The sequence below is a fragment of the Sminthopsis crassicaudata genome, chromosome 2 (assembly GCF_048593235.1).
Source record: "Sminthopsis crassicaudata isolate SCR6 chromosome 2, ASM4859323v1, whole genome shotgun sequence".
NCBI lineage: Eukaryota > Metazoa > Chordata > Mammalia > Dasyuromorphia > Dasyuridae > Sminthopsis > Sminthopsis crassicaudata.
Genome location: NC_133618.1, coordinates 320034347 through 320106435, shown reverse-complemented (window position 1 = coordinate 320106435; position 72089 = coordinate 320034347). Strand labels below are relative to the sequence as shown.

At 39.5% G+C, this 72089-nt stretch overlaps 1 protein-coding gene across 1 annotated transcript; it reads left to right on the top strand.

Annotated features, from left to right (window-relative positions):
* Nucleotides 1–25907: 25907 nt before the first annotated feature.
* Nucleotides 25908–54296, top strand: SYNJ2BP (synaptojanin 2 binding protein). The gene is made up of 4 exons (XM_074290164.1): nt 25908–26115; nt 41258–41394; nt 51054–51149; nt 53369–54296. Exons 1-4 carry the CDS (start codon nt 26052–26054, stop codon nt 53507–53509), a joined length of 438 nt encoding a protein of 145 aa, XP_074146265.1. The 5' UTR covers nt 25908–26051; the 3' UTR covers nt 53510–54296.
* Nucleotides 54297–72089: the final 17793 nt, after the last annotated feature.

Below are 72089 nucleotides of genomic sequence, written 5' to 3'. Positions count from 1 at the left end.
CATAATTGTTGCCTGAAATATGTAATTTTGAGAAAACTACTTGCACCAGTATTTGGATCTGAGTTTCTGGTCAATATAACCTAGGTTCTTAGTTAAGGGTAAGCATCTGGGAGAGTTAGTAGCCCATCTTCCCAGCCAGGCAGGACTAGGTTCAAACAATGCAACGGAGTCCTCTCACAATTCCCACAATACATGAAGTTTTCTCACAAGCCAGAAGTTGGATTATACCACAATTTGAATTGAGTCATTTGTGGTTCTCTCAATTCTAACCACCACCTGTGGTGTATTAATCCCTTCAATTTCTTTATCATTTCCCTGTTAGGAGGTGGACAATATTCGAATACTTCTGGAATTGGTTGATCAATAAGAGTTTTTAAGTCTTTCAAAAATTTTTACAATGTTGCTAATTAGAATGTTAATTGTTCTCCTGATTTCACTGCTCACATAACTTTTCATTTGTTCAAGGCAATGTTCAAGTGAACATCAGCCTTTTCTCACCTCTGTTTTGTTTGTATAAGCTTCAACTTTGGTATTTCAACTATGAAAAATGAACCCTCTCCATCACATCTTTTCCTTTCCCTTTTAATAAAAGTCCATGTTTTTCCTTTGTAGAATTACACTCAGTTTTAAGTACATTTAGGTTCCATGTTCTACATTTCTTTATAGAGTCATTGCTAAATTCTTGTATGGTCCTGATTGAAGTTTCTCAGTAATTAAACTTTTTCTGGCAATTTGCCTAATCTTTTTCTTTAATGTGGAAACTCTGGATTTTGGCTATGATAACATAGAAAGTTTTCATTTTGTGGTTTCTTTCAGGAGGTGATCTATCAGTAGATTCAATTTTTACTTTGCCCTCTGATGCTAATACAGTTGGGCAGATTTTTTTCTCCCAAGATTTCTTGAACTATGATATCTAATTTCTCCTCTCTTCCTCCTTGTCTCTTCTCCCCCATCTCTCCCTCTCTCTCTCCTTTTGTTCATTGTCCATTGTTTCTTAAATTATCCATGATCTGCTTTCCAGGTCAGTTTCTTTAGTTATGAGACAACTTAAATTTCCTTTTTTTTTTTTTTTTTTTCAATATTTCAACTTTGTTTTACTATTTCTTGTCACGTTTCAGTTACTACAGATGCACAAAAACATGGAATATCATGTATGAGAGATAGAGAAAAGGCCAGTTTGGGCAGATTACAGAGTGTAGGGGGAATGAGGCTGAAAAGATTACCAGAAGTCAGGTTGTAAAGGGCTTTAACAGCTAAACATAAGGGTTTATATTTTATTCTAGGCAACAAGGAACTACTAGTGTTCATTGAGTTGGAGATATGCTTATATCAGAGTCTTAGATCAGTAGGATGGAGATAAGAGACCTGAGACAGGCAGACCCATTAGGACTATGTAATAGTCTATGGGCCTGAATTAAGGGGTTTTTAGCTCTAGGAATAAAGAAATTAAATGTGAGAGAGATACAAAGGTAGAAACAAGATTTAGTAAATGGTTGGATATGTAAGGTGGGGGAGTGTGGAGGAGTCCAGGATAATTCCAAGGTTACAACTCAGGAGCCTGGAAGAATGATGGTACTTTCAGTAGGAACAGGAAAATTTGGAAATGAGAGTAGGGGTGGGGAGAGAGTATGAATTTGCACAGGTTGAATTTGGAATAAGAGTTGTGATTATTTTGGGGGCTGTTGTAACTGAGAGAAAAGAGGGGGATGAGAGAGGGAGGGAGAGAGGAAGAGAGATAAAGGGGGGGAGAGAGAGAGAGAGAGAGAGAGAGAGAGAGAGAGAGAGAGAGAGAGAGAGAGAGAGAGAGAGAGACAGAGACAGAGACAGAGAGACAGAGAGACAGAGAAAGTATGTTATCACCATTTAAAGAGAAAACTGGGACTGGGAGAGGTTGTTACTTGCCAGGAGTCACTAAGGTTTAAGTAGCAGAGCAGATATCAAAGCCACCACTAGATTAGAAATCGGAAGACTGTTCATTATATTAGGCTTCCTCAGCAATGCCAGTGAGGCAGTGAGTATTCTGTCTGGGTTATTTACCTGGCTTTGTTCACTAACTCTTAAGGATCTTTGATTCCACTCCTCTGGGTAATCCCTCCAGTCATTCTGAGATCAATAGTGGCTCCTTAGCAGATGGTTATATGAGCTGCTTTGGCCAAACAATCAGCTGGTAGTCAATTTTCTAGGGATAAGCTACACTAAATTTATCTAAGCTGGTCCTAAGACAACAGATGCAGGCTGTCACAGACCCATATTTCCAGCTAGCTTTCCAGATGGGTTCTCCTGGTATAGATTTCTAGAATAATAAATCAATCAAGCATTTATTTTTTTTTTTATTTGACACTGAATGCTGTGAAGTTATAATAATCAAACTTGACTCCAAAGAAGAAATATGGGAATGAACTTCCTTCCCCCTCCCCGCCAGCTGTATGTGTTTGTGTGTGTGTGCCCAGGTGAAGATTATGGGTGTGGAACACTACAGATAGTATTGAACTTGTTTGATATGTTGATTAGTTTTCCTGAACTATTTTTTTCGTTTTTCTTTTTCTTTGTTATTAAGGATGATTCTCTGGGAGAGGGAGGCAGGGTATTGAAATATGAAGGTGATGTAAAAATAAAATATCAACAAACATTTAATTGTTTAAACAAACTTTTAAGTTTGATTTAAACAAAATTCAAAAAACAAGCATTAAAGGCCTATTATGTGAATAGCTAACATTTCTTATTAAGCTTTAAGATTTTTAATCCCCATTGGGGCTTGGAGTCAGGAAGACCAGAGTGTAAATATAGTCTCAAACACTGACTAGGTGTGACCCTGAGCAAGTCACTAAATCTTGTTACTTCAAGTTCCTTAGCTGGAAAATGGGGATAAATGATATCATCTACTTTTTTTTTTCTTTCTTTTTTTTTTTAAATTAATTTTATAATTATAACTTTTTTTTTGACAGTACATATGCTTGGGTAATTTTTTACATTATCCTTTGCACTCACTTCTGCTCCCGAATTTTCCCTCCTTCCCTCCACCCCCTCCTCTAGACAGCAGGCAATCCCATACATGTTAAATGTGTTATAGTATATCCTAGGTACAATATATGTGTGTAGAACCGAATTTTTTTTTTTTTTTTTTTTTTTTTTTTTTTTGTTGCACAGGAAGAATTGGATTCAGAAGGTAAAAATAACCTGGGAAGAAAAACAAAAATAGCATCTACTTTCTAGTATGTTTGTGAAGATCAAACTGATGCTGTTCTAGTGGCAGTGCAGAGAGAATCCCTTTTTTGGTTAGGTCCAACATGAAAGAATCCACGAACCTGAAATATTTGTGGCAAAAAAATCAGCTTTGCTAGGAAGGCAGACTTCTGTTGGCAAGGGGTCCTAGCAGAGAAATAAAAGGCTTATCACTGAGATGAGAACGGCTTCACAGCGGGCAAGAGTCCTGGTAGGCAGCTATGCCATCGGGAGAGGTCCCTTGACAAAAGCATAATTCTTACTCCAGACTTCTGCAAAAATATGGAGTTTAGAATTGTCCTTTCTAGATGTCTGAGGCTAAAGTTCCCAGTTGAAAAGAGAGCCAATGCCCCCAGGCCTAGATACTTGGAGTTTCAAGCCACTCAATATCAGACCCAGATCTCCCAATTGAATGAAAATCACTTTGAAGGCTTCCTGAATGGGGATCCGGCTACCCAAAAGATCATTGGAGAGGGGGGTGATTTGCCTTAGAAAAACCCAATCTGGAAAATGTGCCTTCTCTTTGACTCTCTGGAGTCTGGAAGACCCGGAAACAAAGGGGACACAATTTCACAATTTCTTACAGATTAAAGGGGACACAGTTTCATCCCCATCAAAATGATATCTTTGTAAAGCATTTGATACAATATAAATGCTTGTTTCCTCTTACCTTAATCAACATTTTAATCAATATTTATTATTTTCTATATGCTAAGAGCACACTCACTCTTACACTCTCCTCCACAGTCTGACTGACTCACTCTTGATCTTAGTGAAATGCAGGAAGCAGGAGAGCCACAGGAGGATGGTCAAAGATGGAATGTCTCATTTTCAGTCTTCTCAGCCCTCAAATACCTCAGTATGATTACATCATTACAGCACACTGAGTATGTGTGAACTAGAGAGCCCTTACGTCACTATGCTAAACACTAAGTATATGTAGAGAACCCTTACATCACCATGCTAAGCATATGTGAACTAGAGAACCCTTACATCACCATGCTAAGCACTAAGTATATGTGAACTAGAGAGCCCTTACATCACCATGCTAAGCACTAAGTATATGTGAACTAGAGAACCCTTACATCACCATGCTAAGCACTAAGTATATGTGAACTAGAGAGCCCTTACATCACCATGCTAAGCACTAAGTATATGTGAACTAGAGAGCCCTTACATCACCATGCTAAGCACTAAGTATATGTGAACTAGAGAACCCTTACATCACCATGCTAAGCACTAAGTATATGTGAACCAGAGAACCCTTACATCACCATGCTAAGCACTAAGTATATGTGAACCAGAGAACCCTTACATCACCATGCTAAGCACTAAGTATATGTAAACTAGAGAGCCCTTACATCACCATGCTAAGCACTAAGTATATGTGAACTAGAGAACCCTTACATCACCATGCTAAGCACTAAGTATATGTGAACTAGAGAGCCCTTACATCACCATGCTAAGCACTAAGTATATGTGAACTAGAGAACCCTTACATCACCATGCTAAGCACTAAGTATATGTGAACTAGAGAACCCTTACATCACCATGCTAAGCACTAAGTATATGTGAACCAGAGAACCCTTACATCACCATGCTAAGCACTAAGTATATGTGAACCAGAGAACCCTTACATCACCATGCTAAGCACTAAGTATATGTGAACTAGAGAACCCTTACATCACCATGCTAAGCACTAAGTATATGTGAACTAGAGAACCCTTACATCACCATGCTAAGCACTAAGTATATGTGAACCAGAGAACCCTTACATCACCATGCTAAGCACTAAGTATATGTGAACTAGAGAACCCTTACATCGCCATGCTAAGCACTAAGTATATGTGAACTAGAGAGCCCTTACATCACCATGCTAAGCACTAAGCATATGTGAACTAGAGAACCCTTACATCGCCACGCGAAGTATATGTGAACTAGAGAACCCTTACATCGCCATGCTAAGCACTAAGCACATGTGAACTAGAGAACCCTTACATCGCCATGCTAAGCACTAAGTATATGTGAACTAGAGAACCCTTACATCACCACGCTAAGCACTAAGTATATGTGAACTAGAGAGCCCTTACATCACCATGCTAAGCACTAAGTATATGTGAACTAGAGAGCCCTTACATCACCACGCTAAGCACTAAGTATATGTGAACTAGAGAGCCCTTACATCACCATGCTAAGCACTAAGCATATGTGAACTAGAGAACCCTTACATCGCCACGCGAAGTATATGTGAACTAGAGAACCCTTACATCGCCATGCTAAGCACTAAGCACATGTGAACTAGAGAACCCTTACATCGCCATGCTAAGCACTAAGCACATGTGAACTAGAGAACCCTTACATCGCCATGCTAAGCACTAAGTATATGTGAACTAGAGAACCCTTACATCACCATGCTAAGCATATGTGAACTAGAGAACCCTTACATCACCATGCTAAGCACTAAGTATATGTGAACTAGAGAACCCTTACATCGCCATGCTAAGCACTAAGTATATGTGAACTAGAGAACCCTTACATCACCACGCTAAGCACTAAGTATATGTGAACTAGAGAACCCTTACATCACCATGCTAAGCACTAAGTATATGTGAACTAGAGAACCCTTACATCACCATGCTAAGCACTAAGTATATGTGAACTAGAGAACCCTTACATCACCATGCTAAGCACTAAGTATATGTGAACTAGAGAACCCTTACATCACCATGCTAAGCACTAAGTATATGTGAACTAGAGAACCCTTACATCGCCACGCGAAGTATATGTGAACTAGAGAACCCTTACATCACCATGCTAAGCACTAAGTATATGTGAACTAGAGAACCCTTACATCACCATGCTAAGCACTAAGTATATGTGAACTAGAGAACCCTTACATCGCCATGCTAAGCACTAAGCACATGTGAACTAGAGAACCCTTACATCGCCACGCGAAGTATATGTGAACTAGAGAACCCTTACATCACCATGCTAAGCACTAAGTATATGTGAACTAGAGAACTCTTACATCGCCATGCTAAGCACTAAGTATATGTAAACTAGAGAACCCTTACATCACCATGCTAAGCACTAAGTATATGTGAACTAGAGAGCCCTTACATCACCATGCTAAGCACTAAGTATATGTGAACTAGAGAACCCTTACATCACCATGCTAAGCACTAAGTATATGTGAACTAGAGAACCCTTACATCACCATGCTAAGCACTAAGTATATGTGAACCAGAGAACCCTTACATCACCATGCTAAGCACTAAGTATATGTGAACCAGAGAACCCTTACATCACCATGCTAAGCACTAAGTATATGTGAACTAGAGAACCCTTACATCGCCATGCTAAGCACTAAGTATATGTGAACTAGAGAACCCTTACATCACCATGCTAAGCACTAAGTATATGTGAACTAGAGAACCCTTACATCACCATGCTAAGCACTAAGTATATGTGAACTAGAGAACCCTTACATCACCATGCTAAGCACTAAGTATATGTGAACTAGAGAACCCTTACATCACCATGCTAAGCACTAAGTATATGTGAACTAGAGAACCCTTACATCGCCACGCGAAGTATATGTGAACTAGAGAACCCTTACATCACCATGCTAAGCACTAAGTATATGTGAACTAGAGAACCCTTACATCACCATGCTAAGCACTAAGTATATGTGAACTAGAGAACCCTTACATCACCATGCTAAGCACTAAGTATATGTGAACTAGAGAACCCTTACATCGCCATGCTAAGCACTAAGTATATGTGAACTAGAGAACCCTTACATCGCCATGCTAAGCACTAAGTATATGTGAACTAGAGAACCCTTACATCGCCATGCTAAGCACTAAGCATATGTGAACTAGAGAACCCTTACATCACCATGCTAAGCACTAAGTATATGTGAACTAGAGAACCCTTACATCACCATGCTAAGCACTAAGTATATGTGAACTAGAGAACCCTTACATCGCCATGCTAAGCACTAAGTATATGTGAACTAGAGAACCCTTACATCGCCATGCTAAGCACTAAGCATATGTGAACTAGAGAACCCTTACATCGCCATGCTAAGCACTAAGTATATGTGAACTAGAGAACCCTTACATCGCCATGCTAAGCACTAAGTATATGTGAACTAGAGAACCCTTACATCACCATGCTAAGCACTAAGTATATGTGAACCAGAGAACCCTTACATCACCATGCTAAGCACTAAGTATATGTGAACCAGAGAACCCTTACATCACCATGCTAAGCACTAAGTATATGTGAACCAGAGAACCCTTACATCGCCATGCTAAGCACTAAGTATATGTGAACTAGAGAACCCTTACATCGCCATGCTAAGCACTAAGTATATGTGAACTAGAGAACCCTTACATCACCATGCTAAGCACTAAGTATATGTGAACTAGAGAACCCTTACATCACCATGCTAAGCACTAAGTATATGTGAACTAGAGAACCCTTACATCACCATGCTAAGCACTAAGTATATGTGAACTAGAGAACCCTTACATCACCATGCTAAGCACTAAGTATATGTGAACTAGAGAACCCTTACATCGCCACGCGAAGTATATGTGAACTAGAGAACCCTTACATCACCATGCTAAGCACTAAGTATATGTGAACTAGAGAACCCTTACATCGCCACGCGAAGTATATGTGAACTAGAGAACCCTTACATCACCATGCTAAGCACTAAGTATATGTGAACTAGAGAACCCTTACATCGCCACGCGAAGTATATGTGAACTAGAGAACCCTTACATCACCATGCTAAGCACTAAGTATATGTGAACTAGAGAACCCTTTCATCGCCACGCTAAGCACTAAGTATACATGTGAACTAGAGAACCCTTACATCACCATGCTAAGCACTAAGTATATGTGAACTAGAGAACCCTTACATCACCATGCTAAGCACTAAGTATATGTGAACTAGAGAACCCTTACATCACCATGCTAAGCACTAAGTATATGTGAACTAGAGAACCCTTACATCGCCACGCTAAGCACTAAGTATACATGTGAACTAGAGAACCCTTACATCGCCATGCTAAGCACTAAGCACATGTGAACTAGAGAACCCTTACATCACCATGCTAAGCACTAAGTATATGTGAACTAGAGAACCCTTACATCGCCATGCTAAGCACTAAGCATATGTGAACTAGAGAACCCTTACATCACCATGCTAAGCACTAAGTATATGTGAACTAGAGAACCCTTACATCGCCACGCGAAGTATATGTGAACTAGAGAACCCTTACATCACCATGCTAAGCACTAAGTATATGTGAACTAGAGAACCCTTACATCGCCACGCTAAGCACTAAGTATACATGTGAACCAGAGAACCCTTACATCGCCATGCTAAGCACTAAGTATACATGTGAACTAGAGAACCCTTACATCACCATGCTAAGCACTAAGTATATGTGAACTAGAGAACCCTTACATCGCCATGCTAAGCACTAAGCATATGTGAACTAGAGAACCCTTACATCACCATGCTAAGCACTAAGTATATGTGAACTAGAGAACCCTTACATCACCATGCTAAGCACTAAGTATATGTGAACCAGAGAACCCTTACATCGCCATGCTAAGCACTAAGCACATGTGAACTAGAGAACCCTTACATCACCATGCTAAGCACTAAGTATATGTGAACTAGAGAACCCTTACATCACCATGCTAAGCACTAAGTATATGTGAACTAGAGAACCCTTACATCACCATGCTAAGCACTAAGTATATGTGAACTAGAGAACCCTTACATCACCATGCTAAGCACTAAGCATATGTGAACTAGAGAACCCTTACATCACCATGCTAAGCACTAAGTATATGTGAACTAGAGAACCCTTACATCACCATGCTAAGCACTAAGTATATGTGAACCAGAGAACCCTTACATCGCCATGCTAAGCACTAAGTATATGTGAACCAGAGAACCCTTACATCACCATGCTAAGCACTACGTATATGTGAACTAGAGAACCCTTACATCGCCATGCTAAGCACTAAGTATATGTGAACTAGAGAACCCTTACATCACCATGCTAAGCACTAAGCATATGTGAACTAGAGAACCCTTACATCACCATGCTAAGCACTAAGTATATGTGAACTAGAGAACCCTTACATCACCATGCTAAGCACTAAGTATATGTGAACTAGAGAACCCTTACATCGCCATGCTAAGCACTAAGTATATGTGAACCAGAGAACCCTTACATCACCATGCTAAGCACTACGTATATGTGAACTAGAGAACCCTTACATCACCATGCTAAGCACTAAGTATATGTGAACTAGAGAACCCTTACATCACCATGCTAAGCACTAAGTATATGTGAACTAGAGAACCCTTACATCGCCATGCTAAGCACTAAGCACATGTGAACTAGAGAACCCTTACATCACCATGCTAAGCACTAAGTATATGTGAACTAGAGAACCCTTACATCACCATGCTAAGCACTAAGTATATGTGAACTAGAGAACCCTTACATCACCATGCTAAGCACTACGTATATGTGAACTAGAGAACCCTTACATCACCATGCTAAGCACTAAGTATATGTGAACTAGAGAACCCTTACATCACCATGCTAAGCACTAAGTATATGTGAACTAGAGAACCCTTACATCACCATGCTAAGCACTAAGCACATGTGAACTAGAGAACCCTTACATCGCCACGCGAAGTATATGTGAACTAGAGAACCCTTACATCACCATGCTAAGCACTAAGTATATGTGAACCAGAGAACCCTTACATCACCATGCTAAGCACTAAGTATATGTGAACTAGAGAGCCCTTACATCACCATGCTAAGCACTAAGCATATGTGAACTAGAGAACCCTTACATCGCCATGCTAAGCACTAAGTATATGTGAACTAGAGAGCCCTTACATCACCATGCTAAGCACTAAGTATATGTGAACTAGAGAACCCTTACATCACCATGCTAAGCACTAAGTATATGTGAACTAGAGAACCCTTACATCACCATGCTAAGCACTAAGTATATGTGAACTAGAGAACCCTTACATCGCCATGCTAAGCACTAAGTATATGTGAACTAGAGAACCCTTACATCGCCATGCTAAGCACTAAGTATATGTGAACTAGAGAACCCTTACATCACCATGCTAAGCACTAAGCATATGTGAACTAGAGAACCCTTACATCGCCACGCGAAGTATATGTGAACTAGAGAACCCTTACATCACCATGCTAAGCACTAAGTATATGTGAACCAGAGAACCCTTACATCACCATGCTAAGCACTAAGTATATGTGAACTAGAGAGCCCTTACATCACCATGCTAAGCACTAAGCATATGTGAACTAGAGAACCCTTACATCGCCATGCTAAGCACTAAGTATATGTGAACTAGAGAGCCCTTACATCACCATGCTAAGCACTAAGTATATGTGAACTAGAGAACCCTTACATCACCATGCTAAGCACTAAGTATATGTGAACTAGAGAACCCTTACATCACCATGCTAAGCACTAAGTATATGTGAACTAGAGAACCCTTACATCGCCATGCTAAGCACTAAGTATATGTGAACTAGAGAACCCTTACATCGCCATGCTAAGCACTAAGTATATGTGAACTAGAGAACCCTTACATCACCATGCTAAGCACTAAGCATATGTGAACTAGAGAACCCTTACATCACCATGCTAAGCACTAAGTATATGTGAACTAGAGAACCCTTACATCACCATGCTAAGCACTAAGCATATGTGAACTAGAGAACCCTTACATCACCATGCTAAGCACTAAGCATATGTGAACTAGAGAACCCTTACATCGCCATGCTAAGCACTAAGCATATGTGAACTAGAGAACCCTTACATCACCATGCTAAGCACTAAGTATATGTGAACTAGAGAACCCTTACATCACCATGCTAAGCACTAAGTATATGTGAACTAGAGAACCCTTACATCACCACGCTAAGCACTAAGCATATGTGAACTAGAGAACCCTTACATCACCATGCTAAGCACTAAGTATATGTGAACTAGAGAACCCTTACATCGCCATGCTAAGCACTAAGTATATGTGAACTAGAGAACCCTTACATCGCCATGCTAAGCACTAAGTATATGTGAACTAGAGAACCCTTACATCACCATGCTAAGCACTAAGTATATGTGAACTAGAGAACCCTTACATCGCCATGCTAAGCACTAAGCATATGTGAACTAGAGAACCCTTACATCACCATGCTAAGCACTAAGTATATGTGAACTAGAGAACCCTTACATCACCATGCTAAGCACTAAGTATATGTGAACTAGAGAACCCTTACATCGCCATGCTAAGCACTAAGTATACATGTGAACCAGAGAACCCTTACATCACCATGCTAAGCACTAAGTATACATGTGAACTAGAGAACCCTTACATCACCATGCTAAGCACTAAGTATATGTGAACTAGAGAACCCTTACATCGCCATGCTAAGCACTAAGCATATGTGAACTAGAGAACCCTTACATCACCATGCTAAGCACTAAGTATATGTGAACTAGAGAACCCTTACATCACCATGCTAAGCACTAAGTATATGTGAACCAGAGAACCCTTACATCGCCATGCTAAGCACTAAGCACATGTGAACTAGAGAACCCTTACATCACCATGCTAAGCACTAAGTATATGTGAACTAGAGAACCCTTACATCACCATGCTAAGCACTAAGTATATGTGAACTAGAGAACCCTTACATCACCATGCTAAGCACTAAGTATATGTGAACTAGAGAACCCTTACATCACCATGCTAAGCACTAAGCATATGTGAACTAGAGAACCCTTACATCACCATGCTAAGCACTAAGTATATGTGAACCAGAGAACCCTTACATCACCATGCTAAGCACTACGTATATGTGAACTAGAGAACCCTTACATCGCCATGCTAAGCACTAAGTATATGTGAACTAGAGAACCCTTACATCACCATGCTAAGCACTAAGCATATGTGAACTAGAGAACCCTTACATCACCATGCTAAGCACTAAGTATATGTGAACTAGAGAACCCTTACATCACCATGCTAAGCACTAAGTATATGTGAACTAGAGAACCCTTACATCGCCATGCTAAGCACTAAGTATATGTGAACCAGAGAACCCTTACATCACCATGCTAAGCACTACGTATATGTGAACTAGAGAACCCTTACATCACCATGCTAAGCACTAAGTATATGTGAACTAGAGAACCCTTACATCACCATGCTAAGCACTAAGTATATGTGAACTAGAGAACCCTTACATCGCCATGCTAAGCACTAAGCACATGTGAACTAGAGAACCCTTACATCGCCACGCGAAGTATATGTGAACTAGAGAACCCTTACATCGCCATGCTAAGCACTAAGTATATGTGAACTAGAGAACCCTTACATCACCATGCTAAGCACTAAGTATATGTGAACTAGAGAACCCTTACATCACCATGCTAAGCACTAAGTATATGTGAACTAGAGAACCCTTACATCGCCATGCTAAGCACTAAGCACATGTGAACTAGAGAACCCTTACATCACCATGCTAAGCACTAAGTATATGTGAACTAGAGAACCCTTACATCACCATGCTAAGCACTAAGTATATGTGAACTAGAGAACCCTTACATCACCATGCTAAGCACTAAGTATATGTGAACTAGAGAACCCTTACATCGCCACGCGAAGTATATGTGAACTAGAGAACCCTTACATCACCATGCTAAGCACTAAGCATATGTGAACTAGAGAACCCTTACATCGCCATGCTAAGCACTAAGTATATGTGAACTAGAGAGCCCTTACATCACCATGCTAAGCACTAAGTATATGTGAACTAGAGAACCCTTACATCGCCATGCTAAGCACTAAGTATACATGTGAACTAGAGAACCCTTACATCGCCATGCTAAGCACTAAGTATATGTGAACTAGAGAACCCTTACATCACCACGCTAAGCACTAAGTATATGTGAACTAGAGAACCCTTACATCACCACGCTAAGCACTAAGCATATGTGAACTAGAGAGCCCTTACATCACCATGCTAAGCACTAAGCATATGTGAACTAGAGAGCCCTTACATCACCATGCTAAGCACTAAGTATATGTGAACTAGAGAACCCTTACATCACCATGCTAAGCACTAAGTATATGTGAACTAGAGAACCCTTACATCACCATGCTAAGCACTAAGTATATGTGAACCAGAGAACCCTTACATCACCATGCTAAGCACTAAGTATATGTGAACCAGAGAACCCTTACATCACCATGCTAAGCACTAAGTATATGTGAACTAGAGAACCCTTACATCACCATGCTAAGCACTAAGTATATGTGAACTAGAGAACCCTTACATCACCATGCTAAGCACTAAGTATATGTGAACCAGAGAACCCTTACATCACCATGCTAAGCACTAAGTATATGTGAACTAGAGAACCCTTACATCGCCATGCTAAGCACTAAGTATATGTGAACTAGAGAGCCCTTACATCACCATGCTAAGCACTAAGCATATGTGAACTAGAGAACCCTTACATCGCCACGCGAAGTATATGTGAACTAGAGAACCCTTACATCGCCATGCTAAGCACTAAGCACATGTGAACTAGAGAACCCTTACATCGCCATGCTAAGCACTAAGTATATGTGAACTAGAGAACCCTTACATCACCACGCTAAGCACTAAGTATATGTGAACTAGAGAGCCCTTACATCACCATGCTAAGCACTAAGTATATGTGAACTAGAGAGCCCTTACATCACCACGCTAAGCACTAAGTATATGTGAACTAGAGAGCCCTTACATCACCATGCTAAGCACTAAGCATATGTGAACTAGAGAACCCTTACATCGCCACGCGAAGTATATGTGAACTAGAGAACCCTTACATCGCCATGCTAAGCACTAAGCACATGTGAACTAGAGAACCCTTACATCGCCATGCTAAGCACTAAGCACATGTGAACTAGAGAACCCTTACATCGCCATGCTAAGCACTAAGTATATGTGAACTAGAGAACCCTTACATCACCATGCTAAGCATATGTGAACTAGAGAACCCTTACATCACCATGCTAAGCACTAAGTATATGTGAACTAGAGAACCCTTACATCGCCATGCTAAGCACTAAGTATATGTGAACTAGAGAACCCTTACATCACCACGCTAAGCACTAAGTATATGTGAACTAGAGAACCCTTACATCACCATGCTAAGCACTAAGTATATGTGAACTAGAGAACCCTTACATCACCATGCTAAGCACTAAGTATATGTGAACTAGAGAACCCTTACATCACCATGCTAAGCACTAAGCACATGTGAACTAGAGAACCCTTACATCGCCACGCGAAGTATATGTGAACTAGAGAACCCTTACATCACCATGCTAAGCACTAAGTATATGTGAACTAGAGAACCCTTACATCACCATGCTAAGCACTAAGTATATGTGAACTAGAGAACCCTTACATCGCCATGCTAAGCACTAAGCACATGTGAACTAGAGAACCCTTACATCGCCACGCGAAGTATATGTGAACTAGAGAACCCTTACATCACCATGCTAAGCACTAAGTATATGTGAACTAGAGAACTCTTACATCGCCATGCTAAGCACTAAGTATATGTAAACTAGAGAACCCTTACATCACCATGCTAAGCACTAAGTATATGTGAACTAGAGAGCCCTTACATCACCATGCTAAGCACTAAGTATATGTGAACTAGAGAACCCTTACATCACCATGCTAAGCACTAAGTATATGTGAACTAGAGAACCCTTACATCACCATGCTAAGCACTAAGTATATGTGAACCAGAGAACCCTTACATCACCATGCTAAGCACTAAGTATATGTGAACCAGAGAACCCTTACATCACCATGCTAAGCACTAAGTATATGTGAACTAGAGAACCCTTACATCGCCATGCTAAGCACTAAGTATATGTGAACTAGAGAACCCTTACATCACCATGCTAAGCACTAAGTATATGTGAACTAGAGAACCCTTACATCACCATGCTAAGCACTAAGTATATGTGAACTAGAGAACCCTTACATCACCATGCTAAGCACTAAGTATATGTGAACTAGAGAACCCTTACATCACCATGCTAAGCACTAAGTATATGTGAACTAGAGAACCCTTACATCGCCACGCGAAGTATATGTGAACTAGAGAACCCTTACATCACCATGCTAAGCACTAAGTATATGTGAACTAGAGAACCCTTACATCACCATGCTAAGCACTAAGTATATGTGAACTAGAGAACCCTTACATCACCATGCTAAGCACTAAGTATATGTGAACTAGAGAACCCTTACATCGCCATGCTAAGCACTAAGTATATGTGAACTAGAGAACCCTTACATCGCCATGCTAAGCACTAAGTATATGTGAACTAGAGAACCCTTACATCGCCATGCTAAGCACTAAGCATATGTGAACTAGAGAACCCTTACATCACCATGCTAAGCACTAAGTATATGTGAACTAGAGAACCCTTACATCACCATGCTAAGCACTAAGTATATGTGAACTAGAGAACCCTTACATCGCCATGCTAAGCACTAAGTATATGTGAACTAGAGAACCCTTACATCGCCATGCTAAGCACTAAGCATATGTGAACTAGAGAACCCTTACATCGCCATGCTAAGCACTAAGTATATGTGAACTAGAGAACCCTTACATCGCCATGCTAAGCACTAAGTATATGTGAACTAGAGAACCCTTACATCACCATGCTAAGCACTAAGTATATGTGAACCAGAGAACCCTTACATCACCATGCTAAGCACTAAGTATATGTGAACCAGAGAACCCTTACATCACCATGCTAAGCACTAAGTATATGTGAACCAGAGAACCCTTACATCGCCATGCTAAGCACTAAGTATATGTGAACTAGAGAACCCTTACATCGCCATGCTAAGCACTAAGTATATGTGAACTAGAGAACCCTTACATCACCATGCTAAGCACTAAGTATATGTGAACTAGAGAACCCTTACATCACCATGCTAAGCACTAAGTATATGTGAACTAGAGAACCCTTACATCACCATGCTAAGCACTAAGTATATGTGAACTAGAGAACCCTTACATCACCATGCTAAGCACTAAGTATATGTGAACTAGAGAACCCTTACATCACCATGCTAAGCACTAAGCATATGTGAACTAGAGAACCCTTACATCACCATGCTAAGCACTAAGTATATGTGAACTAGAGAACCCTTACATCGCCATGCTAAGCACTAAGTATATGTGAACCAGAGAACCCTTACATCACCATGCTAAGCACTAAGTATATGTGAACCAGAGAACCCTTACATCACCATGCTAAGCACTAAGTATATGTGAACCAGAGAACCCTTACATCGCCATGCTAAGCACTAAGTATATGTGAACTAGAGAACCCTTACATCGCCATGCTAAGCACTAAGTATATGTGAACTAGAGAACCCTTACATCACCATGCTAAGCACTAAGTATATGTGAACTAGAGAACCCTTACATCGCCACGCGAAGTATATGTGAACTAGAGAACCCTTACATCACCATGCTAAGCACTAAGTATATGTGAACTAGAGAACCCTTTCATCGCCACGCTAAGCACTAAGTATACATGTGAACTAGAGAACCCTTACATCACCATGCTAAGCACTAAGTATATGTGAACTAGAGAACCCTTACATCACCATGCTAAGCACTAAGTATATGTGAACTAGAGAACCCTTACATCACCATGCTAAGCACTAAGTATATGTGAACTAGAGAACCCTTACATCGCCACGCTAAGCACTAAGTATACATGTGAACTAGAGAACCCTTACATCGCCATGCTAAGCACTAAGCACATGTGAACTAGAGAACCCTTACATCACCATGCTAAGCACTAAGTATATGTGAACTAGAGAACCCTTACATCGCCATGCTAAGCACTAAGCATATGTGAACTAGAGAACCCTTACATCACCATGCTAAGCACTAAGTATATGTGAACTAGAGAACCCTTACATCGCCACGCGAAGTATATGTGAACTAGAGAACCCTTACATCACCATGCTAAGCACTAAGTATATGTGAACTAGAGAACCCTTACATCGCCACGCTAAGCACTAAGTATACATGTGAACCAGAGAACCCTTACATCGCCATGCTAAGCACTAAGTATACATGTGAACTAGAGAACCCTTACATCACCATGCTAAGCACTAAGTATATGTGAACTAGAGAACCCTTACATCGCCATGCTAAGCACTAAGCATATGTGAACTAGAGAACCCTTACATCACCATGCTAAGCACTAAGTATATGTGAACTAGAGAACCCTTACATCACCATGCTAAGCACTAAGTATATGTGAACCAGAGAACCCTTACATCGCCATGCTAAGCACTAAGCACATGTGAACTAGAGAACCCTTACATCACCATGCTAAGCACTAAGTATATGTGAACTAGAGAACCCTTACATCACCATGCTAAGCACTAAGTATATGTGAACTAGAGAACCCTTACATCACCATGCTAAGCACTAAGTATATGTGAACTAGAGAACCCTTACATCACCATGCTAAGCACTAAGCATATGTGAACTAGAGAACCCTTACATCACCATGCTAAGCACTAAGTATATGTGAACTAGAGAACCCTTACATCACCATGCTAAGCACTAAGTATATGTGAACCAGAGAACCCTTACATCGCCATGCTAAGCACTAAGTATATGTGAACCAGAGAACCCTTACATCACCATGCTAAGCACTACGTATATGTGAACTAGAGAACCCTTACATCGCCATGCTAAGCACTAAGTATATGTGAACTAGAGAACCCTTACATCACCATGCTAAGCACTAAGCATATGTGAACTAGAGAACCCTTACATCACCATGCTAAGCACTAAGTATATGTGAACTAGAGAACCCTTACATCACCATGCTAAGCACTAAGTATATGTGAACTAGAGAACCCTTACATCGCCATGCTAAGCACTAAGTATATGTGAACCAGAGAACCCTTACATCACCATGCTAAGCACTACGTATATGTGAACTAGAGAACCCTTACATCACCATGCTAAGCACTAAGTATATGTGAACTAGAGAACCCTTACATCACCATGCTAAGCACTAAGTATATGTGAACTAGAGAACCCTTACATCGCCATGCTAAGCACTAAGCACATGTGAACTAGAGAACCCTTACATCACCATGCTAAGCACTAAGTATATGTGAACTAGAGAACCCTTACATCACCATGCTAAGCACTAAGTATATGTGAACTAGAGAACCCTTACATCACCATGCTAAGCACTACGTATATGTGAACTAGAGAACCCTTACATCACCATGCTAAGCACTAAGTATATGTGAACTAGAGAACCCTTACATCACCATGCTAAGCACTAAGTATATGTGAACTAGAGAACCCTTACATCACCATGCTAAGCACTAAGCACATGTGAACTAGAGAACCCTTACATCGCCACGCGAAGTATATGTGAACTAGAGAACCCTTACATCACCATGCTAAGCACTAAGTATATGTGAACCAGAGAACCCTTACATCACCATGCTAAGCACTAAGTATATGTGAACTAGAGAGCCCTTACATCACCATGCTAAGCACTAAGCATATGTGAACTAGAGAACCCTTACATCGCCATGCTAAGCACTAAGTATATGTGAACTAGAGAGCCCTTACATCACCATGCTAAGCACTAAGTATATGTGAACTAGAGAACCCTTACATCACCATGCTAAGCACTAAGTATATGTGAACTAGAGAACCCTTACATCACCATGCTAAGCACTAAGTATATGTGAACTAGAGAACCCTTACATCGCCATGCTAAGCACTAAGTATATGTGAACTAGAGAACCCTTACATCGCCATGCTAAGCACTAAGTATATGTGAACTAGAGAACCCTTACATCACCATGCTAAGCACTAAGCATATGTGAACTAGAGAACCCTTACATCGCCACGCGAAGTATATGTGAACTAGAGAACCCTTACATCACCATGCTAAGCACTAAGTATATGTGAACCAGAGAACCCTTACATCACCATGCTAAGCACTAAGTATATGTGAACTAGAGAGCCCTTACATCACCATGCTAAGCACTAAGCATATGTGAACTAGAGAACCCTTACATCGCCATGCTAAGCACTAAGTATATGTGAACTAGAGAGCCCTTACATCACCATGCTAAGCACTAAGTATATGTGAACTAGAGAACCCTTACATCACCATGCTAAGCACTAAGTATATGTGAACTAGAGAACCCTTACATCACCATGCTAAGCACTAAGTATATGTGAACTAGAGAACCCTTACATCGCCATGCTAAGCACTAAGTATATGTGAACTAGAGAACCCTTACATCGCCATGCTAAGCACTAAGTATATGTGAACTAGAGAACCCTTACATCACCATGCTAAGCACTAAGCATATGTGAACTAGAGAACCCTTACATCACCATGCTAAGCACTAAGTATATGTGAACTAGAGAACCCTTACATCACCATGCTAAGCACTAAGCATATGTGAACTAGAGAACCCTTACATCACCATGCTAAGCACTAAGCATATGTGAACTAGAGAACCCTTACATCGCCATGCTAAGCACTAAGCATATGTGAACTAGAGAACCCTTACATCACCATGCTAAGCACTAAGTATATGTGAACTAGAGAACCCTTACATCACCATGCTAAGCACTAAGTATATGTGAACTAGAGAACCCTTACATCACCACGCTAAGCACTAAGCATATGTGAACTAGAGAACCCTTACATCACCATGCTAAGCACTAAGTATATGTGAACTAGAGAACCCTTACATCGCCATGCTAAGCACTAAGTATATGTGAACTAGAGAACCCTTACATCGCCATGCTAAGCACTAAGTATATGTGAACTAGAGAACCCTTACATCACCATGCTAAGCACTAAGTATATGTGAACTAGAGAACCCTTACATCGCCATGCTAAGCACTAAGCATATGTGAACTAGAGAACCCTTACATCACCATGCTAAGCACTAAGTATATGTGAACTAGAGAACCCTTACATCACCATGCTAAGCACTAAGTATATGTGAACTAGAGAACCCTTACATCGCCATGCTAAGCACTAAGTATACATGTGAACCAGAGAACCCTTACATCACCATGCTAAGCACTAAGTATACATGTGAACTAGAGAACCCTTACATCACCATGCTAAGCACTAAGTATATGTGAACTAGAGAACCCTTACATCGCCATGCTAAGCACTAAGCATATGTGAACTAGAGAACCCTTACATCACCATGCTAAGCACTAAGTATATGTGAACTAGAGAACCCTTACATCACCATGCTAAGCACTAAGTATATGTGAACCAGAGAACCCTTACATCGCCATGCTAAGCACTAAGCACATGTGAACTAGAGAACCCTTACATCACCATGCTAAGCACTAAGTATATGTGAACTAGAGAACCCTTACATCACCATGCTAAGCACTAAGTATATGTGAACTAGAGAACCCTTACATCACCATGCTAAGCACTAAGTATATGTGAACTAGAGAACCCTTACATCACCATGCTAAGCACTAAGCATATGTGAACTAGAGAACCCTTACATCACCATGCTAAGCACTAAGTATATGTGAACCAGAGAACCCTTACATCACCATGCTAAGCACTACGTATATGTGAACTAGAGAACCCTTACATCGCCATGCTAAGCACTAAGTATATGTGAACTAGAGAACCCTTACATCACCATGCTAAGCACTAAGCATATGTGAACTAGAGAACCCTTACATCACCATGCTAAGCACTAAGTATATGTGAACTAGAGAACCCTTACATCACCATGCTAAGCACTAAGTATATGTGAACTAGAGAACCCTTACATCGCCATGCTAAGCACTAAGTATATGTGAACCAGAGAACCCTTACATCACCATGCTAAGCACTACGTATATGTGAACTAGAGAACCCTTACATCACCATGCTAAGCACTAAGTATATGTGAACTAGAGAACCCTTACATCACCATGCTAAGCACTAAGTATATGTGAACTAGAGAACCCTTACATCGCCATGCTAAGCACTAAGCACATGTGAACTAGAGAACCCTTACATCGCCACGCGAAGTATATGTGAACTAGAGAACCCTTACATCGCCATGCTAAGCACTAAGTATATGTGAACTAGAGAACCCTTACATCACCATGCTAAGCACTAAGTATATGTGAACTAGAGAACCCTTACATCACCATGCTAAGCACTAAGTATATGTGAACTAGAGAACCCTTACATCGCCATGCTAAGCACTAAGCACATGTGAACTAGAGAACCCTTACATCACCATGCTAAGCACTAAGTATATGTGAACTAGAGAACCCTTACATCACCATGCTAAGCACTAAGTATATGTGAACTAGAGAACCCTTACATCACCATGCTAAGCACTAAGTATATGTGAACTAGAGAACCCTTACATCGCCACGCGAAGTATATGTGAACTAGAGAACCCTTACATCACCATGCTAAGCACTAAGCATATGTGAACTAGAGAACCCTTACATCGCCATGCTAAGCACTAAGTATATGTGAACTAGAGAGCCCTTACATCACCATGCTAAGCACTAAGTATATGTGAACTAGAGAACCCTTACATCGCCATGCTAAGCACTAAGTATACATGTGAACTAGAGAACCCTTACATCGCCATGCTAAGCACTAAGTATATGTGAACTAGAGAACCCTTACATCACCACGCTAAGCACTAAGTATATGTGAACTAGAGAACCCTTACATCACCACGCTAAGCACTAAGCATATGTGAACTAGAGAGCCCTTACATCACCATGCTAAGCACTAAGCATATGTGAACTAGAGAGCCCTTACATCACCATGCTAAGCACTAAGTATATGTGAACTAGAGAACCCTTACATCACCATGCTAAGCACTAAGTATATGTGAACTAGAGAACCCTTACATCACCACGCTAAGCACTAAGTATATGTGAACTAGAGAACCCTTACATCACCATGCTAAGCACTAAGTATATGTGAACTAGAGAACCCTTACATCGCCATGCTAAGCACTAAGCACATGTGAACTAGAGAGCCCTTACATCGCCATGCTAAGCACTAAGCATATGTGAACTAGAGAGCCCTTACATCACCATGCTAAGCACTAAGTATATGTGAACTAGAGAACCCTTACATCACCATGCTAAGCACTAAGCATATGTGAACTAGAGAACCCTTACATCGCCATGCTAAGCACTAAGCATATGTGAACTAGAGAACCCTTACATCACCATGCTAAGCACTAAGTATATGTGAACTAGAGAACCCTTACATCACCATGCTAAGCACTAAGCATATGTGAACTAGAGAACCCTTACATCGCCATGCTAAGCACTAAGCATATGTGAACTAGAGAACCCTTACATCACCATGCTAAGCACTAAGTATATGTGAACTAGAGAACCCTTACATCACCATGCTAAGCACTAAGCATATGTGAACTAGAGAACCCTTACATCGCCATGCTAAGCACTAAGCATATGTGAACTAGAGAACCCTTACATCACCATGCTAAGCACTAAGTATATGTGAACTAGAGAACCCTTACATCGCCATGCTAAGCACTAAGCATATGTGAACTAGAGAACCCTTACATCACCACGCTAAGCATATGTGAACTAGAGAACCCTTACATCACCATGCTAAGCACTAAGTATATGTGAACTAGAGAACCCTTACATCACCATGCTAAGCACTAAGTATATGTGAACCAGAGAACCCTTACATCGCCATGCTAAGCACTAAGTATATGTGAACCAGAGAACCCTTACATCACCATGCTAAGCACTAAGTATATGTGAACTAGAGAACCCTTACATCGCCATGCTAAGCACTAAGCATATGTGAACTAGAGAACCCTTACATCGCCATGCTAAGCACTAAGTATATGTGAACTAGAGAACCCTTACATCGCCATGCTAAGCACTAAGTATATGTGAACTAGAGAACCCTTTCATCGCCACGCTAAGCACTAAGTATATGTGAACTAGAGAACCCTTACATCGCCATGCTAAGCACTAAGTATATGTGAACTAGAGAACCCTTACATCGCCATGCTAAGCACTAAGTATATGTGAACTAGAGAACCCTTTCATCGCCATGCTAAGCACTAAGTATATGTGAACTAGAGAACCCTTTCATCGCCACGCTAAGCACTAAGTATATGTGAACTAGAGAACCCTTACATCGCCATGCTAAGCACTAAGTATATGTGAACTAGAGAACCCTTACATCGCCATGCTAAGCACTAAGTATATGTGAACTAGAGAACCCTTTCATCGCCACGCTAAGCACTAAGTATATGTGAACTAGAGAACCCTTACATCGCCATGCTAAGCACTAAGTATATGTGAACTAGAGAACCCTTACATCACCATGCTAAGCACTAAGTATATGTGAACTAGAGAACCCTTACATCACCATGCTAAGCATATGTGAACTAGAGAACCCTTACATCACCATGCTAAGCACTAAGTATACATGTGAACTAGAGAACCCTTACATCACCATGCTAAGCACTAAGTATATGTGAACTAGAGAACCCTTACATCACCATGCTAAGCACTAAGCATATGTGAACTAGAGAACCCTTACATCACCATGCTAAGCACTAAGTATACATGTGAACTAGAGAACCCTTACATCACCATGCTAAGCACTAAGTATATGTGAACTAGAGAACCCTTACATCACCATGCTAAGCACTAAGTATATGTGAACTAGAGAACCCTTACATCACCATGCTAAGCACTAAGTATATGTGAACTAGAGAACCCTTACATCACCATGCTAAGCACTAAGTATATGTGAACTAGAGAACCCTTACATCACCATGCTAAGCACTAAGTATATGTGAACTAGAGAACCCTTACATCACCATGCTAAGCACTAAGTATATGTGAACTAGAGAACCCTTACATCACCATGCTAAGCACTAAGTATATGTGAACTAGAGAACCCTTACATCGCCATGCTAAGCACTAAGTATATGTGAACTAGAGAACCCTTACATCACCATGCTAAGCACTAAGTATATGTGAACCAGAGAACCCTTACATCACCATGCTAAGCACTAAGTATATGTGAACTAGAGAACCCTTACATCACCATGCTAAGCACTAAGTATATGTGAACTAGAGAACCCTTACATCACCATGCTAAGCACTAAGTATATGTGAACTAGAGAACCCTTACATCGCCATGCTAAGCACTAAGTATATGTGAACCAGAGAACCCTTACATCGCCATGCTAAGCACTAAGTATATGTGAACTAGAGAACCCTTACATCACCATGCTAAGCACTAAGTATATGTGAACTAGAGAACCCTTACATCACCATGCTAAGCACTAAGTATATGTGAACTAGAGAACCCTTACATCACCATGCTAAGCACTAAGTATATGTGAACTAGAGAACCCTTACATCACCATGCTAAGCACTAAGTATATGTGAACTAGAGAACCCTTACATCGCCATGCTAAGCACTAAGTATATGTGAACCAGAGAACCCTTACATCACCATGCTAAGCACTAAGTATATGTGAACCAGAGAACCCTTACATCGCCATGCTAAGCACTAAGCATATGTGAACCAGAGAACCCTTACATCACCATGCTAAGCACTAAGTATATGTGAACCAGAGAACCCTTACATCGCCATGCTAAGCACTAAGTATATGTGAACCAGAGAACCCTTACATCGCCATGCTAAGCACTAAGCATATGTGAACTAGAGAACCACTGTCTCATCAGTTACATTGAGCAAACACCCCTCTGTAAGTATCCTTGTTTCCAGTACTTCTCCAGAGCCCGGCCCTCTACAGCAGCCTGTTTCCCCAGGGTTTACAATCTAAAGGATCACACAGTTTATTTACAGGGTCTCATACACTCCGGTTAAGCAGGCACTAGAGCATCCCCCCCCTTTTTTAACCATATAAGGGAATTAAGTGATTATCCCAGTCACCTCCAAGTAGGACTAAGTTACATAGCAGCACCTGGCCAGTAATAAGGAGATCTGAGTTCAAATTTGGCCTTAATTGGGTGACCCTGGGCAACTCACGCCTCCAATTTCTCAAACGTAAGCTAGAGATAATAACAGCGCCTCCTTCCCAGGGGTGTTTTGAGGGTCACTTGGGATAGTAATAGTAACGTGCTCCTGGAACATAAGAAGAACTACGTAAATGTCGCCGCCGTTATTTTTGTAATTATTAACCACTAACTGGCTCTGCCTCAGTTTCCCCTGCCATGTAATTCCCGATGTCACTGGGAATCAGTTCCTAGATGTGTTATTGAGGATTAAGTGAGCCATGGGTACACAGGTCTCAGAAATATAAGAGGTGCTGTTACCGCCTGGTGCTCTCTTACTTCACAAACAATAGCTCTCCCCCTCCCCTCCCCCCCACAGGCTGCCCCCCAGCCGGGTCTAGGACTCTAGGAGGAGGCCAAGCCCGGGAACTACATTCCCCAGAATTCCCAGTGCTTCCCTTCCTCCTCTTCCTGTCCCGGGCGGCTGATGAAACTGAAAGTGCTGCTCCTGCAGCTGGGGCTCTTTTTTTAACCTTCAGTCCTGTGAACACTGCGGGGGGGCTGAATCCGGTAGGGGGTGGAAAACCCTGGGCCCCGGGTAAAGCATGAACGGAAGAGTGGATTATCTGGTCACGGAAGAAGAGATCAATCTTTTCAGGGGACCCTCAGGTACTTGGCGGGAGCTGAGGATGGGTGAGGGGAGGGGGAAGGGCTGGGACTGAGGCTCCCCGCCGCTCCCGGGGTGCCTTCCCTCCCTCCACCTCTCTTTGGCCGGCCGGGGGGCCTCCACGGGAGTAACACCTTCCTCCTTCCCTCCCTTGGAGGGGACGTGCTGGTGGCCTTCCGTCCGCCCCCGGAGCCGGCTCCTGGCGGGGGAGCCCCTGCCCCGCACTGCCCTGTGCGCAGCCTGGCACGGCCGAGCCGCCGGACGTCAGGGCGACTCCCGGGAGCGGGCGGACTAACGGCGGGGGGCGTGTTGCCCTTTGTAACTCACCTGGGGCTGCTTTGTCCGCCTCGCCCTCCCCCCCCGCTCCCACCCCTTTTTGTCCCTTCCACCTTTCCCCAGTGGCGGGCTCTGCGGGGCGCTCGCTTTGTCCCCTTTCCTCCCCTTTTCTTTTTATTTTAAAAAATCTCCGTTACGGAGCTTCTCCGGAGCCCAACCTGTAAATTCACCTCTCGCCTTGTATAAATTCTTTTTCTTCTTTTTTTTTTTTTTAAAGAGCCCGACTACTGACAGTTTGTAAAGCGATCGAACAGTCGATCCACCTAGCTTTTAATAAGGTCTGCAGGGGGCCTGGAGACTTGGAAGATCACTGGGGTCAAGTCTGTTTGCCGGGATAGGCGATTTGTCCAAGGTCACGGGCTAATTAAGTGGGGGGGAGGGGACTCAGCCTGGCCGCCTCAGCCGGGTTTCCGAGTCCTTCACCCCAGCCTCACCCTCCTCTCCCGCTGCTCTGGCGGGGTTTAGCGTGTGAACGGACACCTTGAGCTGCGCAGGAGCACGAGGTGCTGATTGAACCCTCTGAAAATAGACCTCCTGACGGGGCCAGCCCGGCGGCCGGCCGCATCTCTCCTGGGCAGTGACAGGACCACTCGCGCTTCCTGCTGAGTTTCAGTTGTCCTGCAGGGATCGGTGTTAGGAGAGTGGCTCCAGATACTTTTGAATCGCACACCCCTTTCAGGTCCTTGCGATTCCAGCAGCGGTGCTCTACCCACCGCGCCATCTAGCTGCCCACGCATCCCTTTCAGGGAAAAATGAGTTACGGTATTTGTTCCCTCGGACAGTGAACTCTAGACTTTTTGTATTGTGCCCTGTTATCAGTAGAAAAAAATTAAATCAACTCTCCCAGCATGTGTAGAGTCATTTACAAATTACAGCACGGACTGTCACACCTGAAATAATTAGCATTATCCAACTTGGAAAAAGCAAAAGGGCAAGGTGAAAACTCCTAAACTACTTCTAGACTTCCCATTTGGGGTGAATTACTGTGTTTTTTCTTTTAAAAGTTTCCTTCCCTTTTGTCATTGAATCCTGTATAGGATATGTGGATAGATGAATGGTGGAGCTGTAGGTGACAGAATTAAGTGAGTCAGTTGAAGCAGGACTGAGGGGATCCCAGATCCTAGTTCCCACTCTGGAGAGGATTAGGGAATAAGCATTTACATAATACCTGTTTTGTGCCGGCGCTTTACAAATATCACTTCATTTCGTCCTCACAACAACTCTGGGAAGTAGTTGCTACTCTTATCCCCATTTTAGAGTTGATGAAACTGAGGCAGATAGTTTAGTGACTGGTCCAGGATCACACGGCTCAGGTCATCCTGATGAAGATCCAGCATTCTCGGCACTCACTGCATAAACAGAACAGGAATTATTGATGAATGAAGAGCCTGTGTGTGTGTGTGGGGAAGTGGGGGATATCTTGAAAGCTTACATTCAGTTTTTCATAGTTAGCAAGGTTAACGTACAAACCATCTTTTTGCCTTTTGGTTTGCCAAATTACAAGATTTTTTCTCCTTTTTCCAGTTGCTGCCAGGTTGTGTGTGGTCCTGACTGTGGTTCCTTGCTTTTGGTATGCTTTGCGGATACTTAAAGTATTTTTTATTTTTTTCTTTGACATCAAAGCTCTGGATTTCTGGCTGTGACATTACAGGGAATTTTCAGTTTGAAGTTTTTTTAGATGATGATTAGTAGACTCTTTATTTTTACTTTTCCTCTGGTCCTAATAAACCTGGCCTGTTTGCATAACTTGTTTGAGACATAGTGTCCGGGTTTTTTGGTTTGTTCATAGTTTCCAGGGGAGTCTGATGTTTGTCTCTTATCTTTCTTTGGCCTAATTTTCAGTTTAGTTTTTGATAGGAAGTAACTTCTGTTTTCTTTTATTTCTTTTTAATGTCCTTCTCAGGATGATGGATGAGACGCCTAGCCTCACTGAGGGGTAAGGGCAGGCTCCTGAGCTCTCCCCCACAGTTAGGCAGGAGACATTGCAGGTGGGGATGTGGAGGGTGCTGAATTGACCTTATCCTCTTCTGGGGCTCCCAGTGCTCTGAGGGGTTCAGAGCTGGGCCTAATTCCCTGCAAAGTGATTGGGAAAGCAGGCCAGGGATGGGGGCTGGCTTCAGGATCCCAATTAGTGGAACTTGTAACTCATAACAAGCCCTCAGGTTAACTTGTGGGCTGTTTGCTCCCCCTAGCTTCCCTGGCTTCTTTCCCCAGCTTTGCTTTTTTTCTTTACAGGAGGAGAGGAAATAATCTCTAAGGGCCCTTCCAATGGTAATTTCCTGTTTTTCTGTGACATTTGTAGCTTGAGAGTAGATTGCAGCTGATCCTTTGAGAATCATTGGTGTAGGCAGGGACTGAAGAATATGAGTAGAGTAGTCCTCCCCACCAAAAGAAATCTGACAAGGGGAGGGTTTTCAAAGGAGCACTTTAGTAAACATTTATTTATTATTTGGGAGTACCAAATGAGGTGCAAGAAAGAGTTAGAAAGATTACATAAAGATAGTTTCTGCCCTATACACACACACACACACACACACACACACATACATACAGACTCATAAAACTAGGAGACAAAATGGTATTCAGTAATTATATAAAAGAGATATAAACCAAAAGCAAGGTAGGGTCTGAAGAAGAAAGGATTGCCATTGCCTGGGATTGAGATATTAGGAAAAGCTTCAGGCATTTGAGGCTGGGCCTTAAAAATTAAGTAGAATTTCAATAGGTGAATATGGTGCCGAGGGCATTCCCAGAATAGGAGATTGCCTAACCTTCCTGGATAGCATGGAGGTGAGACAGTGAGGGAAGTGTGTGGCACGCAAGGGAGTTTGGCTGTTTGGCTTAAACCTGTGTGAGATAAAGCTGAAGAGGTGCTGCCACATTATAAAGAACCTTCCCTGTCAGCGGAAGGACATTGAGCTTCTATTGGTAGTCGGGAATGGATGAATGAATCTATGAAGTACTTACTACATGCCAGGACTTTGCTAAACTCTCAAGGTGCAGATGCAGAAAGCTAGACAAACTTACAGCCTGATGAGGGAAGTAGGGGCCTGGCAGTAGGCTTGGTAAGGAACTCATAAGTGTATCTAAAGGAGTCCCAGGGCAATGGCTCTACATGTTTGCTTGTTTTTTTTTTTGCTTTCTTTGGGATGCTTATAGAGGTAGAAGGGAAAAAGTCATATGTGTGTGTATATAGGAGAGGGGACCAGAATCACCTAGATATATTGAACCCTAACCAGTCAGGAGCTTAGGGCCCCTATCATGAGATCCTAGGTGGGGCTTAGCAGAGAAAGCCTGAAGCATTGATAGGATTATAAAACTCCCCTGGACAAGTAGGAAGAGCACTGATTTGTAGGCCTTTTGTTCCAGTGGACTCTCCATTACAGTCCCACCCCAGGTGGAGGTCTCTAGAAACTCTAGTTATATTGTATCCAATCAGAAAACCAGGTTATGGTGTCAAACCCTGTATATGGATTTATAACAGATCTTTTATTTATTTTTTTGTTGTTGTTGAGACAACTGGGGTTAAGTGATTTGCCCAGGGTCCCATAGCTAGGAAGTGTTAAGTGTCTGAGACCAGATTGAACTCAGGTCCTCCTGACTTAAGGGCTTGTGCTCTATCCGCTGGGCCACCTAGCTGTCCCCTCATAGTATAGATCTTTTGCCAAGTCTCTGTTAGGGTTAGCCTGACATGGTAGTCTGCTTCATGTCTTCTCTCACCTTTCCTCCTTCCTTCCCCTTCATCTCATGGTGTCTTTCTCCTTGTCACAACTAACTCTTTTAGGCTGCTAAATCCCTTTTAGGTTAACTGGACAGTCAATGATATAATCCCCTTCTACCCACTTCCTTTTGGATTAACTGCCAAACCCTTCTATAGATTTAAGCCTGCCTGTTGATGTCATACACTCACCTCATGGGATCTTCCCTTTAATGGATTAATTGTGAGTTCCACTAAAAAAAAATTGTCTTTCTCCTTGTTATTGTTATCTGGTATAGATAGCTTGACTATCTCCATGTTGTGAATGGAATCTCCATTATGCAATATTTGTATAATATTCTTTTTATAATTAATTGTTCTCTTAAAACTATTTCATATTTATTACTCCTAGTGCCTATTTTGCTTTTTCATAAATGGTGATTTTACTTAGAGTTGAGTTGGAGGGCTCCTTTGGAAGTCAAGGTTGAAACTGAGGCATGAAGATGGTTGGAGTGTCAATAAAGAGCCATTAGTGGCTGGATTTTAAGGCCAAGTTGGAGACAAGAATGCCTATTTGGATATTCCTGCCCTTTCTCTCTCCTGTGCCTATAGTATTTATAGGTGCCTGGAGAACTTCAGTTTTTAAGCCCTTATTCCAATATACATAAGACTGGATTAGCTTTTTTCTCTATAGGAATGTTAACTCTTCCTATATTTACTCTTTTTCTAATTGGGAAAACATGGGCATGAAGAAAGGTATTAAGGGATAAAGTCTTGCTACTGCCTCTTATTTCATGCTTTTTCTACAAAGTGTGTCCCTATGGCTTGTGTCAAATGAAGGACAGGGTTGTGTAGACTGGTCTTGATGGTGTACTGAATTTTAGACCTGCCTTGTCACAAACTATGTGACTCTGGGCAAATCCTATAACCTCTCTGGGCCTTGGATGATTTCTTAAAGTTAAGAGAAGAATTCTTCTGAGAAAGATCTAGAGAGTCTAGTGGACTGCAAGCCAGCCTTTCTCAGTTCTAAAATTTTATGAAACCATTACACTCAATTATTCCTGGGAAAAAATAAGATGATAATGAAGGCCTGGTAGCAGTGGTAGCAGTGAGTGAAAATAGCGGGGGGAGGGATTGAATCTGGAAGATTGTGGAGAGAGAATTGGCAGGAAGTAGACTTGGCCTCCTTTTACTAATGAAGAAACTGAGACCCAGGTCCTCCTGGTCCAATATATACCGTGCTTTCTGTCTTCTCACTTATAAAATGAGACGTTTGGGCTTGGTTATCCCTGGGCTTCTTTCCAGTTAAAAATTCTGTAAAGCTATAGCCAGCATTCAGGGGTGCTAAGGAGATCAGAGTGGTGAGAGAGCTAGACGTGGGGACAGCTTCTCCAAAGCCAAGGGAGAGTGGTGTAGCAGTGATGTATCCTGTAGAGAGGTCAGGGAGGATCTGAGGGCAGGAGGTTCTCTGGAGAACTCTGAGAGCAGCTTCTACAAGTGAGTACTGAAGTACTAGTAGGTCGTGAGAAGTGGTAGAAGAACTGGGCCAGTAGGAACAAGGGAAAGTCTGGGGGTTTTATTTATTTATTAGGATTGCTGAAATCTAGCTGTTTGTGGCCAGCTGGAAAGGAGTCAGGGTGGAGGGGGTGGGTGGGAAGGAGGTTGGGGAGAGAGAAAAAGAGATAAGAAGAAACAGAGGGGGGAGGGAGAGAGGGGGGAAGAAGGGTGAAGGCAGGTAACGTGGAGGACAATTAGGAGAAGAGAGAGAAAAAAGAAAAGGAGGGAAGAGAGAAACTATGAGCATTTTTGTGATTCCATTGGTTGTCCTGGAGGAAGAAGGACCTATAGGATAGGAGGAAGACAACCTTTACAAAGATTAAGGACACTCTTAAGGACTTGGACAGCAGGGAAAGCGGAGACAATGGAAGTTTCTAGGTGGATCAAGAAGTTAAAGCTTGTACCAGATAAGTCTCAGTCTTCTCAGCGAATTAGACTAGGTCAGCCTGGAAATGATGGGATGGAAGGCTGGAAGACTATCAAATTTTGATAATCATTGAGAGGAATGAGATGAGAAATCAATGCCATCTAAAGAAAAGGATTGTTTCTATACTTGGGCTTTAACAATCAACTTCACAGGTCCAAGAAGGGAGTTCTGATAAAGATCTAAGCATTTTAGTGGACCACAGACTCAACATTCAAAAGCTAATGTTACTAGCAGCAAGAAGGGCCTGGAGTTCAGCAGGAAGGAGCTGATCGATAATTTTGCTTATGCTCTGTCCTGGTCAGACCGCACTTGGAGGATTGTGTTCAGTTCTGTTTAAGATGGTCACGGAGTGGAGTGTATTCAGAAGAGGAATGAATATGGTAGGAGAATTGGACTTCCATGTCATCTGAAATTCAGATTCAGAAGAGCTGGGAGTGTTTGACTTGGAGAAGAGATTTAAGGAAATATTTAAAAGTCTATCTTATGGAAGAGGGGTTAGATTTGTATTTGGTCTTAGAAGGCAGATCCTAGAGTAATAGGTCAGAATTACAGAGAGGTTGATTTTAGCATCTTTTAAGCTAGCACAGTGGATAGTGTGCCTGGCCTGCACTGGGGAAGACTCATCTTCCTGTGTTCTCACCCTCAGACACTTTTAGCTATAGGACCCTGGGCAATCACTGAACCCTGTTTATCTCAACTGCCTCATCTGTAAAATGAACTGGAGAAGGAAATGGAAAACCATCCATTATCAAAGCCAAAATGGGGTCACAACTAAAAATGAAGACAACAAAAAAGAAAAAAAGAGTCCCAACAATTTTAGAAGTCTCCAAAGCAAATTGGACTGTGTTGGATGATCTCTTTCTTATCTGTGATGCAGGAGAGATTAGGAGTGATAGTTGCCATTCTTAATAGCTCTTGAAGGTTGCTTTACCTATCTTATGTCATTTGATCCTAATCATAGCTTTGGAGTGGAGAGGAAAGTGAAGCTCAGAGAGATTAAGTGATTTCTTCTTGGTTACCCAGTTTGTGGTAAAAGTGGAATCTGCCTCCACTGCCTAAGCTTTCTCTTCTTCTTGGATTTGAGCTGGAGATGGCAGCTGAGGTTGGTCCCTCCCTCCTGACTTGGAGATTGTGTGCTGGACTACTGGGCCTAGCTTAAATGTAATGGGTGAAGTTTACATCAAGATCACTGTGCCGGGAAATAAGAATGGAGAAAAGAAGGATGATAGGAATTACCCAAGGTTGAGGATTAGGAGGTAGGCAATGGGGAGTTTCATGGGATGAGAGAATCATTGATGTGGTTCATCTTGGGGATAAATACAGGGTGAGGGGGAAAAGGCAAGTGACTCCAGAGTGGAGCAGTCAGTCAGTCAGCTGGGGATATGAAATCCTTACCATGTGCTAGGCAGTATGTTAAACACTGGGGATGCAAAGAAAAGACAGAAACGTACTTCCTGCTGTCAAAGAACTCATTCTAATGTGAGAGACAAAATGTCAACAACTCTTGTGTTCACACAAAATACATAAAGAGTAGATGCAATACCCTCTCATCAGAGGGATAGTGCTAGTAGATCGTGGGTGTGATTGATTGGGTGAAACTATGCAGATAGGAAAGGATTGAGGGACTGGAAGTCATGTTGAGGAAGGCAAGCAGGTCCAGCAGCAGAGGAGGCGGAGGTTGTGATCATGAGGTCTCAAGTGTGACTTTGCTGGCATCAGACAGGAGACAAAGATTGTTAGAGGGTCAGAAACTAGCTGTGGTGCCAGCCTTAGCCTCATCCTCTATGATCCCAGAATTTAGAGTTGGAAGGAACATAAGAGACGGCCTACTCCAGCATCCCATTTTGCAGATTTAGAAACAGGTCTGGGTCAGAGTCGCCTCAATATAAAGTAACAAAACTTAGCTATGAACATGATGAAGAGTGGTGGGGAATATGTCTTGTTCTCTGCCTCTTTTTTTTAAGGATACTGATGATTTTATAGGTTGTGGCTGTTTTGCAATATCCTAATCTTTAGCAGCATTATAGTGTTCAAATAACTTTTTTAATATGTCACAGGAGAGAGGTTTTATAGTTTGCTATTGATAGACATGAGGGTATCTCAAGGTAGGAACACAGGCTTATGGCCTGATTTCAGGCCAGTGGAAACTTACCATGTAGTCATTTATTTTACCTTTGACTTGGTAACATGCATTTTTTCTAATGCCCTAGCCTCCAGGTATAACACATGCTTTTAATTAAGGCTGCAGTCCTTGAATCCATGCCTGCCCAATATAGGTATCTAGGTGGTAAACCTCATATATTCATCCATTCAGGCAATCATTCATAAATATTTCTTGTGAAGTTAGGGTCATCCTTGATTTTTCACTGCATTTTTGGTTATTCACCAGGTCTGGCAGATTCTGCTTTCACAAACATATTTCTTATCTGCCCTTTCCTCTCTATTCAGAGCCAAGTCTAGCTCTGTGTTTTTCACCTGGATTATTTTGAAATTAGTTTCCCTAGTCTCTGTCTTCTCTGTTCTACCTTCCACACAGCTGCCAAAGTAATCTTCCCAAAGCAGGCATCTGGCCATGACCTTACCTTGCTAAGTAATTTTCAGGGACTCCCTGTTACTTGTAGAGGCAGCTAAGTGGCATGGTGGATGGGTGCTGGGCCTGGATTCAGGAGGACTCACCTTCCTGAGTTAAAATCTGGTCTCCAACACTTCCTCGTTTTGTGACGCTAGGCAAGTCACTTAATCCTGTTTGCCTCAGTTTCCTCATTTTCTAAATGAGATAAGGAAATGGCAAAAGGAATTATCATCCCATAATCTGCTATTTCTGTCTACACTGTTTTCCTAGTTCTGCTTCCTTCACTCAGCATTACTTCATGTAAATTTTTCCAGGCTTTGGCCTACTCAGCGTTCCTTGAAGAACAATAATATTCATTATATTCATATGCTATATCTTATTTAGCATTCCTCAACTGATATAATGCCATCTCTTTTGGGAAGCTGATCCTCCTGGTTATTAGTGCTCTCTTACTCCTCAAATTACCCAGCACTTAACATAGTGCTTGGCATATAGTAAGTACTTAATTCATGTTTATTGAATGAATCTTGTAGTTCTCTCTGTTAAATGTTGTAGTTATCCAATATAAATGCCTCTCTCTCTCTCTCTCTCTCTCTCTCTCTCTCTCTCTCTCTCTCTCTCTTTCTCTCTCTCTCTCTCTCTCTCTCTCTCTCTCTCTCTCTCTCTCTCTCGCTGTCTCTCTCTCTCTCTCTCTCTCTCTCTCTCTCTCTCTCTCTCTCTCTCTCTCGCTGTCTCTCTCTCTCTCTCTCTTTTTTGATTCCTTCCCCCTCAAAAAGCTCTTTGAGGTCCAAAAAAAAAAAAAAGCTCTTTGAGGTAAAAAAAAAAAAAAAAAAAGCTCTTTGAGGTTGAGGACTATTTGTCTTTATATTCCCAGTGCTGGTCATTGTGTTTTAATAGGTAGTAGTTGCTTAATAAATGTTTTTGAATTGAAGTGAACAAATCCTTTGCTATGTGTAAATTTTTGATATTATAAAGAATAAAAAAAAAAAAAAAGATATGGTTCTAGCCTTCAAATTCCTTACAGTTCATTTGGGGAAACAAGATAAACGTACATAAAATATAATAATAAATATAAGACAGCATATGATTAAGGACTGATAATTGCAAAAGCTGCTATAAGAATTTAAGAGTTTGAGTATGGGTCAAAGCAGTTAGGAAGAAGTAGGATTTAAACTGGGTTTTTAAGTGTTAGAGGTGGTATGGCAAAGTCTGGAAGCCAGGAAGCCCAGAGTTCAAGCCCTGCTTCTAACACATATTGGCTTATGAATTTTCAGGGCAGCCTGTCATTGCTCTAGGTATATGTCTAAAACTAAAATCCAGAGAATTGCCATTGGGAGGAAGAGCTTCCTTACCTAGGAGTTCTCTGAATCATTAAACTACCATCTTATTCTTATCCCCTTTAAATGTGGATAGAATTTGAGCCAGCATAGAGGAGGGGTGGAGGAGAAGGTATTACAGATGGAGAAAACAACATGAAAAAGCATGTAATGAATTAATGAACCAGTCTGGCTGGAGCAGTAGGTTCTAATAGGGAGCAGTAGGTGGTAAGTCTGGGGAGGTAGGCTGAGATCAGGCTGTGGAGGGCTTTGCATGCCAGGTTAAGGAATTTAGGCTTTCTTCCATAAACTAGCTGTTCCTAGCACATGCCAGGTAGCACATGGGCCAGTTTTCTTGGGCCTGTAATTTAGCTATTGCCTGCCCTTTCCCCATTTTGACCACCATTTGAGTACCTGAGGAGGCTTCAGCCATAGTGATTATTGAGACTATGTGAGCAGAGCAGTTATTTGGAGTAGGGACAGGGCTCTCATTTCTTTCATGCTCATGAGTTGGTATTCTACACATAAGTTATTCTATCCTCATTTACATACCCCCTGACTGCTACCCTTCCACCCTCCTGGCATACCCCAGAGCAAGGAGTTAGAAATCCCTCAAGAGACAGCTGTCACCAGCTGCTGAAGATTTCTGAGCAGTATATTTAACATCAGACGCAGTGTTGTTGGAAGATTGTTATTTCTTTGGGGCATGGGATATACCTCAGAAGCAGTGATGATAGTAGAGAAAGGGAGAAGAGACATTGCTGAGGAAGAATCAGTTGGATATTAGAGGGTGGAAAGTGGGAAATGGATAAGAAGGAGGAAGAAATCAAGATGACTGAAGTTAATCTGGGATAAATAGAAGAATGAAAAAGATATAGTTTTTGAAAGGGAAAGAGTAAGTTTTTTTTTTTTGACATGTTAATTTTGAATGATAGGCAGGTCATACAAGTGGAAATAACCACTTGGATATTAAAAAATGGATGGGAGCTCAAGAGAAGAATCAGGAATGTAGAGGGGAATTTGGGTGCAAAGTTTAGATAAGTCATGGCCCCTGACCTCAGGGAGCTTCCAGTGTAGTAGGGGACTAAAATTCCCAAATTGCTTTGATATACAGTACTACATGGTAAGTGCGTCAAGGGAGGAAGAGCAGTCTTGACCAGAGAGATAAAGGGAAGATTTTGTGGAAGAGGTGGTGTTTGAGTTGTACTTTAAAAGATAAGTAGGAATTCAGTTGTACCTTTGCACTGAAGATGCTGTTCTATTATTAATATTGTCTTGTGTATTGTCTCCTGGCCACAGCAGTGTTCTCCTTTAGACTGAGACTTGACAGCTGTCCCTACTTTCCAAGTCATGGCTGAGGGAATGTAGGATGCATAGCTAGAATAACATTCCCCAACAATAGGATCATATCTAGGGACCTGATTCTAACCACACTGTCTTCTGATTCTGGAAACACAAGGGGCATGTGAGAGTGTGTTTTGGAACCCCTAAATATCACTCAAAACCACATTAAGTTAGGAAGATGGCCTTTAAGGACTACTTCCACTCTGACCCTATTTATGATAGTTATTAGAAGTAGAGGAGGAAGTAAATGAAACTTTAGAGGACTTTTGTGTAGTTTTAACAACTTTAGAAGTTGATAGCTTTGATTCTTTATTTGAATTCATTTAACTTTTTTTTTTTTTTTAAATACTATGTTTTTGTTGTTTAGTCATTTTTCATTCATGTCTAATTCCTCATAACCTCAGTTAGGCTTTTCTTATCTTTGCCAAGAAAAGCCTAACTGAGGTTATGAGGAATTAGACAGAAAAATACAGCAAAGATACTGGAGTGGTTTTCCATTTCCTTCTCCAGCTCATTTTACAGATGAGGAATCTGAGGCAAAAAGATTTGCCCACAGTCACACAGCTAGTGAGACATCCATATTTTTAAAGTGCTTAACAAAGTACCTGTGTGCCAGGTGCAGGGTGCTATAAAAATTCTTATTATTCTCCTTCCCTAATACTCTCCCTTCTAAATCCAAAGTAGGCATATGCAAACACTTAGCACGCAGGTTAGGATTTTAATTTTTAAAAAGCAAAAGAATGTAGAGCTATCCATCTAGGTCTTGTGGATCTCTAGAAAACCATATCTTGGGGGCAGCTAGATGGCATAGAGAATAAAGCACCAGCTCTTGAGTCAGGAGGACCTGAGTTCAAATATGGCCTCAGATATTTAGTAGCTCTGTGACCCTGGGCAAGTCATTTAATCCAAATTGCCTCAGCAAAGAAAGAAAAATCAGGAACACTGTCATTTCTTGGCTCCCTTCTATAGGGTCATTTCCTTGATTTGCTCTGGTTTTAATCGATAAAGACTGTGTCCCTTGCTTTCTGTCACAGTCATTTCTTTGCCTGCTAGGTCCTTGTAGTTTTCCCTGACTAGAGGCAGGGTGAAGCTTTGTAGTGGGTACCTGGTCTGGTCCACACAATGAATGAACTGTTGGATTTCTTTAATATGAAATCAGCCTTCTGCAAATGGCCAGTCTGCTGTTGGGAAGCTTGCTCCCTGGCTGAAAAGCCTCTTTGTGCGGCTCTGCCCACGTCCTGGTGGGAGCTTAATGCCAAAGAGAAGAGAAGCAGCCTCTCTGGCTGAGACTCGCAGCCCCTTCCTCTCCTTAGGAGGGAGATGCGCTAGCCTGGCCCCTGTGCTTTTGGCGCTCCTTCAGCCTACCTTAATCTGTTTGTCCACAGTCTGGCGATGTGGCACATTGTTTTTGGTTTGGTGCTTCCCTTAGAATAGACATGTTTTGCTAATGATTTTACAGTGGCCTTGAGGTTTGAGCTGTGAGGACCTCATGGATGTTCCTCTTAGCTGGATTGTCATTTGTGACGCAGCCAGGAAGGAGCTAGGGATGTGGCTGTAGCTTTTGGTTCCACCATAGATTTATTTCATCTGTTTATTTAACTTCTAGACCATGGAAAATGAATGGAGTGCTGGACTTGTGGTCAAGAAAAAGCTAAGCTTAACTCTTGCCTCTGACATCCACCCACTCTGTGACCCCAGGCAAAGAGCTTAGTCCGAGCCCTAGGCTGCAGGATACGTGTATTCTCCCACCTCCCTCCTGTACCGATGCAGCCCCTCTGCTCTCCTCTCCTTGTTCCTCATAGAGGGGCAAGAGCGTTTCTTTTGCTGCAGGTAAAAGCCCTGAATTTGGAAGGAGAAGCTTAGGACCTCCTTGGGCCACTTTCCCCTGGTTCTGCTGCTCTCTGTGGCCGAGGTTTGGCTTAGGAGATCTCTGAGGTCTCTTTTATCTCTCAGAATCCCACCAGCAACTAGAGTAATGAAAACACCAGGATGTTAGGATTTCTGAACTCCAGGTATAATCTTGTGACAGCCGTGAGTTCATTTCTGTGTAACAAACTTCTGCGACCTGGTAAATGGCCGAAGGAGGTTGTTCTGTAGGTAAAGACTCCTGTCTGCCTCAGTTTTCTATCTGTTATAATAGCATCTACTTTCCAGGGTTGTTGTGAGGATAAATTGAAATAAAATTGGCAAAGTGCTCTATAAACCTTAAAGTACTATGTAAATGCTAGCTGTTATTATTATCAATTACTCATAATAGCAAATACCTTATTATGGCTTGTGCTTCAAATACAGGCAGGAAGAGAGAAGAGAATTTACTGAGCTATTCATTGTGGACAGTTCCTCCATCAAGTAGCAATTGTCCATTGGCTCTCTAGTCTGTTCTCATCTTAGTTTTCCCCACCATCAAAAATAAAATCTTAACTCTCAAATCATAGCAACCTCAATTAATACAGTATCTAGAGAAATAAAAGGATGGGAATGAAGGTCTATGCATGACATGTCCCTTTATGTGTTAACTATCTTCAGAGCATTTCTTTCACTTAGTAATGAGTTAAAAGCACTTTTTTCCCACCCAATTGAATGTATATATTTTTTCATTTTCAGTTGAAACTGATTTTTTGTTTTTATGTGACATACATTTATAGATTATTCCTACTTTGTGAGAGATTTCATAAAAAAATTTAAAATAGTTAAGTAAAACTAGTAATATATGTAAAAAGTGCTTACAGCGTTCACCTCTGTAGCATTTCTTCCACTTCTCTATTTTCTTTGTTCAAATGAGCAGAAATCCATTTTCTCTTTCTCTCAAACCTTCTCCATTGGGAGGGGGAAAGAAAAGAAAAAACAAATTTATGCAACAAATATGTATAGTCAAGCAAAAGAAATACCTTAATGGCTATACAAAAAACAAACAAACAACAAAACTCAAAACATTTGTTTCATTCTTCTTCCCCAATTCTATCACTGTTCCATCATGGATAACATTTATCATTGATCCTCAAAAACAGGGCTTCTTAAACTTTTTCTATTCATGACACTATCTCAAATTTGAGCTGAGGTGTTTTTGGCAGTGCTCATGGATTTACAATGCAAACTGTGCATGTTGTGGGTTCAGAAGCAAGGCTACAGTGAAAGTGTGCAATGCAACAAGGCAAGCATACCAGAAACACCTTGAATTCATTATGCATTTGATTTTGAATTAATTTTTGGATGTTGCGTTCAGAAACCTTTTACTGTTGCCAAATTTTTCATCATCCCGACATTTAGGTTATGTGACTCCCATATGGGGTTGCAACCCTCAGTTTAAGAAGCTTTCTTCTAGAATCATGAATGGTCTTTATATTGCTCATAGTTCTTACAGCTTTCAAAATTGTTTGTTAAATGTTGTTATTGTATAAATTGTTCTCCTGGTTCTGCTCATTTTCTTCATTGCTTTATAAAAATCCTCAAAATTGTTCATTTTTTATCATTTTTAATTTTACAGTATAAATTGTTCCGATTCTGCTTACTTCATTCCCCACTATAAAGAGCATAATGGGTGAAGAGTATGAACTTCGGGCAACCACTTTCCTGATGTTGCCAGAGCCATTAGAAATGGAGGTCCTGTGGAAATTAATGTTAATTCTTGGTCCAATTTGCTTAAAGGAACCAGATCTTTCCTGAAATCTCTGGCAAATCCATTTAAACACATTTTATTCCTGGCCTGATCCAGGTTGATAGTTCTGAGAGCTACTGGCTTAGTTTTATGGGAATACTATCCCAACCCCACTCCATCTGTTTGCCTAGTCTGAGTCTATGTTGTCTGACATTATCATTTCTCTCTGTGTCCTGCTCTCTCTCTCTCCCCTCTTTCTCCACTCTTCTGCTCCCCTCCATTCCTTTGTGATTTTCTCAGGGCTGGGCTTCAACATCGTCGGAGGGACAGATCAGCAATATGTGTCCAATGACACTGGCATCTACGTCAGCCGAATCAAAGAGGATGGGGCAGCGGCCCAGGACGGGCGGCTCCAGGAGGGTGATAAGATCCTCTCGGTGAGAACTGGTTTTCCACCTTCTTAAAAGTCCTCTGTCTCCTAAGCCTTACACCTTAGCCCTCTCTTTGGAAGGATTTTTGTGGGAAACTTATGATAGATAGAATTGCTTTTAAAAGTCCTTGATATTATCTAATTTAATCCTTGTCTTGAGACAGGTAAGATGGTGAATTTTTTGGTATTTTTAATTTTTTTTTGAGTAAAATATTATTGACCCAGTTATTTTAGGCAGAGAGGTTAAGTGATTTGCCAACAATCATACAGCTAATAAGCAAGGTGTAGGAAGCAAGAATAGATAAAGAATTTCAGTCAAAATGGCAAACAATCAAAAATTAGTCTTATACTATAGGCTTTCTGCCATTGAAACAGCTTCCCTTTTAGTAGTTGAGTCCCATTTCCTTGATCTTACTTTGATGTTTGTCCCCTTATCATTGGGCTTGTGTCTTAGGCCCTTTATTTGTGTAATTTTTAAAGTTATGTCACTTTTTCAGTTGCAGAATCTATCTTAGGTTATGACACCTAGGTTAGGTTATCAGTTATGACACTATGGAATGCAAAAATCGAATATATAGAATAGTTGGTAAGAATAATGGGGCTTAATTAAATCAAACTGTGAGTAAGTATGAATTTCCATAACTACTGAAAACAAAATAGAAAACATTGCTCCTTCACTAGACTACTCATGGTCATTGCTGTGATATGTGTGTATATGATTATCTGTATGTATACACATACACTTACACAAACACATATATATGTTTAGGGAGGGTTGAAAAAATTATATTTTTTGTATTTCCTTTCTCTTTGTTTTCAGGATATACACATATCTGATAGAAAAACTGAATGTGGTAAGGATGTTGGTAGGTGTAGTTCTAAGGACAGTTAGATGGTGCAGTGAGTAGAGTGCTGGCTCTGGAGGCAGAAAGCCTTAAGTTCAAATCCAGTCTCAGAAACTAACTAGCTATGTGACCCTGAGCAAGTCATTTAACCCTGTTTACCTCAGTTTTCTCATCTGTAAAAGAGCTGAAGAAGGAAATGGCAAACCTCAAATGGGGTAGGATTACCTCTAGAAACTTGAAATGGACTAAAGAGGAATTTGGAATGGGTAATGGGAAAGGCCTTTAATGACAAGAATCTTCAACTCATAAGATCAGAGATCTTCTCTCTGTCATCTACTCACAGATCATCTAAGTCCAATTCCTCCATTTTAAAAATTTGATGAAAAATTTGAGGAGGCTAAATGATTGGCCCATTCTTCTCTCTAGGAGAGAATGATGGCACAAAGTTTTGGAGAAGGAAAAAGAATCTGTAAGAATGGAGTAGGGGGACTGTGAATTGGAAGTAGTATAAACAAATAATAAGGATTATAGAGAACTCCACAAAGAAGGCCTGAGAATTTTGCCTTGGCTGCAATCCAATTGTTTCTTGGTTTTTGTTGTAATTTTCTCTCTCTCTCTCTCTTACTCCTTTTACTCCCAATCTTTTTTTTTTTTAAGCATTTTTTAAAATTAATTTTTATATAATTATAACATTTTCTTTAGCAGTACATATGCATAGGTAATTTTTTTTTTTTTTACAACATTATCCCTTGTACTCCCTTCTGCTCCGAGTTTTTCCCCTCCCTCCACCCCCTCCCCTGGATGGCGGGCATTCCCATTCATATTAAATATCTTATAGTATATCTTAAGCACAATATATATGTGCAGAACCGAATTTTGTTGTTGTTGTTGTTGTTGCAAAGGAAGGATTGCATTCACAAGGTAAAAATAATCTGGGAAGAGAAACAAAACAAAACTTTTACTCCCAATCTTAATGTCTCATTTCATTGGTGATTCATATGTATCAAGATATCAAGTGGAAGTGTGATGTGGTAAAAAGAGATTCACCTGTGGAGTTCATATTCTGAATCTGACAAATGCTAACTGTGTGACTGTGGGTGAGCCACTTTTCCTTTCAGTGTCCCAGGCAAATCTCTGGTTGTAAGTTACAGAAGTGTTGTCTATTTGCATGAATGGAGAGAGGTGTGACATTAGCTATTCCCTACACCCATGAAATCACAACCATTTCCCTTCCAATGTCACCTCTTGGGGCACTGCTTCTAAAGGAAGGCAAAAAGAAGGATTCCATCTTTGGTTCTCTTAGTGACTGGGACTGAGTTAGTCAAAGTTGACTGACCTGAAAGACATTGAATGTCCTTTTAGAGAAGCTGATGTTTTAGCTTTTCTTTTGATTGACTCTGTGTCTCCAGGGACAGACACTTATTTAGCTGTAGGATTTTGACCAAGGCACTAGACTTCAGTTCACCAGTGTGCTCATTTCTCCCCACCCTGCCAAGCCCAGTGACCAAGTGTTTAATTTTTGGATAGTCCCTTGACTAAACTTTATTTTGTGAGAGAAACAAGTTAGGAAGTTTAGAGACACAAATGTTGGGTATTTCTAGGAGCATCTTGGAGAAAATCTGTAAATATGAGATGACATTGCAATGCTCTTTCAAGGAAGCATACTAATATATTGCCTGAGTAAAAATTTTGTCGGTTAGTAGAGAAATTAGTTAATTAAGAAGTGTTTATTAAGTGCTTACTATGTGCCAGGCACTAAACCGGGCCACTCAGTGCCTAACTCACAATTATTTCACCCAAAATCCTGCTCTCATCACTAGAACACATCAACCTATATATTGATATTTCCTCAAATACCCCAACTTTTTAGTTCCTCCATCTGCTCAGTTCTCCTAACTTCTTCACTCCACCTTTGCTTTATCTAGAAATGGTCATACTCATAATCATGCCATTACCCACAAGTGTTCCACTTCTTGTTAGTGAATTCCGAAATTCCTTTTATCATAAGACTTTCTTTTTCCATCTTTCCCTATGTACTGTGATTCCTAACTTCATTCTTCTTTCAGTCCCTCCAGCCTAAAGTTCTTTCCCAAGCCATCACTATTGCAACTGACTTTATTCTCTTCCCTTTCTGATCTTGACAGACCCTTTAGTGAATCACTTCAATCCAATACTGTCTCCTATACGCAGGTCACTTATCCCCTTTTCCTTTTGTCATTCATGTGTTGTCAAATCCCAAACTTGGGTCACTCCCACTTTCTGCCTTCTTTGCTTATATTCATAAGCTGCTGAGCAAAGCTGAATAATAGCATAAAAATATTTGTGCTTCCTGGGTCGATTTCACATTTGCTATATTGCCTCATCATTCAACTGAAACTGCCCTCAGGAAAGTTCCCAGTGTCAAATTTTTTGGCATTTTTTAGTCCTTTTGGGCTTCTTTGTTCTCTGTTCAGTGGCTTGCTTACTTTGATAAGCTCTGTCTTTTTTTTCTTCAATAGACTTTGCTGTTTTGTAGGTAGTTGTTAAATATTTTGGAACTGTAATATTTTTTATCCTTGGTATACAGCCATGTTTTCCAAGAAGATGTCTTGGAGTGATCTCCTGACATCCTGTGGACTAGACTTTTACTTCTTCCATTTTTCCTAAGTGACATCTATCATAGTTCCATAACCTAAAGTTAAATGACAACATGATGGTTCTACTTTATCTACCAGGATAATGAATCTTTTAAAAAATAATCTTTTATTTGTTTATTTAAAATTTTTTGAAATAATATTTTTTCCAATTACATATAAAGATAGTTTTCGACATTAATTTTTCCCCCTGAGGCATTTGGGGTTAAGTGACTGACTCACCCAGGGTCACACAACTAGGAATTAAGTGTCTGAGGCCAGATTTGAACTCAGGTCCTTCTGACTTCAGGGCTAGTGCTCTATCTACCTAGCTACCTCTCGACATTTAATTTTTTAAATAAAATTTTGTGTTTAGCTGTTTCTCCCTCCCTCAAAGATAAGCAATCTGATACAGTTTATACATGTACAATCATGTTAAAGGTGCTTAAAGGAAGGTGTACAAACATATTTCCATGTTAGTCATGCTGTGAAAGAAGATTCAGAACAAAAGGGAAAAACCATGAGAGAAAAAAATGAAAAACAAAAAATTGTGAAAATATTGTGCTTTATTTTGCATTCAGATTCCAAAGTTCCTTTCTCTGGATGTGGATAGTATATTCCATCATGAGTCTTTTGGAATTGACTTAGATCATTGTATTGCTGAGAAGAGCTAAGTTTTATATTTTATCATTAAGTTGATATTTTTATCATTGCACAGTATTGCTGTTACTGTGTATAGTTCTCCTGGTTCTGCTCACTTTACTCAGCATCAGTTCACACAAGTCTTTTCAAATTTTTCTGAAATCTGTGTGCTCATTTCTTGTAGCACAATAATTTCCAGTACATTCATATACCACAATTTGTTAAGACATTACCCAATTGATGAGCATTCCATCCATGTTCTTTGCCACCATAAAAAGAGCTGCCCCCTAATGAATATTTTAAAAATTGCTATTATGCAGTGACTGCCTCCTATCCCACTCTCAACTCCCACTTAGATGAAAATTTGATGGGGAAATATTTCTCTCATGAACTTTACAGATCATTTCCAATTCTTTTAAGAAAATTAAGCTTTGTTTATTTGAACAACTCTAAGCATCAATAAGTTTTTACCAATGAGGAAAGGAGTGCTTTATTTAAAAAACATGCTAGAAGCTATAAGAAATAATTTAGGATTCTAATGACCACAGTAATGATGTTGGAATGAGGACAACAGTAATTGACACTTATGTGACAATCTAGAATTTTTAAGGAACTTTGTATACATTATCTCATTTGAGACTCAAAACAATCTAAAGAGAAAGGTTCTTCAGTATTATAATTTTTATTTTACATATTGAAATCCAAAGAAGTTAAATGATTTGCCCATGGCCACCCAGCTAGTAAATGTCAAAAGCAGGATTCAAGTTTCCTTAACTCCAAATCTGGGAATCCATTCATTATGCCATCTTACTGTCCTTCAGTTATATAACATTGGGATAGGTCTCTAAAGAAGCTTAAGAAATCTTTTTTCTCTCTGTAAGCTTTAACAAATACTAGGTTGTTATCTCCTTAGGATAGATTACCCATGGTTCTGCCAGAAGAATTCAGTAACTCACAGACCTTTATGTGATCTCCATTTATCAATTGAAATGTGGTGACTGAACTCTTTATATTGGTGATCCATTTTAACAAAGCTTTTTGCCTAATAATACCACTCAGGGACCAGGTCATCAGTCTGTTCAATTTCATACTATGTTATAGCATTACTCTAAGATTATGGAATAAAGTGAAATTATATATTGAGATGTGATAGTTTCAAGTACTGTGAAGTACCGGTTGGGTGCAGATATCAAAGGCATCTCTGTTCCATTCAACTTAGAAACTAAAGAGGGAGATAGTACAATCATTTCTGTACATAGCCACTGAGGAAAAACTATTCTAGAACTAGGTAAAACTGCACCAATAGCCGATAAAACTGAATTGCAAACCCATGGAACCTCCTAAAAGCTTTCTGTTGGGGTAACATTTAATTCGCTGTAATATAACAAGTCTTCCTAGAATTTTTTTCACCTTTGCTTTCATCTTTGATGAGAAGAATTTAAAGGGCAAGAAAATTATATGACTTCTGACATTAAGTAAAAATGAAATTTCTGATATTTATGACCTGAAGTCAGTACACATTTAATACCTTCTATTATATCTTCTATATCTATTGATAGAGTATTATATAGAAAGAGTTCATCGTTAAATTGAATAGTAACCATAACATCCTCAAGTCATTAAAGAGGTTTGGTTATGTTTCTTATACTATACTTACTAAGGCAGAAAAGGGGAATAACATCCAGAGTTGAAGCAAAATATGCTCTATATTTAACTCCTTGATCAAGCAGAGTACCTTTTCAGTATCTTTTGTTTGAGAAAATCCATGATAGAATGTACATGTTTAACCAAAAAAATGTTGTTTTACATGTAATTGGGGAAAATAAAAATTAAAAAAAAAGAAAAGAAAATCTTATGACAGAAGGTTACTATGAATTTAATAACAACTTTAGTGAATTTTAGTGAATTTTGAGGAATTTTATTCATCAAAAAATTTTTGAGGGGGAAGCTAGGTGGCACAGTGGATAGAGCACCAGCCTTGAATTCAGGAGGACCCGAGTTCAAATCTGGTCTCAGACACTTAACACTTCCTAACTGTGTGAACCTGGGCAAGTTACTTAACCCCAGCTTCAGGGGGGAAAAAAAAATTTTTTTTTTTTTGCGGAAATAATTCATTTCTATCATTATATATCATCATAATATATATTATATATCATCATAATATATATTATATATCATCATAATATCATTTCTATCATTTCTATATCTACAGAAGATATTTTTGCTAACATATCAAATATGGATTTAGGGATTTCTTACAATAATAACCCTTCATAGATCCAAAGCCCACTTTTTGGCAGTTTGTTCTGGAACAATCTATTAATGCTATTTTAATTTTTAAATTAAATTAATTTTTTTTATTATAGCTTTTTATTTATAAGATATATGCATGGATAGTTTTTCAGCATTGACAATTGCAAAACCTTTTGTTCCAACTTTTCCCCTCCTTCCCATCACCCCTTCCCCCAGATGGCAGGTTGACCAATACATGTTAAACATGTTAAAGTATAAGTTAAATAAATTATATGTATATATGTCCAAGCAGTTGTTTTGCTGTACAAAAGGAATCAGACTTTGAAATAGTGTACAATTAGCCGGTGAAGGAAATAAAAAATGCAGGCAAACAAAAATAGAGGGATTGGGAATTCTATGTAGTGGTTCATAGTCATCTCCCAGAGTTTTTTCACTGGGTATAGCTGGTTCAGTTCATTACTGAACAGTTGGAACTGATTTGGTTCATCTCATTGTTGAAGAGGGCCACTTCCATCAGAATTGATCATCATACAGTATTGTTGTTGAAGTATATAATGATCTCCTGGTCCTGCTCATTTCACTCAGCATCAGTTCATGTAAGTCTCTCCAGGCCTCTCTGAAATCTATTAATGCTATTCTTTAAAAGCAGGGCTATAAGGGATATTTACATTGTAAACATTTCTTTAATTCAAAATTTCTTTAGTGTAAACTTTGCAAACATGTAAAAATCATTCATTCTTCCCAAGTTTACCAAGTGTCTATCCTGTACAGTTTATAGTATTTGCTGGTTGAGGATGTGGAAATAATTAAGACATGATCCCAGAATTTAAAGAACTTTAAAAATACCAGAGATGATAATAAACAGAGACACCAGTGAAGATGACACATATTTTAAATGTATAAGGGGTGGCATGTCCAATGGAAATTATGATTTAGAATTAGGAGGACCTGATTTCAAATCCTAGTTCTACCACTTACTAGTTAGTTGTGTGACTTTAGGTAGGCTCCTTAATGTTTTCCTCATCTGTAAATAGATGAGGTTGAACAAGATTGTCTCTAAAGTCTCATCTAGCTTTCAGTCTGTGATTTTATGCTAAGGATGGAGAAAGAAGTTATTTTTATTCAGAAGGGTTAAGGAAAACTTTATGGAGAAGATGACATTTGAGCTGAGACTTGAAAAATAGGTGAGTTATCAGTAAGTATAGATTGAAGGGGAAAAGCATTCCAAATACAATAATATGAAAAAACAGATGAAAAAGTGTTAGATGTATTCGGGGGCTGGTCAATACTCCATTTGGTGAGAGGTTAGAATATATGAAGGAAAGTTGTGTAAGATAATACTGGATGGTGGGTGGGTGAGGCTGGGTTGAAGGTGAATAGGAGGAGTTAAGGATCAGCCCTTAGGTGGCAGGCTAATAAGTACTTCAGGTTTTGTTCAAAGTGCTAAAAGTATGTGGAAAGTTGAAAGAAATTCTAAGAACCTGTGAATGCAATGACTACAGTGGTTGTCTGGAAAGGCTTTTTAGAGAAGAAAAATTTTAAAGGAGAAATAGACATAGGTTAGGACCAGAGGTAGTATCATGAGTAGAAAGAAGGACATGATGTCCTGGTGTGAAAAAAAAGGGATGAGAGGTAGAATCATACAATTGGAAGGACCTTAGAGAGCATCTTTTCCCTTGGTTGATCTTTTTTGGTGTCACAAAACCCTTTGGCAGTTTGGTGAAGACTGTAGACTCTGCTCAGAACAGTGTTTTTCAGTAATTGTAGGAAATGCTAAATATCAAATAGAGACTAGTAAAAATAAGGATTTAATATTTTTTTCATCCAAGTTCATAGACATCCTGATATCTGGGTACTCCTGACTTGGGACAGTACCTACTCTAAGGAGAGATGAAGAAACCTAATTGTAGAGAAGTAAATTGTATTGCCCAAGGAGAGATAGCTAGTTAATGGCACGACTTCTGACTGGAAACAGGGCCTCCTCATTCCTCCTGGGCCAGTGTGCTTTTTCCTGTACATCTTTTAAAAAGTGTTCTCCTTACATTTCTTTTTAGCTTCTTATCAACATTCTTTTCCACCACTGTTACTTCTCAATCATTGCTCTCCTCCTTCATCCTCTTGCTCCTCCCCGCCTTTATTTCCTTCTCCATTCCCAAAAAGAGTCCTCCCTGGTAACAAGTAAATGTAGTTGGATAGAGTAAATCCACACATTGAACCGAGGTTGAAAATGTTGTTTTCATTTTCCACATATAGCTAATCCTTTCTCAGCTAAAAAATGGGAGACAGATTTTACCTTTAGCACTTTGACATTAGTCCTTTGGAATATTGCTTTTCCAGAGTTCTAAAGTGTTTATTTTTTGTTTTCCTTTAGATTATTGTGGCCATCATGTAAACTTCTCTGCTTACTTTGGTCTGCATCATTTCATATAAGTCTTCCCAACTTTCTCTGAATTCATATTTGGTTTGTTTGTTTGTTTGTTTTTGTTGTTTTTTTTTTTTGGGCATAGTAATATTACCTCGTACTCAATTACTACAGTTTGTTCAGCTATTTGTACTTATTGGGCACACATTTTGCTTCTGGTTATTAGTCACTATATAAAGTGCTACTCTAAATATTTTGTATCTGAGACCTTTCCCTTTATCTTGAGATTTATTCTTTGTATTGATATCACTGGTAGCATTGATAGTGGTTTATCTACTGCAGCATACCGCATCTTGATAGTCATGGGATAAAATACCATCACTTTTTTTCCAGTACACAGCACTTTTGGAGAGTGTAAAACTAAGTGTTTTGTGAGGTCCAAGTAGAAAGAATTTGACTTGATGAGGTGGATCAGGAAAAGATGATATTTGATATGGCTAGGAATTCTGAAGAAAAGAAGGAGAAGAAAGGCACCCTAGACATTGGAAACAGTGTGAGCAAAAGCATGTAGTCAGGAGGATCCATGAAAAGTTAGAGAGTAATCCAATTTGACAGGAATGTAGAGTACAAGGAAAGCTGCAAAGTTAGGTAAGGGTAAAAAGGTTGGGCAGTGCCAGATCATGGAGGCCTTGAATGCTTGAATAAATGAGTTCAATTTCCTACTCAGGATCCGCAGAAAATTTTTGAATGGAGGACTGACTTGACAAGGTGTATGCACCCTTTAGCCTGTGCTCATTTCTCACATTCCTCATAAAGTCTTAATTTGTGAATTATCCATAGAATTCACTCTTTAGGATTTTATATTTTCAGAACCCATCATAGACATAGCATGTAGATTTACTGGAGCTCTGCTTCTAATTCCCTTATTCTTCTTCCTTATTGTTCTTGGCAGGTGAATGGTCAAGACCTGAAGAATTTACTGCATCAGGATGCTGTGGACCTCTTCCGAAATGCCGGTTATGCTGTGTCACTCAAAGTGCAACATAGGGTGGGCATTCTCTCTGCCTGGGGTGTTTGGAGCCAGTCTTCATATAGCATGCTTTTTGAAGATCCACGTAATTTCCATGCAGCTAGTCCCAACCTTTCCTTCTTTTGTTACCTTCTATGAGTCTTTAGGGGGAGAATTAGAAGAGAGTTTTGAAGTCCTTTTTGTGGTTGTTCACTTATTTTCAAGCATGTCTAACTCTGTGACCCCATTTGGGGTTTTCTTCACAAAGATGCTAGAGTAGTTTTCCATTTTCTTTTCTAGCTCATTTTACAGATGAGGAAACTACAGTTAATATCTGAGGCAAGATTTGAACTCAAGATTGAGTCTTCCTTATTCTATTTATCCAGTGTTCCACCTTGCTGTGCCTGAGTTAAGTCCTTTCTCCTCATTTTATAGATGAGGAACTGAGAATAAGAGAGATTAAGAGTCACAGAGCCAGCAAGTGTCTGAAAGAGTCTCTGACCTCATATCTTCACGTTAGCCCTCTATCCTAGCATGGTGACCAAGAGCTTAATAAATGTTTGATTATTTAATGCAGAATAAATGATAAGAGAAGGAAAAGCTCTCGATGGAGACATGTGTTTCTAGGGAGTTGTCTGAGAAAGGGAAGGAAGATATAGAATGATTTAAGATGTGATTGGTCCAGTGATGGTTTTTTTTAGGATAGTGGAAATAGGTTAGTTTTTAGGCCTCTGGGAAGGAACCAGTAGATAGAGATAGAGATTAGAAAGTGAGAAGAGGTCATTGTGGGGACAGTGTGCTTGAAAAACAAGAGAAAATGGAATACATAGAAGGATTGGCCTTGGCAAAGAAAAGATCATCTCTTCATCAGAGAGTAGAGAATGAGAGATGTTTTCAAGAGATTGGGGATACAAAGTTTCTGTATAGAGGAGTCTATTTTCTCAATAAGGTATGAGGCAATGTCCTCGGCCAAGAGGATGTAAAAAAACCCGAAGACTGTAGAAAATGTGAGAAAAGGTTTGAATTAGCCTTTGTAGAGAGTTTGGAAGGAGTAAAAAGATTGTCTTGTGAAGGACCATTTGAAATGACATGCATTTTTTTAAAATATATCAGATTGGCTCAGTTACTTGATTTCCTCCAGTTTTGTGAATAAAATGAAGTAGATAGTAAGACCATTCCAAAGTTGGCATCTGGGAATTAACATAAGATTGGGGACTAGAGATTTGAAAGTGGAGGATATATAGAGTTGAATTTATTAACTATAGAATCATGATTGGGAAAGGAGGAAGTTTAAGTTAGAGCAGAGTTTTATAAGGCTTGGGAGATTTTTGAGGGATGGAGGGTTTGGAATTCCCAGAGACAAAGCATAGATATAGGAGGAATGCTGGATAGGGAGGTAGGAAATAAATAGATTATGATTTGATACATGGATTTTGAAGGGATTGGTCAATTGACTTGGAAGACTTGGGGGTGGTGGTGAGATCAAAGGTGTGCCGTGTTGAGGTGTGCTGTGGTTGAGGAAATAGGACATTTGAGTGTTTGAAGGACAATAACATGTATATAGAAGTACTCTAGTTTGAGACAAAGGAGGAGAATGATTTGGAAGACTAATAATTGCTACTAGGCTATCTGATGCTTTTGCACTATATATCTTTTGCAAGATATATATCTTGTATGTCTTACAAAGGGTCACTCAGCTACAGGAGAAAATTTATAAGTACCATTTAGGAGAGGAACTTATTAGTATAACTTAGTATTTAGTCAGTTTTATATTTTGTTCTCTGTTTTGTCTGTATCCTAGAAATTTTCTCCTTTTAATGTATTTAGAATTGAGAATTAGGAGAAGAGAACTTTAGGCAGTGAATGAAAGTCCAAACTCTTGATTCCTAGAAAGAGAGCCATCTGGAATTTGACCAGTTTCTCATGTCAAGATTAGCACTGTTCGCCACAGAGAATTAATGTGCTTTCAGAATGATCATTCTTAGAGAGCTTCCACATCTCTGAGCACATTAAAAGCTTATAGGGCTCATGTATCTTCCAGTACTCAGCAAAGCCAATGTAGAACTTCCCATCTGAATCCTCTCTCTCTGCCTTGGGCTTCTGTCTCAGAGGTGTAGCATAAATAACACTGGACGGTTATTGACCTTCCTTCCTGCCTTTGCCTTATGCTCAGGCTTCATGGTGATGCCTTTGTTGGGTGGTGGTATTTCTGAAACACTGGTTAACAAAAAAAATTAAAATTCATCTCTCCTTTTCAGGTGCAAGTGCAGAATGGACCCTTGGGTCATCGAGGGGAAGGGGAACCAAGTGGCATCCCAGTTGCCATGATGTTGGTGCCATTGTGTGCTGTCGCCATGGCAGTGGCCTGGGCCATCATGAGATATCGGCAGCGGCTGTGATAAAAGTTTGTTTCCCTCCAGTGCACCCTGATGAAGATCTTACTTTCTCCCTCTCTCTGTCTACCCACCTATCCACTTGTGTACAGAGCCACCACATGATTTAAAAAGAACGAATGGACTGTTCTGTTCTGGACTGATGTTGGGAGGGGCTTGTCGAACTACTGAGAAGTTGTCATTGTTCTGATGAGGGATGGAAGGAAATGGGAAATCGGTTGGCAAGCTAAGGGAGAGAGTTGTGGGCATGGGCGAGGTGCCTGTTTCACAGGGTAACTAGCGGCTTGGCCTCTGGCTTTGTCTCCTGCCCACCCAGCCCCTGGGATGATACCTTTTCTCTGGCCTGGCCTGTTTCAAGGCCAGTTTGTGTGAGTCGAGAAAGAAGAGATTTTTCTCTATTGGTTATACTTGGGAACTCTGTGGTCCTCATTTTCTTCCTAACTACAAACCTAGGTGCCTACATTGAACAAAGGAGAATGAGGGGGCCATTTTTACCATTGAAAAATGTGATAGTCAATGCCTTATGGAGAATTAAAGAGAAAAAGCTACATTGTGATTTCTAGGTTTCTGATGCTAGGGCTTGCGCTTAATTGAAGATGTAAATACAATCCTACACAGTGAGAGACCACTCTTGAAGAAGCCTGGGCTGAAAGAGGGATGTCTGAGAGAAAATATTTTTTTCCCATGATAGCCATGGGAGAGATCTTCCTCCCTTCCTCCTCCCCACCCCCATTGAAATAGGCACTTTACAAAATCTTTGCAAAAATAAAGTCCAAGATCTTACATTTAAAAATTTTACAATTTATAAAACATTAGCTATTTTACTTCTCCACAGAATACCCTTAATTTCCCATGCACCCTTCTTCCTCCCTCCCCCTTTTCCTTAGTTTTTTGTATCTCATTGTTCAGATCCCTCTAAGTGTGACTGAGTACCTTCTGTCCTAAATTCTTCTGGTCTCTATATGTTTTGATTGCAGGTGCCCAAAATATTCAGAATCTGTTTATGCACAGTTGCCTATTTAGAGTCTGCCCTGAGCTCAGTTGATGGTCTTGTGAATGTTGAGCTAAAAACTTGAGGTTGTTTTGTTAGGTCAGAAGTATCCAGGATGATTCTGGGCAAAATACATCAGATCAGAGATACTTGCAGGGAGTAAAGGGGGGGCCTCTTCCCAGGTTCCTTTTCTCATTCCTCCTTTAATCTTGGAAAGTACTTGCATACTGAGTGAAAACAGCACTTGGTTCAGTTTACAAAACATTCTCTATTCCATCGATATTCAGTTCCAGGGTCCCATCTCATTGTTATAGTCAGTACATCCAGCTACAAAAAGGTCTTTGAATTCAAAAAGTTAACTTAATTAGATGCTGGATTACTAAAAATTGACATTTTCATACTATGATTTATGAGAGAAAGATTAAATTACCTGTTAACCTATTAACCAAACTACTGGGAGCCACAGAAAAAAGTTAGAAGTAAGCAGGAAATTGATTCTCTTCAATGCACAAATATTTATTAAGACCCAAGGCTATGACAAGGTCGTGGCTATAGCTTTCCTTCAGGCTTCCTCCAGCACTGTCCTGCAGAGGGAAACTTATCTGAAGGGGCAGTAACAAACAACACAGAAAGGATGAGGAGGGGAGCCAAGGTAGGGTCCAAACCAAAAAAGATGTGGTAGAACAGACATTTCCTGTGTGGGTTCCATGATGGATCCAGGATTTGGTCAGTGTTTGTATTTCCTCCAAGTAGATTCGTTTTTACCCTCTCACCTTTTGTGGATTTTTTTCCTATTTTCTCATCCAAGTCACTGAAGGTCTATCTGCTGCTGTTTTACTCTCCAGGGTGCCAGTTGTTTTCCCTCAGTCTTTCCATCTGTATGCGACTCATTTTCACTGTGTGGCCAACTCTTCTCCTTTCCTTTCTGTTACTCAGTGCCTTCAGTAATTGTTCTAAGTCATATCTCCCATGTGGGTTACATCAGTATGGCTGCTTTATGCCTATCCTGAATCTTCCTGTCACTCTTTATATTATTTGTTAATTTTCTGAAAGTGTTGTGTTCTTGACATGCATCCTCTATGATCACTGGGAGAATGTGAGTGTTGGAGGTAGGCTTTTTGGCACTGAGCCCTTGGTCTTCTAGAAAGTCCAGCTCCGTTTTCCAGATATGATCTTATCTAATCCCATCTTCTCAATATGGGGACTCAACTCATTTTCTGTCTTTATATCGTGCTCAAGATATACATATTCATTTTCACCCAGCTACTTGTGACAGATGGGGCAATATGCCATTTTCTTCCACACTGTTTTCTATTTGTGTGGATGGTTAGGCCATTCTCATTTATCTTGTCACGTACCTTTGTAGTGTTTGAGGGCTTGATGCAATTAGTGGAGTGCAAATAATTGCATTCTAACATTATTGTTTCTAAATATATATATATATATATATATATATGTATTATGTATAGTACACACACACATACATTTTTAATGTCAGAAAATTCAGCTCTTGAAGTTATGTTCTTATTGTGATAAATGAAATGTGTCTTTTAAGACTAAAAGCTTCCAGGGGCTACATAGGGAATGCTATTTGCAAATTCTTCCTGGGGTACAGAAATGGCTTTTTCCCAGCCTTGGGGAAAAAATGTGTTTCTGCCTTCAAAATCTTATTCTAGTTGGGATGAAATCACTAGCAATCAAAGGTAACAAGTGACAAGTGCCAATGAATAATATCATACAATCCTTATATACTATTAGGTGTTGTATACTTTTATAGTGATTAACTTAGTCTTTGTACTTGTTTCTCCAGGGCCTAGTCTGGTGCCTGGAATGTGGTAGGCATTTAAAGGTTGATTGATTGTTTAGTGAGTAAGAGTTCAGCAATGTTCACTGTGAATTGAGGAACCCTTATGGAACTGGGACTTAAAGGATAGATAAGAGTTAGGAGGAAACAAGTGAGGAAGGAAACAAGGGAAGGAGCAAAGATCTAAAAGGAGGTGTGACTATGCAAGATAGGTTTAAAATTTGAAGGCATAAATGAAAAGCATTTATTAAGTCCATGTCCATGTGTTGGTCACTGTGCTAGGAACTGGGGATCCAAGTACAAAAGCAAGACAGTACCTGCCCTTGAGGAGCTTACATTCCAACTGGGACAGACAGCACATGTAAGGGAGTGCTGTCCTAGGAAGAGTGCTTTGGTTTGGCACATCATACAGATGGGGAGTGGAGTTACACAGGAATCCATTTGAAACCCCCTTTTCAGAAGCAATGATAGTATTGATTTGATTAATGTTCCAAAAGTAAAAATGGTTGATAGTTGGAGGATGATAGGGATTAGAAAGAGATGTGCTAACAGGATGGGCAATAAGAAAATGGCTGATGGAGATAGCCAAATGCCATGTGGAGCAAGAGGATAGATGGTAGATTGCAATCATTTTTAGAGAAATGACAAACCAGTAGTTATTATAGGAAAACTGGCACTTATGTTTATTATTTCATATCAAGTATTTCTTGAATCTGTACCATGTGCAGGAGAAGTAGCATTCCATGGTCAACAGATTGTTGGTCCCAGAGATAAGAACCTTTCCGTTCAGATTCCATCATTGACAAGTCACAATCTTTATGGCTCAGGTTACTGTATGTGACTTATTTCCTGAAATATAGATGGAATGCAATCTGAGACTTCTCAGATTGAGGAAATCACAGATTCTCAATGTGTTTATAGGTTGTGTATTTGTGCAGACACAGGAGTTGCCCTCAAGGCATTTCTAGTCTAGTTGGTGAGATGAAAGATAACCACCTGAAAAGTTAATAATAAAAGCTATCAGTGATAATCCAGAACAATAGTAGAGCTGTTCCAAGGTAGCACTGAGTTAGTTGCCAAGTGAATTAACATAAACCATAATTGCTGTAGAAATTCCACATCAGGAGAGAGTTCTTTAGACTAAGATGACCCAGAAAACTTAAAAACAATTTTTCATACAAGTTGCTTGCCTGAGCTTCCCACCATCCCTGGAATGCAATATAAAGTCCTCTTTAGAATTTACTTTTGGGGTTAGAGTACTGTTCCAGAAGCCCAAGCAGTGATTAGAGGCCTAAATGGATTTTCAACCCCGAATAGAGTATAACCCTGTACTCGAAGTTGGCTCCAAATGGCTTCAGTTGGTGAATGGGCCTGTAGGCTGTGTCCCAGAGCTTTAGGCAAAGAAAGCAGCTTCTGGAATGAACCTTCCCACGTCAATCAGTTCCATCCTTTGCCAGGGCTCATCTCATGGCTCTGATCAGTTGTTTGTGATAGAAACCAAGAGGCAGCCATTTGTAGGGTAGGGAACAGGAAGAGTTGTCTTAGGTTTTTTTAATTTAAAATAAGGAGATGCTAAGACATGTGGTATAGTTGAAAAAACACTAATGTCAGAATCTGGGTTCAAATTCCAAATAATATCTTTAATAATGGCTAATAAAATAGCTAATACTTTTATAGTCCTTATGTGCTAGACATTTTTCTGAGTGCTTTACAATTCTTATTTAATCCTCATAATAACTCTGGGAGACAGATGCTATAACCCCATTTTATCTTTTTGATTTTCACACAATTTTTTTTTCTTCTAAACATTTCTGCATTTATCAAGCTGCACAAGAAAAATCAGATAAAAAAAGAAAAAAGAAAACAACCACCACAACAAAAAAGTTGAAAACACTATGTTCTATCCATATTCAGATCCCATACTCCTTTTTCTGGATGTAGATGGCTCTCTCCATCACAAGGCTATTGGAATTGGCCTGAATCACCTCATTGTTGAAAAGAGCCAAGACCATCAGAGTTGATCATCACATAATCTTATTATAGCTGTGTACAATGTTCTCTTGGTTCTCACTTTACTTAGCATCAGTTCATGTAAATTCAGGTCTTTCAGAAATCATGCTGTTGGTCATTTCTTATAGAAAATAATATTCCATTATATTCATATGCCATAACTTTTTCAGCCATTTCCCAATTGATGGGCATCCACTCAGTTTCCCAGTTCCTTGCCATTACAAAAAGGACTGCTACAAACATTTTTGCACATATGTATAATCCCATTTTACATATGAAACTAAGGCAGGTTACCCAGCAAGTGTCTGAAGATGGATTTGAATTCAGATCTTCCTGATTCTAGTTTTGGTGTTCTACCTATTGCATCGCCTGTCTTTGTAGATAAATCTAATTAATTATTTTTTGAAAATCAAACTGTTTAGGAGAGCTATTTCATACACTGGATGAATAATATATTTTATTTCTGGTCTCCTGAAACAAAAAGTAAACTGTCCCCTTTGATTAGAAGAATTGAAGTCAGTGAGAAGAAAATTAAATTTGCTATTAAATGGAACAGATTTTTCAACCTACCTACTTATTGTATTCAGCTTAAGTAATTTAGGTTATAGTCATGGTGGAAAAATCTTAATTCGGACTTAGTGGTAAATTGAATTTTTAAATTTTCTGAATTTTAATAAATGGCAAATTAAAGATTTAGAAGGATTAAAAAAAAAAAGTTCAATTTCTAATGACTAAACTTCCTCTATCATATGAAATGGTGAATCTCCTGTCACTGGGTGCTTAGAAAAGCTGTACTGTTCTCAAAGATCTAGAGGGAGTTCATTCGCACAGCTGAGAAATTGAGCTAGTTTAACCTCTTGTATCTCCTTCCAATGTAAGATTTTGTGACTTTCTAATGACCTTGCTTAAGGTATAAAAGTGGGCTCATTAAGTAATAATTTACATATTTGTCTAATACTGTCTGCCTGTTGCTTTTCTGCATTTTAAGTCTTTGAATTGCACTCCCATTTTCTGCCCAACAGACTTCTTAGAGCACAGTGTGATCCAGAACAAGTTTTGCATAGGTTAACTTGAACAAATGTTTTGGAGTTGAAGGTCATTTTGTGGTTGTGAGAAATAAAAGACAATTCTGTTACTGCTTTTTATTGGCCAATTGTGACCTTCAGCAAATTGCTTAACTCGATTGCATGACAATTATTGCTCCTTTAAAAATGGATAACCCCTTTCATCATGGATGATTCATAAGATGAAATATGGGTTACTTAAGAAGATAAGGGATTCTCATTGCTACTCAGTAAGCAAAGATCAGTTGACTGCTCATAAGACAGGATTTAGAAGACATTTTTTTTTCATTTCTGAGTTTTACCAGATAACTCCGAGGTTCCTTCTATTTATGAGTCTAAGCACAACCTCATTCGGAAAAATGTCTCAAGGATTTCTGGACTTCAAAGGTGAGAATGCCCCACCTGAGAAAGAAGTGATGACTCCTCTTTTCCAGTTTAGGATGGGAAGCTATCCAGGGGGGGAGGGGTTACTTGGCAGATAGTGGATTTCTCTCTAACAAAGGTTAAATGGCCACTTGTTGGTTTTGTTGCAGGGGGATTGTCTTTGAGGCATGGACGAACTGAACAAATTTGCAAGAGGCAGGATGAAGTTGTTGAAAAGTTTGGGCAAAAACTTGGGTGTATTTTTGATAGGAGTTGGATGCAATAAGGCTAGAAAGGTGGATTTCATAATCAATTTCTAATTGATATTTCAAGCTATCAATAGTGATAAGAGCGAACCTGAGATTTAGGAAGATCATGTTGGCAACTCTGGAGGGTTAATTGGGAAGGCATGAGATTAGAGATAAACTAAAGAAATCTGTCCCTTAATGTGGAGATTTTGGTTTTCATTTTATGATTAGTAAGCTTATTTTCTAGGTGTAAAGTACAAGCCATTATCAGTATGTCAGACATGTCAGAGGGAGCAAGGTTAATGTTGATAGTCTGAATTTAGAAGAAACAAATCTGAAAGTAGATGATTGGACTGTATATATCTCTTGGGTTCAGAGTTAGGGACTGAACAAGGAATTTCTGAGCCTGGGTGAAGTTTGAATATTCTATTCCTATGTTAATTGTTCCTGAAGAGGCTTTGAGCTTTTGCTATGGAACAAAGAATTTATCACAATAAAATAGCTGCATGTACTGATGAGCAGAATTTTCTAGAATGAAAAATGTCGTTTATTAAAAAAAAAAATTAATTTGATTCAATACACATTTAAGTGCCTTTATATCTATGACAAGAGACAATGCTAAATAGTGGATAAAAGGCTAGCCTCAGTGTCAGGAAGACCAAGGTTCAAGTTCTGTGTCTGATGTATACCAGCAACATGGGCATAGGTAAGTCACTTACTTCCTTAGTTTCCCAGGTAATAATTTTTCATTAGTATTTTATTTTTCCAAATAAATGTAAAGATAATTTTCAACATTCACTTTTGCAAAATCTTGTCTTCCGAATTTTTCTCCCTCCTCCTCTTCTCCCTCTATCAGCAAGCAATCTCCAATTCTTCTAAAATTTTTTTCATATTCATCATGCTGTGCAAGAAAAGACAGATTAAAAAGGGAAAAAGACACAAGAAAGAAAAAAAAGAGCAAAGGAAACAACAAAAAAGTGAAAATACTATGCTTTGATCCATATTCAGTCTCCATAGTTCTCTCTCTGGATGTGGATGGCGTTTTCCATCCCAAGACTATTAGAATTACCTTGAATCATCTCATTGTTGAAGAGAGCCAAGAACATCACAGTTGATCACAAAATCTTGTTCTTACTTTGTACAATGTTCACTCACTTAGCATCTGTTCATATAAGTCTTTCCAGGCTCTTCTGAAATCAGCCAAGCAGTTGTCTTAAGAAGAGAAGATAGGGATGATTTGATCTGTATCTGTGGAGAAACTTTTCCATATCATGTCTTCTACACATTGATAAAATAGTGGGTCTAGACTAAAAAAGAAAATATCCTAAAAATATAATCTGGAAATTTTAAAATGAAATAAATAAAAATATACTCCATAGGAAAAAAATTAGAGAAAATACTGAAGGTACTGTACCAGGTACTGGGGATATAAAAAAACAAAGTGAAAATCCCTGCCTTTAAGGAGCTTGCGTTCCTTCTAAACATACCCCTTCTTGAACTCCCTCAGCCTCAACCTATGTTTTATTAGAAACAGGAATGAGTATCTTGCCAGCTTCTTGTCCAAGGTCTGCTCAGAACTAGCAGTCTTGGCCAGGCCATTATGTGATGCTGCAGCCCTTTAGAAGTGGAGAACTAACAATTCGGAGATGAAGAGTCTCTTCCAGTTTAAAATCCAATGATAGATTGAAAAGAGGATTCTTTTCTTCCACCTTTTGCCAAGGACCCCCGCCTGATTGTAGCTATATTCTTAATCTTCTCAAGTTTTTCTTTCTGTTGTTACGGTTGGTTTGCAGAAATACAACATTTAGTGACCTCGTTCATTTAGCAAAGCAATGAAGTATCATTTCATTAATACTTAAAAAAAGAAGGACTTGGTATCCCAGAACTGAATCTTTGTTTTTTGAATACATTTTCTCCACACTCATTGTTGATTTGTTTTTGAAATATATTTCCAAATGCAGGTCAATCATTAACTAACCTTAAAGTCATCCGTGAAGTACTATGTATTTGCAATAATAATTAAATTCATGCACCTATCCTCTGAGATGCCAATTAAAATTCTTCCTAAGTTGCAGATTTGAACAGGGAGGTCCAGGCTTTTGAACACTTTTCTTATTAACCCCATATCCAAAATTATAATTTGAAATCTAAGTTTATATAGTCTATGCTCATTCTACCACCAGGCCACCTTTTAGTTCTCATAAGCAAGAATGATCTTTAGAAACACTACTCTTCCCTTTACTGCCCTCTCTCTTTTTGTTTGAGAATGATCACAATATATCCTGGGTAAAAGCTATATATAACAGGGGGTCTTGGAACAGATGTCCTTTAGTCACTTGGAGAATGCATCGGTCTAATAATGAATGTTCCAAGGAAATATCATATGATGTGATAGACATTAATGAAGATTAAGAGTGGAGCAATAAACTCACTAAAATTCAGTACATTTCTTGTTCTCTGCTAACCTTGATCTCTACCAGGCACATCATGTGTAAACCCTTCTGCAGGCTGCTTGTGAATTAAATAGTTGCTTTTCACCTCTCCTTGCTACTGCTTCTTCCTTGGGACCTTGCCCTTCTGTTGGGGAAGGCAAAGAACACAAATGATTAACTTGTTAATTTAGTATTGGAGGTTAAAGCCTGTGAGTGGAATTCTGGTTTGGGGTTCTGTGGGATTTGATTCAATGACATTCCTATGACCTGATTCTGGAAGTACTGCAGAATTACTTGTTTCATAAAGTTCTAGAGGAAGAGCAGGAATTAATGGTCTATTATTAGTTAGTAATTAATTAGTGGTTAGTGGTCTATACTATTACTTGGGGGAACCCAGGATTAGAGGGGTACATAGACTGGGGCTATTTAGGAGCAAGTGGCTTTTGTTAGTGTCAGCAGAGGGCAGCAGAGAGCTATAGTATACACTAATTTCATTTTTATTTTATTTTTTTTAAACAAAGAAGACTGCCCTTCATTTCTGAAGAGTACCGTTGATATCACAGGATAATATCTTGACTCAGTCGTGAACTGGATTTAAGCAAGGCAGAATTTTACAAAGTCACCATCCAGCCTCACTTTTCCAGAATGAATGAAATCTAGTGGCAAGACAAAAGTCAAGATGGTGAGGATGACCCAGCTGTGAGCACTCCACCATGCCTGCGTGCTTCAGCCGTCTGGGTCCTGCACTGGGCTCAGTTCTGAGGAGAATACAAATATAAGACTTGATCCTTATATTCACAATGCTTAAGTTACTGTATTTCTCTGTAAGGTACTTGTCTCATCGCCTACTGTGAATGGGGAAGATATTTGGATGAGTTTGTGGGGAAAAAAATAGACTAGCATTTCTAAGAATTTGGTAGATTTAATGAAAAAGGGAAACAGGTTCCAAGACATCAGCATTAGTGGGGGGAGGGGAGTGGTGGATCCAAGGAGAATAAAATAAAAAATCATAGGAAAATACAAATATAAAACTTGATCCTGGTGTTTAAGAAGCTTACGTTATTGTATGACCAGACTATTTCCTTGAAAGGTACTACTGTCATCTCCTACTGTACATGGAGAGACACTAGAATGAGAATATGGGAAAACAAAATTGAGAGACTAGCAGTTCTGGGTGATTTGGTAGACCTAATGAGAAAGGGAATCAGGTTCCAACACAAGCATTAAGGGGAGTCAGGTCCAAGGAGAAAACACCAGAATAAAATCAAAAATCATAGGATCTCAGGGTTGGAATGGACCTCAGAAGTCATTTAATTTAAACATCCACCTGATTCCTGAAAACCACTGTAACCTTGAGAAGTAGTAACCCAGCTTGTACTTGAGTATCTCTAATGATGAAAAACTCACTATCTCATGAGACAGCCCATTCTACTTTTGGACAGTTTTTATTAATATTGTTTTTCTTATACAGCCTCCTTTCTTCCTATACTAGAAGCCCTGATTTTACATCATGGCTCAATCAGAGGTAGTTAGACCTCGTGAAATTCTTGCAGGTGATAGATAGTCTTTGGAAAATGTCAAATGATCCTTCAGTTTCTCAAAGGGGCATCTCTCTACCAGCTCTTGATACCTGGCTCAGCCTCTATGCCACTTTGTTTTTGTATTGTGCTTAAAATTTCCTCAAAACAGTCCCCAATCCCCTTCCTCCCAGAACTTTATTTCTCTTTTTCCAATGAAAGAGTTTTAGGTTGATACTAAATTTCAGAGAGGCAGATGAGAGGTATGGAAGAAGAGGAAAGGCTAAAAGTATAAGCTTTTGTAGAGTCAATTTAAAAAGCAATGGTGAAATTGGGCAGGTAATATCATAGTGGCTAGGTGCTGAACTTGGAAGTCACTTAGCCTTAGTTTCTTCATTAGCGAGATGGAAATGCTTGTAGCATCTACCTCAGGATTTTTTTTTTTCTGAGAATCAAAATGAGAAACATGTAAAGCTCTTTGTTTTAGAATTTTATCTGAATGCTAATATTATTAAAGTTTTTAGGAGTTCTCATACAATGGAATATAGTGGAAAGAACACAGAACATAGTCAAGAAACTTAGGGTTCTGGTCCCCATTCTTTCATATCTAGCTGTACGACCTTGATAAAATATTCAACTCTTATGGGACTCAGATTATTCAAATGCATAATGAAGGGTTGGATTGGATGGCTGACTCTGAAGATTGCTTTCAGTTCAATGTTGCTATGTTCCCTTTTAAAACCCTTTTTTGATTACATTTTAAGTTCCAAGTTATCTCCCTCCTTTCCCATTCGAAACTTCAGAAGGCTGCCATTTGACCAGATACATACATATGTGCATACACATACACACATATATATACATATGTACTATAAATCATACTATGCCTACTTATATTTATTAGTTGTTTTTTTTCCTCTCGAGGTAGATAGTATCTTCTTTCACAGGTCCTTCAGATTTTTTGTTGAGTTATTTGGGGTTAAGTGACCTTCCCAGGAACCCATAACTAGTAAGTGTTAAGTATCTAAGGCCACATTAGAGCTCAAATCCTCTTGACTCCAGGACCAGTACTCTGTCCACTGTAGTTGTTGATTTGAATATTTATAATAATCTGAATATCTTAGGCATTCATGGTTATTCTTTCAATAATATTGCTATTACTGTATACAACTTTTTATTGGTTCTGTTTGTTTTACTCTTCATTGTTTCATGCAAGTCTTTTCATGGCTTTCTAAAATCTAAAATCCTGCTAATAATTTCTTTTAATCACATATCACAAATTAGTCAGCCATTCCCCAATTTCCAGTTCTTTGCTAGCACAAAGCTATAAAAAAAGCTGGTATAAAAATTTTAGAACATATAGGTTTCTTATAGGCTTTTCTCCTTTTTCTCAGAGTACCTTGGCAAACACATCCAACAGGTATTGCTAAGTCAAAAAAATATACAATTTTATAACTCTTTGGGCATAATTCCAGCTTGTTATCCAAAATGGTTGGATCCGTTCACAGTTCCATCAACAGTATATTAATGTCCCAATTTTTCCACATTTTTCTCTAATATTTCCCCTTCTGCCATTTTAGCCTATCTGATAGATGTGAGATGTTTCAAAGTTGTTTCAATGTGTATTTCTATAATCAGTAATGATTTATGGCATTTGTTCATATGACTACATATAGCTTTGATTTCTTCATTGAAAAGAATGGAAAGTCCTTTCCACTGATCATTTGTCAATTGGGGGAATGACTCACATTTTTATGAGTTCCCTACATATTTGAGATATGAGACCTTTGTCTAAAAAACTTTTTATAAAATTCTATTCCCCTAAACTTTTTACTTGAATGTAATCAAAATTATCCATCTGAAATCTCACAATGCCCTGTCTTTTTATTTGTAAAGTCTTCCATAACTGATAGATTCTTCTAATTTACTTAAGATCTCTCTCTTTATATGTAGGCCATCTATCCATTTTGACTTTATTTTGGTAAATGGTCTAAGATATTGGTTTATAACTAGTTTCTGCAAGATTGCTTTCCAATTTTCCCAAATTTTTGCCAAATAGTAAAGTCTTCTTCCAAAGTTTAAATCTTTACCTTTACTACTATGTATTGTGTCTATTCTGTTCAACATATCCACCTTCTGTTTCTTAGCCAGCACCAGATAGTTTTGATAATTACTACTTTATAATAAAGATTAACATCTAGTACTGCTAGCTCTGCTTCCTTTACATTTTTCCCCCTTTAATTCTTTGATATTCTTGACCTTTTGTATTTTCAAATGAATTGTGTTTTTATTTGCTATGGTTTCTTTAATGGAAAAGAATCACTATCAGGCCCTGGAGAAAACACATCATAAAAATTTCATGATAGAAATTCAATGTAGAATAAAAATTTCACGATGGAAATTCAATGTAGAAGTTGTAGCCATACCAGAATTGTATTGGCCACCAATAGTGGGCAATGTCCATCAATATGTGAGGAGAGTTAAAGAAGAAATCACCTTGGCTTTCAGAATTTATAATCTAGGCAGAGCTATAACTAGAAACTTTGGTATCTAAACCAATTACTTGGAAGGTAGGATTCCAGGGTACTGCAGTTATGAGCTGAGCAGCAGGGATGGTGGGAGGGGTAGAGGGAACAGAAAAAAACCTTACCTTGGGTATAGTGGTGATGGGAAGAGGAAGATGAATGCTGTCTAGCATTTTCCTATTTTAATTAATTGTTTTTGCTCACTAAGTGCTAAGGATAGTTGTTTTTATACTACAAAAAGAATGCAAAGTATTCTAAACACTTTTTATATTTTACCATCCTGGGACAAAGCCCCAGAAGAGCAATATTTAAAAGGCCCCAACACCTATACCAGGCTAGTTTCTTTTAAGAGTCCGTGCTAGATTCTTCCTAAAAGAGAGGGATGCTGTTCTCAAGATCTGAGGGACTAAGATTTGATCTCTTAATATAAAAAGTTCAGCTACTGTGGAGTCAGGGACTTTTAGACTTAGAAGATGTTCCACTGCCATGAGAGTCACCACACCCTTCTGACTCAATATTGTTGTTTGACTAGAAGCTTAAAAAAATCATTGCTTAAAAATAAATAAATTGAGGGGCAGTTAGTCGTCATAGTAGACAGAATACCAGCTCTGGAGTCAGGAGTTCAAATCTAGCCTCAAAACTTGACAATTACTAGTTGTGTGACCCTGGGCAAGTCACTTAACTCTAATTGTCTTGCAAAAATCCCCAAACAAAATTGTACTTTTTTTTTTTTTTTTTTTAATTAAAAATCTCTTTTCTCTCCCTGATCAAACCCATGGAACAAATTTGCATATTCAGGTAAAACAGAATCCCATATTGGTTGTGTCTAAAAAATGTGTGTGTGTGTATGTATGTGTATTCACACATGTATATGCATGTATATGTTGTTGTTTGTCCTCTGTTCTTGAAGAGGACCATGACATCAGGGAAAGGATGCTGTGACATGCAAGTGAATTGGCTTTAAGTGAGGGAGAGCTGTGTAAGGTCACCTGCCTTAGGGGTCCAGTGGCAAGATATAGATCAAGATGATTGGAGATGGCCCAGGATGCAATGGGGAAGCTTGGCCTTTTTGGTCTTCAGCAGGCCTCATTTTGACAGAGGCTGTTCCCATTCAATGATTAAAGATAGCAATAGAGGCAAAGAATGATTTCTTCCACCTTCTCCCAAAAAGAAAAAAAAAGAACTTGGTATGTATCTGTACCTCGGAGTCCATTAGCTCCTGCACCTTGAGTTCCTTACCTCTGTGCCTCTTGTTGGACATCCTTTCAGTACCTGGCTCCATAAGCTTTTTGTTAATTCTCATGGTCTACAATTTTCTTATTTCACGCTTCTCCTGATTTTGAACTCCTGGACTGCTCTGTCAGGGCTGGCCCATAACACCTTCCCTTCGCCATCTCCAGTTATAGCTCTGATCTCATACTCAACAAGTCTAAAATAGAACAATCTTTCCCTCAAGATTTTCCCCAGCCCCTGCCAAACTTTTCTATTTCTGTCACCATCACCCTCCCAGTTTCTCAGCTTTGTGCTCCTCATTCTTCCTCACCCCAGATAGCCAATCAGGTATTCAATTTCACCGTTTCTGTCCCCACAGATCTGGCATCTCTGCTCAGATACCCCTTTGTTACTACTGCCAAAGAATTATCTATCACTGAAGAATTAGATTTTTCTGCATGCCTCATTTCCCTCTTAAAACAAACAAAAAATTTTAGTAAGGATCTACTATGTATTAAACACTGGGTATAGAAATACAACCTTATTCACAAGGAGCTTAGCTTGAATGGTGGAGACAACAAGGACATATGCAAATATATACAGAATAAAGAGAACTTTTACATGCTAAGTAAATACAAAGTAGTTTTTGGAAAGAGGGTCCTGGCAACCCTTATTTCCAGTCCTTGATCCCTCTCATTTAATTTAAAAAGCCCCCTAAATTAGTTTCCTTTCCTCATCTTTCTCCCCCCTGCCAGTATTTCTAACAGTGCGGCTGAAGTGATTTTTCTTCAAGTGAAGAGTTGACCTACACAATTATCCTTCTCATAAAACTCCTTTAGCCTCAACTCTTTGCTCAATTTAACTTCATTGTGCATTTCTGCCCTTCCCACCTAAACTGGCCTACTCCGTGGTCCTCTCATATGACATTCTGTCTCTTCTCTCCCGACCTTTGTCTCTGCTGTCCCAAGGCCTGCAATGCATTTCTCACCTTTGACCTCATAAATCCCTTTTTTTTCCTTCTAAAATGCAGCTTTAACCTCACCTCTTCCTTCATGGAACCTTTTCCCCATTCCCTTGACTACCAGGACCCTCTCTCCAAAAAACTACTTTACTTTAAATGTATACTTTCTATTTATTCTGTATATATTTGCATACGTTCTTGTGGTTTCCACCATTAGAGCATAAGCTCCTTGTGAATAGGGTTGCATTTGTTTACTCCAGTGCTTGATGCATAATAGATTTTGTTTGTTTTAAAAAAGAGTATGAAGCATGCAGAAAAATTTAATTCTTCAGTGATAGATGATTCTTTGACAGTAATAACAAAGAAGTATTTGTCCTCTCAGAGCAGCCAAATTGCAAAAAAGCTGAGCAGGTAAATACTTAGGATTCTCTTATAATCCCTTCTCAGTTCCCCAGTCAAGGACTTTTTTTTGGTTTCTGCCTATTCTCTGAAAAATACTGTAACACCTCATTTATCCAAATATTATTTCTCTAGCAACTTTGTTTATCTATTTGAGACATAGCCAAGAACCCAGAAGGAAGCAACAAAAAAAAAAAAAATCTGAGTAGCCAAAATTGTACACGCCAAAGCTTGCACACTGAATAATTCAAATAACCAAATCACAGATGCTTGAAATATTGAGGTAATCTGGTTTCATAACACTGCAGATTAGAAGGAGCCCCAGGCAGGAACAGTGACAGCCTTAGAATGAGGAGGCAGACAGGAAAAACTATAAAAAGCAGATAGAAGCAGTGTCTAAGAAAGTATAAATCTGTGTACTGTCAGGATTTCATATGTGAGCCCAAGATGACTGTACTGTATTATAATACAGTACAATAAATATCTCATATTCACAATAAGAGGCAATGTGGGTTCCTGTTTAGTAGTCAGGAGGTAGGAATGCCATTCCTGGCTTTGCTATTTCTTAGCTGTGTGACCCCAGACAACCAACTTCATCTCTGTTGCCCATTCTCAATCTTTTTTTTTGGGGGGGGAGGGAGTGGGGTTAAGTGATTTGCCCAAGAACACATAGCTAGGACATGTTTAAGGCTTAATTTGAATTCAAGTCTTCCGGACTCCAGGACTGCTTCACTAGCTAAACCACCTAGTTGACCCATTTTCCCCCTACATTTTAGGACCACGCCTTCTAACATTCTGTGATGATTCTAAGCCTACCAGATGAGTTAGTTTAAAACAGGGCTTCTTAACCTCTTATATGTCATGGATTTCTTTGTCAAGTCTGGGGAAGTCTATAAACTTCATTTCTTACAATGTTTGGAAATACATAAAATAAAATACATAGAATAATAAAGAAAACCAATGATATTGAAATTAAGTTCTCAAAATATTAAAAAACATCTTCAAAGGTCTTAAGGAGTATATACTATGTTTAGTATATTTTTACTCAGTCAATAAAATTATTAAGTCAAATGCTAGGGATACAAAAAGAAACAAAAGACAGGCCCTATCCTTATGGAACTCACAGTCTAATGGGGAACACAGCAAATAGTGAAAACAAGCTAAATACCGAATAAATAAGAAATAATTAACAAGGAAGCCACCAGAATTAAGATGGTCTGAGAAAGCTGCCTGTGGAGGACAGGATTTAGCTTGAGATTTAAAGGAAGCCAGAAGAGGGAGGATATTTTTCTTTAATATGTCAAGAACAAGTATTATACATTTTGGATTGCCACTAAAATGAAAACAGTTTTGGCATTTATGATTCATTTAAGAAATATTTATTAAGTATTTATTGCATGAAGAGCACTGTGGAAGATACATAAAGTTTGCGTAAATATATGACTCAGCCCTCAGAGCTAAGTATAGCTTAGAGACAGAACAGGAGTCAGGAAGACTTGAGTTCAAATTCCATCTCACTCCCTATTGGCAGTTTGATCCTGGGCAAGTCATTTAACCGGTGTCTGCCTCAGTTTCCTCACCGGTAGAATGGTGATTATAATAACACGGTCCTTCCAGACTTGGGAGGATAAATGAAAGAGTATTTGCAAAATACTTTTCAAATCTTAAAGCAACACAGGAGATAGAGCTCTGGGTCTGAAGTTAGGAAAACTTATTTTCCTGAGTTCAAATGTGGCCTCACACTTATTAGCTGTGTGACTCTGGGCAAATCACTGAACTCTTTTTGTCATTTTTCTTATCTGTAAAATGAACTGGAGAAGGAAATGCAAACCAGTATCTTTGCCAAGAAAACCTCAGGTAGGCTTCAACAACAATACTGTATGAGGATGTATTCTGATGGAAGTGGATATCTTCAACATAAAGAAGATCCAACTCAGATCCAATTGATCAATGATGGACAGAATCAGCTACACCCAGAGAAGGAACACTGGGAAATGAGTGTAAACGGTTTGCATTTTTGTTTTTTCCCAGGTTATTTTTACCTTCTGAATCCAATTCTTCCTTTGCAGCAACAACAAAAAATTGGTTCTGCACACATAATATTGTATCTAGGATATACTATAACACATTTAACATGTATGGGACTGCCTGTCATCTAGGGGAGAGGGTGGAGGGAAGGAGGGGAAAATTTGGAACAGAAGGGAGTGCAAGGGATAATGTTATAAAAAAATTACCCATGCATATGTACTGTCAAAAAATGTTATAATTATAAAATAATAAAAAAAAAAACCTCAGGTAGGGTCACAGAGAATTAGATATGACTAAAATGATTGAACAACAAATGGTAATTTACTTTTCTTTCCTAAATTAATGAATCTGTGGTCTTGTCAGTGTGGGTGGATTTCAATCCTCCAATGACTCAATAATTGCCAAGATTTTCATTGACTAAAAGTATTAATCACAGATAAATCCAGGTAGACTGGTCCATAGACCCAAATACACAGCCTAGGGCAGTGCTTGAAGCTCTCTAAGGACTAGCCAGATCTTGTCCTTCACAAATGTAGTTTTTGAGAACTCAAGGTCTCATCCTTGTCTTGATGACCAAATAACTAGCATATCTAAGAGCATAATAGAATGTGAAGCAAAGTACTATGGCTGATGTGAGTAGGGAAAGATTTTATTATTAGGAGGGACCTACGTAAGTCTCTGAAAAATACCGTAACATCTCATTTATCCAAAGATCATTTCACTGGCAACTTTAAATACCTGAGACACAGCTAACACTCTAGAAGTAAGCAAAAAAAGGTCTGAGGAGCCATAACAGATGTTCAAAAGTATATATGCCAAAGCTCACGTGCTGAATAATTCAATAATTACAATTGTACTATGTTATAATGCAATGTCATTTTGGACTCACATATGAAATCCAACAGTACACAGGCTCAGGCTTTAAGGTGGGGTGGTGTTTTTGAGGCAGATTCTAAAAGAAGGGTGGGATTCCAATTTGGAGGGTGGAAGAAGGGGCAGAGGGAAGGTTGTGAGCAAAGGGACAGAGGCAGG

Coding starts and splice junctions, on each gene's coding strand:
- SYNJ2BP (XM_074290164.1), top strand. CDS start 26,052: ATGAACGGAAGAGTGGATTATCTGGTCACGGAAGAAGAGATCAATCTT. Junction 26,116..41,257: donor TCTTTTCAGGGGACCCTCAG/GTACTTGGCGGG, acceptor TGATTTTCTCAG/GGCTGGGCTTCAACATCGTC. Junction 51,150..53,368: donor CACTCAAAGTGCAACATAGG/GTGGGCATTCTC, acceptor TCTCCTTTTCAG/GTGCAAGTGCAGAATGGACC.